Below are 72,089 nucleotides of genomic sequence, written 5' to 3' on the forward strand. Positions count from 1 at the left end.
GACCTTGGCCAAGTCGCTTAACCTCTCTGTGCCTCAATTTGTTCTTCTGTAAAAACAGAACAGTAACAGTACCTATCTCAATGTTGTTATGAGGGTTGTTCTGAGGATTATTTTAGGAACTAAATAAAATGATATTTTCAAAGTGCTCAGAACAGAACCTGGCACCTACTAAGCACATATAATGCTATACAACTACTCAAAGAAATAAGTCCCCAGTTTCCCAAGTACCTATTCCCATTGCCTTAGCAGCCTGTAGAAATCATTTTCCTTAATTAGACAGCCATTATTTCCACTTTTCTTTGTTTTGATTAAGGAGAATGTGGACCCATAACAAATTTCCTCTTTATAAATCAGATATTCTTAACAGGTTTTTTTTTAGAGATGATTTTGCAACTTTAGAATGTCAATATAGTTATATAGACATATAGATATTTTATTCAGAAGACATGAATAGAATTTTGTGTATATGTACATTTCAGAAATAGATTTTTAAAAAATGTTTGAGTCAAATTTTGAAAAAAGAATACACACATACACACACAGAGGCACACACCCCTGAAAGACAAAAGGTAGCCACTCTACAGGTTCAATCTTTGTTTTAAAAATACAGCACTGACACCTTCATATCACCGTTCTGTCATCTCCAGGAAGCATTCATTAAGGGTCGTGGAATGCCATCATCTTTGGTGAGACTGAAGTATTAGTGAATGTCCCCACCTGTACAGGAGTCTTTATTCATGAAGTTGCATTTGAGATTTTACTCATGGAGACATTCCTTTGAATCAAGATGCTGTTTCTAAGAAGCTCCTATAAAAATGCTGGCATGTCATCCATTAATTAAAAAAATACATATATATATAATTAGGGAGTATTTGATCAAATAAAATTATTGATCAGTTAACATAGAATTAAGACTTTAAAGGAATGGGACAGAACAGAGAGATTTAATGTGTGAAGTGGGCAAGACACAAGACATGTCTGCAAAGGGAAATTGTGAAAGCTCCTCGAGGATGCTGAGATAGGATGTTTAAGTGTGTGTGTATCGCAGTGCTTGGGGTGGTTATAGAGGGACTAGCCTATCGACCATTCTCCTCTGGAAAGAATCCTTCCTTTCCATCTATCTCTTTCTCCCAAGCCTTCGACCTTCCTTTCAGAATAGTACTACTTAAAAGTAAGCAGAGAAAAATCTCACTTTTTCTCTGCTTTTATATTTTGTGACAAGGTATTTGCCAGCACCGGTGGAGTAGCCATTGTTACTGGGACCATAGTTTTAATACAATTATGGATTTCAACCCAGTCTTTACAGTTTCCCAGGGAAGTTAAATATGGTTCAAGAATATTAAGTGGCTCCAAAAAATGAAATGAATTGTTCAAAAAGAATCATAGTTTCAAAAAAAAACGCAACTCTAAAAATATTTCTGAAAGTGCAACCTTCATTGATTTTTAAGTAGCTTTATTTCTTCCTCAGAAATGCTGGGGAGGCCGGGCGCGGTGGCTCACGCCTGTAATCCTAGCACTCTGGGAGGCCGAGGCGGGTGGATTGCTCAAGGTCAGGAGTTCGAGACCAGCCTGAGCGAGACCCCGTCTCTACTAAAAATAGAAAGACATTATATGGACAACTAAAAAAAAAAAAATCTATATAGAAAAAATTAGCCGGGCATAGTGGCGCATGCCTGTAGTCCCAGCTACTTGGGAGGCTGAGGCAGTAGGATCGCTTAAGCCGAGGAGTCTGAGGTTGCTGTGAGCTAAGCTGATGCCACGGCACTCACTCTAGCCTGGGCAACAAAGTGAGACTCTGTCTCAACAAAAAAAAAAAAAAAAAAAAAAAAAAAAAAATAAAAAAAAAAAAAAAAAGAAATGCTGGGGAAAAAGTCAATTGGTTTTCTCTGTTTTATTTTACTTTGTAAAATAATGCTGATTTGAAAAAAGTCATCACAATTGCCTAAAGTTCTGCGAAATAATGATGTGGTGTGGCTTCTAGCTAATGGTCCCAGTATATTTGTAAATCAGAAGATTTATTCTAGAAGTTGTTACATAAATATCAGCAGGGTAGATTTCTTTCATTTATTTTGCATAATTACATTCAAAATGGATAGTTCTAGCATTTTAAAGCCAATGCAACCGCCTGCAGGTGAATGTCTTTTTATATTCATGGAAACATCAGCACATCGCAAAGACATGTCTTGGTAGGTCAAAATTATTTTGGATATCTACTTACCATCACAAATGAGAATTAGGGAAACAGAACTCTGTATGGGCAGAAAAGCAAAATGGCACTTGAGTAATGGAAAGTGTCCTCTAAGTGTCTGCAGTGCATGTTTCTGCATGTTTTCATTGCTCATTTGCAAAAGAAATTGGAGGATTCACCCTTTGGAAGATATTTACACAGGACATCAAATGTAAAAGTATGAACAACTTATAATTTAAAAAAAGTTTTTAAAAACTGGTTTCTATTTTTCATCTGGCCCTATACCATCACAATCTGACCTGGGCATTCCATTTTATAAGTAATTTATAGGGACATAAATACTTTTAATCTACATGAGCAAAAGTTAATTTTAAGTCAATCAATAGTCCTCCCCTATCCTAACTGAGGTTTTCCTTGAGTTTCTCTTGCACTTTGAAACCAAACTTTCAGTCTCTTCAATTTATTAAATCTGATTCTATTTCTAAGGCAAATTTATATGATCCAACACTCCACTTAGTTTCTGTCAATTTTCCTCTTGATATTTTTCAGAAGACCATAGATCACAGAATCTAAATTGAGGCAATTTGTGAAAAGAAAGCATACATTTCTCTAAAAGCCGAATTATTTTGTCTTAAATAAATGTGAAGCTCCATTTCCCAACAAAACTGGAATTGGGGAGAGGTAATCTTTGCTTTGTTGACATCCATACTTGCTCACTGATTGATTTGCTGATGACAGAACTTGTTGTATGTTTCTAAAATTGTTTATATCCCTTTCTGATTTACAATAATTTTCTAAACTTTTTTTTTTCAACTGGCCTATTAATTTGGCCATAACTTTTGGTGGGCTGATTCTAAATTCTTAGACTGAAATGTGTTCATCTCCCAAAGTATATTCCACCTGGGCACCCTAGCTGTAGACTTCTTGCAGAAGATATGTAGTATCTTTTCCACTGGAAAGCATCTGAATGTTTTCTTAGTGCTTAATTCCAAACATACATCTCAGAAAGTAGAAAGTCAGACTTCCAATAAAAATTCACCACCAAGTAAAAATTAGTGAGAAAATAAATGATGTTTTCATTGGTTTCAAGAAAATAATCCCACAGTGTGACCAAATTTCTCTCGTGAATATCTTCTTACCTGAGTGCATTGCTGTCTGAAATGTTTCTGTGGGTGTGTACATACAATATGTTACATTAGTAAAATACAGAAGATGGTAGAAGTTAAAAGAGGGCCTTGGAAAAGAAAGATCCAGTGGAAGATTCTTTAATTATTACTGAATATAAATGGTTGATTTCATACTGCATAGTGGAAACAGCTCACCTAGGACTCAATCTAAAAGCTTCTGTTTAATCAAATTTACTGTGTTGATGAAGTTCCTGACATTCCAGGATAATGTTTATATCTTGGTTGGTATAAACAATATTACAGTTTTTTTTTCTTAAGTTTATTCAAATTAGAAAGAAGAGAATATTTTATTTCACTAACTGGTATACCAAATGTGAGTGTGCTTGATAATTTCTGGATTGGTCATTTTTTTTTTTTTCCTGATTGAAATAGAGGTGAGTAGTCTGCTTTCTAGTACCCTGAATACACAGCAACATAAACATCACAATGGCAGCTGAATGAACGCAATTGATTTTTACTTCAAGAGACCACTGTCATCACAAGTTTCTACTAAAATAGTTAGAGCATGTATACAAAATTGGGTTTCAGAAAATTTCTTGCACTAATAAATTGGATAGCTACTTTTCTTTTGAATAATGCAGGTGACTTCATTTTAAAGCAGGATACTAATCATGCCTCTTGATTTGCTTTCAGTTAAATAAAGATGTTTATTTTAATTTAAAGTTCAAGAAATAAGGTGAAACTGCTTGATTATGTGCTAAAAAAACAAAACAAAAAAAACCCCAGTTCCATAATATTTCTTGATGGGGATTCAGCTTCAATAAAATTCTTATTTTACTAAAATTTGAACAGAATATTGGCAAGCAACTGGTCCATTCAGTAAGGAAAAACAGTAAATTGAACATTTCAGGGCAACTCTCTATTAACACAGTCCCAGTGTGACAAACTCTTCAAGAAAGATAGGTTTTAACAAATGCAGTATAGGTTTCTTAAATTTTCTATCCTAATCGTACAGCCCAAAGGTTTCTGTATCTCATGTCAGCTTCCAAACAAGAGATCTTTGTGCTCATAAGTAGCACTTGGAGATGCTAAAAAAAATATGGGCTCACAATGTGTGTATGTCAGGAGGAAGAGCTAAAGTTTAATATGTCCTCATTAAGAGGACGTGATCTATTTACCCACATCTGCCATAACTAGGAAAATTCGATGTTTAAAATGCAGGCTGTTGGTTTATTTCACTCTGGGCCCATAGGAAGCATTATGGCAACAAGTCCAATAAATTACAACAACCCTATCTTCCTCAGATTATTATCTGTATTACTGTTGGTAATACCCTGAAATAAAGAGAGCGAATGGGTCTATTCTCATCTCTCTCCATTTGCTATTCCAGTGATTAACAATCAGAGTAACAAATGCAAATAAGGACATGGTCCCTGAGGGTGTTGTCCACACAATAGTTAAGATAGCTTAGTAATCCTAATAAAAAGCCTTCTTGGGTAAGAATCCCAGAAGAATCTGTAGCAATATTATGAATTCTTCTTGGCATATTTTGTCCACATCATGGTCAGTAATGGCTGGTTCCCTGTACTTAAACTGAAAAAGAAATATGGTCTGGATTCCTCTCACACATCAAAAAAGGTGAGTCAGGAAACTCTGCTTTTATTGTATTACCACTGCTCATTCTGTTCCTATAAGCTTCCTTCCTTGAGAGTTCACAATATAATTTTCTCTAATTCCCAACACCAACATGGAAAGGGCTATATGCAGAAATTCACCTACTTAGAGGTCTGGGCTCTCCCCTCTCAAAGTGGAGAGAATTGTTTATGATACTAGCTCTTAACACAAAATTGGAAGTAACATAATATTTACTACACATCATTGGCACACAGATCTATTTGTGAAGGTAAATATTCTCATTTGTTCTCTTAAGACATTGACATGAAAGATTCACACATTTATTTTATAATAAGCTAATTGTATATAATTATAGATTCATAATGGATAGTTACTATTTAGACTGCCAATTTAGTTGAGTAGTTCTAAAGTAGTAATTGATACCTTATCCTTATATATTTATTAATAATGATAATAATAAACAACTAAAACTTAGAGTTGATATACTGTGCAATTTGATTATATCTCAAGTAAATATTTTCACACCAGTCCTAACTGATCAAAGCAGCAATCATTATTATTATCACTACCATTTTACAAACATTGTAATATAAACTATAATTCCAGACACAATTATTTGGGGAAGGCAATCTGGTAGTTAGAATCAGAGTAAAATTGTGTATGTCCTATGTCTTCTAGAGTTTAATTCATGAAAATATTTATTAGAAATATTCAGAAAATTTTATGAAGATATTTGACCAAGAATATGTGTCAAAACATTAATTGTAGAAGAGAAAAATTAGAGACATAGGAATGTCATCAATAAGGGTATTGTGAAATAAACTGAGCCATCTAAACTATATAATGTTATGTGAAAATGTGGCAGTAAAGGTGTGGAGATACTTACACTTCAAATTAATACACATATATTTTTGGCTTCTTAACAATAAGCAAATATCATATACATAAAATCAGATATTAGGTATAAAATATTAAGATATGACCAACTTAATCCTAAATTCTACTAGTTTAAATTAATATATTCAAAGTAAGACATTAATAAAAGTAAAGTATTTTATTAAAAGTTTCAAAATGAAGTTTCTGGCTGATTTTAACATAGCTATTTTCTTAATTTTCTATTATTCTTCAGTGACATATATTCTATTGTCCACCAGACTTTCACCTCCTGCAATTCAGGAGACGATGTTTCCATTCTTTCAGTACTTGCTGGTACCTAGAAGAGTAATGTTAAACTAAAACAGATACTACTCAGATGTATCTTGAATGAATCACATGAGAGGTTAGAGCACAAGTCAGCCAACTCCAGCAAGCAGCAGGGCACCAGGTAAAACAACACTAAAGCTTTGACTAAAGATTCCTAAAATGTTGTGCTATTTTTGGTAAGAAGCAAGCTCATACAAGTCACCAAATACTGTGCTATTGCTATCTGCTCCAGGGTCTATCTAGATAATGAGCTTTCCCTTCACAAGGGAATCTTACCTGAGAACCTGAACAGAGAAATATTCTTTGCCCTTTTAGGAATATAAAATGAAAAATTACATTCTATTATACCCTGAGAGTAAACAGGTTTTGGTATTTTAAAAAGTTATCCTTAGGGAGCTTGTGCTTCTAGCTAAGATGCAGTAATAGAGACCATATTTACCCTCCCTGTAGAAATATCCAAAAAATAAACAAAATGTATGAAAGAATAATTTTCAAGACATTAGATACCAGAAAGCAAGATGAACCTGACAATTTCCCCGACTTACTGCTTTGAGAAAGTCTCCAGCTGCAGCATAAAGGGCGGGAACCCAGGCCAAGTGCAACAGAATCCTGAGTTGTGAAGGTTGTTCTGAGAGTACAGGGAGATTAAGGAAGATAGATTTGGCAAGTTACAGTACTGTATAGAAAAGAGCTGCACAGAGAAAAAAACTATGAATCTGCAGCAGGTACCCCTCAAGTGTTCAGCGGAGTGTTCAATGTGTGCATGCAAGAAAACTAGCTGTGTCCAGGAAAAGAACTGCTCAAAAGGATTAGAGTGAGCAATATCCAGTGCTTAGTACAGGAATGGAAAAATACCTGTTCCCACCAGGAAGACTTTTAAAAAGCTCAAAATTCACAAGACATTAGGTAGAGAGTATTCAGAAGAATTTGCTTCTATAGTGCAGAACAATTAGCCCTGGATTTACAAGAGCATAGCCTTGATAGTTTGCTTAACAAATTAGAAAACAAAAAAATGTGAAAGGATCAAGCTGTTCCTGAATAACTTAGTGGCAGCTTAGAACAAAGCTCAAGAATATTTGTAGGAATACAAAAATATCCAGCATTCAACATGGTAAAATTCAAAATGTTTGACATACAATAAAAAATTAATAGACATGAAAAAAAAGCAGAAAATGTGACTCATAATGAGAAAAACATGAATTAATTGAAATTGATCCAGAAATGACATAAATGTTAGAATTAACAGGCAAGGACATTAAAATATTTACTGTACATTATATGTTCAAAAAGGTAAGTAGAGATATGAAAGATAAAAGTAGACCTATAGCAAAATTTGAAATTGAAAACTACAAAGTCTGAGATGAAAAATACACTGAGTTGTATTGACAGCAAATTGGATATCATAGAAGTTATTAGTGAACTTGAAAACAAAAATAAAGTTATGAAAAACTATACAAAAATTTTTAAAAATGTTTAAAGGTGAACCTAAAATCTGTGAACTATGAGACAACTTTAAGTGGACTAATATAGGTGCAATTTGAGTCCTGGAAAAGGGAAAGGGAAGCAAAACATTAGAAGAAATAATTACCCAAAATTTCCAAATTTGATGAAAACTATATACCCACAGATCCAAGAAGTTCAATAAATTCCAAATACAACAACCATGAAGATAATTATACCAAGGTGCACTATTAAAAACATGATAAATTTCTAACATTCAATGACAAAAAGAAACTCTTAAAACCACCAAAGAAAAAAGACACATTACCTACAGAAGAAAAAAGATGAGGAGGAAAGCTTATTTCTTGCTGGAAACAATGCAAGCAAGAAGACAGTGGAGCAATATCTTTAAAGTACTGAAAATGAGTCAACCTACAATTCTATACCCAGAAAATATACCTTTCACAAATAAAGGTGACATAAGGACTTTTAGGCATACTAATACTAAAATAATTTGTTAAAGGAAGTCCCTAGGCAGAGGGAAAATAACACCAGATAGAAATACGGATCTACACCGAGAGATAAAGAGCTTTTGCAATACCCTATGCAATAAACTCCATTATCCTTTTATAAATGAGGAAACTGATGTTTAGAGAGATTCAGCAACTTGCCCAGTATTGTACCACTAGTAAACAGCAGAACTACTATTAGAACTTATAGAGCTTTTCCAAGACCTAGAAGTGGGTTCATGGAGTATGCTAAACATGTTTCAAGTTGCCCTCTTTCAAAAAACCAATGTAGAGAAATTGCTTTCTGTATTGTTATCCTTCGAAATGATCATTTCTGGGAGCCAATGCCAGCATATGAGATGATTCAGAATTCACATAATTCTCTATTCTTTTGATGAAGTTTTCCTTAGTTCTCTGAGTTTTGCTTGATTAATAACCATTTGAATCATTCATTTAATATATCATTAACTGTCTTTGTAGGAAGAAGTATATTTCCCCTACAAATGTAAAGTCCCATTTTATAACACCAAAATGTCCAATACAATGTTGAATACACATATGCTAACCATTGAATATATTTTGGACTTCTCTATTAGACCTTTAATTATTTGAAGGCAGCACTATGTTTATTTATCTTTTTAATCCTAGTTCAACTCCTGGAACATAGCTAGTACTCTGTAAATATTCATTAACCAAATTGGTGAATTATTTAAATGAAATTAGTGGAATGGAATTACTAGAAAAATAATTTCCTATCTTTCTCGGTAGATTCAATAGATAATATAATGAATGCTCAATAGTTTCCTTTGTTCTTCCTCAGTTCATTTTTTTCCCTATTACTTTTCTTTTTTTATTCTTGTGAAGGAAATGCAAGAAATATACTCTTCAAGCGGAGCCTGGCCTAAAGAACATCAGACAGTAAAACTTTCTTTGGCTTTGCTAGTTGAACAAGGAATGTTCTAGTCAGCTGACCTGTGTATTCTGGTTCAAATGAAGTTTCAGCTCTCTTATGGTAAACTAATAAGCTGCTCTTCAAAATTACCAGAACATAATGTCTAAGTCTTAAATTATAAGCTCAGGAAATTTTTATAATTTATAGTGGAGCTATTAAGATTTTTTTTTTTTTTAATTTTCCCAAGCCTTTCTTGGAAGCAGGATGAAGCTATCTCAAAGAAAGGAATGGAAGTTCAAAAAGTAAATGATGAAGGGACGTAAATTCAAGTTGCTTTCTATTTGGTTTTAATATTAGTCTAAAACATTCCCTCAGCAGAGCTGTTGGTCAATTCTGAAAAAGGAAGCAGGTCATCATTACCTTAGTTTTTCCCAGTACGTCATCTGTAGACTATCAGCGTTAGAATAATTGAGGACACTTTTTAAAAATATAGAACTGACTGTTTTTCTCCCTGCCTCTTCCCCTTCCAACCACATCAAAGAATCTGTGGTTAAAGACTAAGAATCTATGTTTTAAACAAGCTCTTCAAGTACCTTTTTACATGTTTGAAGACTTTAGAACCCATCAGCAACTAATACTCATGTATCTGCATGGCTTTTTCCGCTGTAAGCAATAGAAAATCCAACATCTATTGGCTCATACAATTGAAAAATCAAAGGGCTATTTATGCTGCAGGACAAGATCATGGAAGGGCTCAAATAGATCCTGGGTTCGGTCTCCCTATATCTCAGTCTCCATATATTAAATTGGTTCTTTTTTGAATCAGACTCTTGCCTTGTGGTGGTAAGTTGGCTGCATCTTCTCTGGATTGCTCATAGTCTCATATTAAGTGAAGAGGTAAAAAAATCATACCAAACCAAAACACATGCTTCAATAAGTGCCCTTTGACTTTACAGGGTCAGGCCTGAGTCACCTACCTAACCCTGCAGTGAGAACTGGATTTCTTTTCACTGGGAGGACATGCTGGAGAGGATGGTCCTTCAGATAGAAATAATGATACTACATTGAAAACAGGAGTGAATGTGTGATGAGTGGAGGAAATACGTATGTAGAGACAGAGAGAGAGAGAGAGAGACAAAAATAATGACACAGAGAGAAACTGTAGATTCCTAGGGTAATAAATGTAGAGGGCTCTATGCTAACTTTTTCCCTAAAGAAAACATTGGGTCCACCTTTCATACTGTATCCTCTTTAGGAGGTCATGAATGATTTCAGCATCACCTTGGGAATTAGCTTGGAACTGTGGAGCAATGCCAGTGTCCCAATTTTAACTTAGGACCTTTTCTCTTAGAAGAAAATAAGTTCCTCAGGGTATAGACTAATTTGGGTATTTCACTGAGCCCTATAGTTTAAAAAAATAGGAAAAGGGCACTAGGGAAAAAACCCCAATAATCCAAAAAGAATGAGAGAAAAAATGGAAAATGGAAATCTAATATACTAGATCAGAAGAGATGCATCATCATGGTAATTTCTTCTCCACAATCTAATTACAATTCCTAACTGTTTTTCCTGCCAATATCAATACAATGCTTTCTTTGAAACTGAAAAATTATTTTGTAAACTGAACCAAAGCAATAATAGACCATTTCAAGAAAGGAGAACCGTAGAATTAGTTTACCTAATCTCAATTGTTCCAGTTACCAAAGCATTTTGCTTTCTTTAGCTGGGCTCCAAGAGACCTCTGATTTCAATTTGATTGTGTTCAAATATATTTTGGCCCCTATCCTTTTGTAATGTATGAACAACTGCTCTCATTTAAACACTATGTATTTTGTCAATTATATTTAACTAGTTCAAATTTTCAAACTACCAACTATGTCCAGCAAGGAATTTAGAGTCTTAAGTTGAAAAACAGACAAAATATAATAATAACTAGGTTAATTTTAAATAACTCATACCTGTTTATCAAGTTTACAATTTTGAATTGTATAAATGAATAATAGTGTATCAATGAAATGGGTTTGTTCTTCATGCAGAGATTTCTGCAGATCTTCTAAAATTTTGGAATGCTATTAAGTAATCAACGTCACTTTCATCCAAGATATATTTGGTCTACATCCTGAAACTTTAGAAGTAAATAAGGCCAGAATCCTGTCTCTAGTAATTTCAGCATGGTTGATGAGACAGATGAGAAACTAAACAGTATGATAACTGTCATGACAGAAGTATATATATAGGGTATTGCAGGAAAATACATCAGGACTAATGTTCTGATGGGGTTTGGAGCTGCTCTGTGAGAGCACCCCTTGATATGAACAAAGAAGGAAATTAGAAATCAAATTATTTTGACAGGGGAAAAAAGCATTTTACTCAAAGAGTACAGCATGTGCAAAGGCCTGGAGGGATGAGTAAGTATGATTTATCCAGAAAAACAGAAGACCTTCCACATGTCTGGAGCCTGGGGTTCCTAACATCTTAGGAGAAAGATGAGTTTTGAAAGTAGTGGCCAGATTACAAAGACCTTGACTATCTTGTTGGATTTTCCTGAGATGGAAATGGGGAGCCAGAAGGAAATTAATGAAGATAATAACAACATTGCTGAGCATTTACTATGCATCATACATTGTTGTGTTAATTAATCCTCACAACTTCTTTATGCGGGAAACTGAGACAGAGAATCTCAATAATACTGTCTCACAACCCTCAGTGAGCAAGTATTGTGCTTGATATTTAGACCCTGCATATCATTCTAGGAGACTGCAACCATATTGTTCCCATATACTACAAAGGCATGATTATATTTTAGGTAGAAATATAATCATGGTAGATTTGTGAAGAATAAACTAAGGAGGCAAGACTGGAGACAAGAATATTGCAAGAATAGAGGCTGAAGACACAGAATAAGAAATTAAGTGGAGGGAGTTGTTTGTAGTACGTATAGAACAGAATGGATGGATTCTATAAATACAGAAGCAAGAAAAACTAGAAAGAAAATTTGGGAGAGGAAAGATTGCATTATGACTAGCAGGGCTATAGTTTCAGCAAAGAAAAAGAGGAATGTCGATAGAGAACAGGCATTCCTTTTACTCATTCAGGAAAAAACAGAGAGAGAAACAATGTTTGAAGGGGGAAGTTTATAAGTTCGGTTTTCAAAATAGTGAATTGAAATTGTCTATGGCTCTCCAGGTTAGGCTAGCAACATGTTTTTAATGAACGTTTCAGGTGCTCCCTAAGTGATGCCTTACCACACTAAAGGAGGACTAAGAATCTTTCTTTGAACAGTTCTCTTTCCAATGCAAGTTGTAACCAAAATCAATCTACTGGGACCCCCACCTAAGTTTCCAGGCCCGCACTTTTCTCAACTTGGCTTATCACAGAAAGATAGATCTTCTCATTTCTATTCTCAAAGGAAGCATGAATCATTCTCAGAGGGAAAAATGCAGCATTGAGAGTAGTAAAATGTTGGGTTCCTCATCTCTCCCATGTCTGTATTCCAGTGACCTGCTCTCCCTCAAAATGTTTTTACAAATATGAGAAAACTCTTCCAATTAGTCCTTTTACTTTGAAACTCCAGCTTATTTATTTAAAGAGCTTTTTATGGGATACTCATTATATTTCAAAAACTAGGTAACAGCAATCCACATGTTTCTTTTGATTTTAGTGCCTCCTTAAGAGAAAAATATTTTCATTATTTCCTCAACATTAAACAAAATAATTGCCTTTAAGTTAATTTATCCTCAGCCTTGACACATCTTTTAGGTTTATTTGTAACTCCTGATGACAGTTGTTGTCTTTGCTACAAAATCTGTCCTCATGTAGTTCTTTTTCAGTGTACCTCTAAAACACAAATAGGATCCACCTTTTCGCTGTAATTTAATAATCTTGGATGGTGTCACATTGTTATGTGAACTAAAATAAAATCCTAAGGCTCCCCCCACACTGTCTGACTGAATGGACCACCCCCACCCCTCCTGGCCAAGGGGATATCCTAAACCTAAATTGCCTACCAGGAGGAGGGAGGTCAGATATGCCTCATCATTACCCCCTCCGTCCTTGGAGATATTCTTTGTAAACTCATTAACGGGTCTAAGGTTATGCAAGACAAACCTGCAGGTCCTCAAATTACACAACAAATATATATCTGGTTGCTTGTCTCTGATTTACAGACTTACTTATCTTAACATTCCAAGCCTTTAGACAAAAGCTTCATGTCTTTAACCAATTGCAAATCAAGGTGTCTTTAAACCCACCTATAACCTGTAAGCGTCCCCCTTCGAGATGGCCCACCTTTTGGGCCAAACCAATGTATGCCTTCCATGTATTGATTTATGACTTTACCTGTAACCCCTGTCTCCTTGAAATGTATAAAACCAAACTGTAACCCAGCCACAGCAAGTCCACTTGCTCAAGGCTTCTTGAGCGTGGGTCCTGGTCCTCAGATTTGACTCAGAATAAACCTCTTTAAATTATTTCACAGAGTTTGGCTTCTTTTCTGTTGACAGTTATTAAACAAAGTTCAAAATTCTTAGTATGGGATCAAGGCCTTCATAAATTGGCTTCCCTGTACCTGTCTAATTCCATCCCCAGCAACTCTTGCAAATATTCTACACGTTGCTCTCTCAGATGTGCTACCCTCTTTCTCATGGCTTGGCCTTTGCTTAAGTTACTACCTCTGCTGGAATTTCCTGCTCTGGCAACACACAAACATTTATCCCACTGGCATTTCATACTTAGCTAACAAAGTCCAATTTAAATGTTAATTGACATGCTCTCCCTGAAGTCTTCCTTGTTCCCCTTCAGCAGAATTAATTGCCTCATATCCCAGTATCACTTTGTATATATCTCTATTATACCTCTTCTCATATTGTGTTATACCTTAGGCTTTCCTAAACTTGTATTTTCAGAGGGTATCTTGGAATTCTTCTTGAATATGTTTTGAGTTTATGTTTTCATTTCAATAACAATTTAAAGCAATAAACACAAGCAAATTCTAAATCATCTGGTTGAACATTTATAACTTAGTACTATGGCACAATTTAAATGCTGGTTTGTATGTACATTTTTAAGTATGTTGGAGATGTGTTAATGAGAAAAGAACATGGGACAGACTTAATGTATAAATGATACATTTCTCCCGAGTGAGGGTCTAACAAATATCTCTACGTTGGCATATAAAGAAGACTTCATGTAGTTCAGGGAAAGAAAAGTAATAGAAGAATATTGTCATTTGTAATTTTTTGTTTGTTTTAGGACTTCACATAGTTTGAGGAAACAAAAGTAATAGGAAATAGTGTCATTTGTAATTTCTTGTTTGCTTTATAATTGTCCAAAAGTTAAATGGTATTCTTCATTGATGTTTTACTTATGTACATATTTGAGTTACCATATAACAAAATGAATTTGTGTCACACCTTTTAATTATTTTTCTTTTTAATTTAAAGTGGGTTTTGAATGACTCAAGTTTCAGAAATAATATTACAGTTGGTTGTTCTATGGGTTTCTTTTCCATTATATTGAGAAAAGTGATATGAATAAGAGAAAAGAACCTACTGCATTTATCAAAGTATTCTTGTATGAAGCACAAGTCCCAGGAATAAATACAAATATAAACTTTTTTCAAATTTTGAAAAAAACATATAACATATAATTTACCATCTTAACCATTTTTAAGCATTCAGTTCAGTAGTGTTAAGTATAATTGCATTGTTGTCAGACAGATCTCCATAACTTTTTTATCTTGCAAAACAGAAACTCAGTCTATATCTATTAAACAACTCCCCACTTTCTCCTCTCCTCAACCCCTGGCAAACACCATTCTACTTTCTGTTTCTATCAGTTTGACTAATTTATATTCCTCATATAAGTGTAATCATGTAGTATTTGTCTTTTTGTGCCTAACTTATTTCATTTAGGATAATGTCCTAAAGATTCATCCATGTCAAAGCATGTAACAAGATTTTCTTTTTTTTTTTTTTTTTTTTTTTGACAGAGTCTTGCTCTGTCACCCGGGCTAGAGTGCTGTGGCATCAGCCTAGCTCACAGCAACCTCAAACTCCTGGGCTCAAGCAATCCTACTGCCTCAGCCTCCCAAGTAGCTGGGACTACAGGTGCACGCCACCACTCCTGGCTAATTTTTTTCCATTTTTAGTAGAGAAGGGGTCTTGTTCTTTCTTAGGCTGGTCTGGAACTACTGACCTCAAGCGATTCTGCCACCTCAGCCTCCTAGAGTGCTAGGATTACAGGCATGAGCCACCATGCCCTGCAATTTCCTTCTTTTTAAAAGTTGAATAATGTTCCATTGTATGTATATACCGTGGATATCCCCCTGTTTATCCACCCATCTGTTGATGGGCACTTAGACTGTTTCCACCTTTGGGCTATTGGGCATAATGCTGCTATGGGCATGAGTGTGCAAATATCTCTTTGAGATAATGCTTTCAATTCTTAATACAAACATTTAATGCTAAGATGTAAGCAGAGAACATTTCTATTTGCTGAGGATTAAGAGGGCCGCTTTAATCTTCCTTAGATGTTCTAGGTGCTCTTATTTTTAGAGTCAGTACTGGATGTCATATTGAAAATATTAATATGCATCCATGTTTGACATTAACATGATTTTTAATTGGTGAAGAATTATTGTTTATGATCTTGCTTTTGAAATTAGTTGGCTATATGTCACTAACTTATGATTGGCAGCAATTCCTCAACAGTCATTATACATTCCCAGGAATTCTTATAAAAGAAGCCTACCTAACCGGCAAATTGTGTAGATGTTATTAGATTTTGATGATACTACACACAACAATTAATAGTATGCTATGTTATGGAAATTAAATTAAATGTACACTGATTTCAAATTTTAGGGTTTTTTTTCCCCACGTTTTGAGACAATACATTTTGTACATGTCTCAAGCATCTTGAAGTCCCTTGATAAAGTCATAAGCATCCAACCTATTATACTTAGTGGATAAAACATAACTAAGGACCTCCACCTCTAAGACTATGTAAAAATCAATCCTCTAGGTTTTAATATGGGATATAAGAAAATAAATGGACTTAGAGATGTCCTTGTTGAGTGTTTGTATCTAAATTATTATTTTGAGGAAGAGAAATTCTTTTATAGTTAAAATATATGTTGGGGGGGGGGGGGTCAGCAAATGACCAGAGAATCTTTTTAGTAAATTGAAACCATCCATCTAGTTAGGGGACCTGCAGTGCAGAAAAGAAAAGGTGGGTGACTCCATGGGGCTAAAAGCTTCAAGAAAGTCATTCCAATTTGTTGTAGTTTTGCAGACAACTTTATGCCCAATTTCCATAAGAATCTCTCTTTCCCTTCCTTTATCTGCTCTAGAAACTCCACATTTCATGACTCATTCTTTAGTGACAGAGGAAGAAATCGTCATCTCTAAACAAGAGAAAAATGAAAATATTGCTCCATGAAATTTTAATTAATATATATCTTTAGAAGGCATTTAACTTTTGAAACACCCTGACTCATGTAATACTTGTTTAGAGTGTCATAAAAACATAACCTGATTTTTCACATTCTGAAAGAATGGTCGTCCAGTAATTAGTGCTGTAACTGCTACTTGCAACTGTTCTCAATAGATAACTGTGAGGCTTGTGTATAAACTAAACTGACTTTCAATGGGAATCCTCTAAAAACATACAGCAAGCAATCACACCAAAATATTAATTTGCACTCAAACACTTGATAGCACAAGACACTCCAATTATCTCTCACTGTTTAAGCCAGAAGACTTTTTCAGGCTTTAAACTAGTCTCTGAAGAGATTTAATTCAATATTACTTACCCTAAAGCAGCCAGCATGCTCTTTTTTGACCTTCAGGTCAATGAGAGTGACCCAAATGAGACCCAATCAAATCTGAATATGTACCCCCCTAAAGAACTATCCACAAGGTTAATTGTATCTTGGTTCTACTTGCTGAATAAGGAATCAATTAAAGAGAATAGCAAAAGAAACCATAAATGGCTACATGGACTATACAGAAGAGAACCATTTTGGGAAACAGGTTCTTTTTGCTTCTGATCTTCATAATCTCTACAGAGAAGGCAATAAACAGATGGCAGAGACATTCTCATGCTTTCTGACATCATTGTAATCAATACGTATTTTATTCTTGCATCAAATTGTTTTATTATTTGTGAATCCACAGAGGCCAAAACGGATATCTGAAACTATTTAGTTATTGGTCATGATGGCAAAATTCCTTGGACTTAAACACTATCATGGTGAGTTAACTCACTGAATTGTAGGAAAACACAATACTAATATGTTTAGTTGTTACAACATGGTCTGGGGGTGGGAAGAAAAGGTTACAGCAAAAGCACTGCTATTTATTAACTTTCAAGGTTTATGTGTGGGCAGTGAAAAAATTGTATCAAAAGAGAACAATTTGTAAAAGAAGATAATAGGAAGATAAAAAAAAGTGCTTTCTATAGGAAATACAAAAAGGACCAGAGTACCTAAATCCTTAACATTATGTTCAGTTATAGAATATAGTAACACAAAAGAGAGGGAAAATATTCTTAAAAATCTCAAAATAATGACAGTAACCATTTGAGGGCTTACAAGCATTATTCCTAGAGTTTTATCAGCCTCTTTTCATTCCTCCCCACAATCCATGAGGAAACTGAGGCTCTCTCAGAGAACTTAACTTCTTCACTCAAGGCCACAAAGCAAGAAACTGAAGGAGCTTGAATCTGAAACCATGGAGCTAATTCTTCATGTCTAATTGTATCCTCTGTCCATCTATTACCAAAGACAAAACACACAGATATCAAAATTATCCAGCGAGTATGAAAGCTTACAATGAAGTTTATTATAACTGGTATGGAACAGGCAACTACTGAGACCTCAGTAGAGGGTGAGTGTTGAGACTTCAGAAACAGAAGCAGCAGCAACTCAGAGCCAGTGATTAAGGCCTTAGTCAACTGAAGGCCTTCACGTGCTTGCGTCTGGGGCCAAGTTTCTCCAGGCGGTTAATATGTGTTGATTATCCAGAGTTGCCAGTATTAGCAGTTATTTGGCTCACTCTGGACAAAACAAACGTGACATTTCATGAAGTCATCTGGGAAGAGATGAGGTTGGAGACTTTTGGCATAAATCATTGTTTCCTGCATATGGCTACAATAATGACTTTCCTCTCTGAAATGTACCAATAAGGGTATTTTACGGTCAAAGTTGTGTTCACTCATTCTATCATAAAGGGTCCCCCTTTACCTGCATATTTATCTGTCCATCCATCCATGAGTAAACCAATCCTTTATGGAGTTAAGGTCAGTATTGAGGCCTTGAACTTGAGTGGGGCTTGTGTGTATATGTTGGTAGGATACTAATAAACCTAAATTTGCTCACTGTAAACCTCATTCTGATAATCTTCTAATCTTAAAGTGCATCAGGAATTCTCCCTGAATCCTTTACTTTTGGTTAGATTAGATATCTAACTCCTTCTGAAAGTGTAAACACCATGTTCAATCCATCTTTTCCTCGGGAAGATGGGGTTGGGGGTGGCTATTTACCCATTTCTTTCAATAAAAGATCCTCCTTTCCTCCCTACCCAACTCCCTGGCTTCCCCTCCCAAAATCTCATTGTGTTTGGATTAAGTGAGGCCAGAACACCTGTCCTTCTATTCTGTGGCACTTCCAAAGATGTTTATTTCACAGTAGGTCTAGGACTATACTCATGCAGCAGCTACAACTCTCAAGGGTGTTAAGCTACGACTCTTTTTTTGAACTCTCAGGATCAACCTTTGAATTGGGTTTAGTTATCAAAGGAAGGTGAGTATTTACCAGGCCTCAGGCGGAGGACTAGCTTTCAGAATAATCCTTCCCTCAAAGAAGCTGACTAACACATTGAAGGGGTGAAAGGAAGAGGCGCAGAGCATGTTAAACTTGTTAAATAGTAGTGGTGTGCTGAGATCAATGGCCATTATGGAAAGGCAAGACGAAAACATGCAGTACTAAGTGAGGACGACTGAAGCCAAGAATACACTTGCTAATCATGACGACACAGTCTCCTGAACTCCAAGTAACAAACTAAAACTCTAGCACTTCCTTTATGATTTAACAGCTCTCTTTTTGACATTTTGCTTCCTTGAATCTTGCGCAGACCAAATGAGTTCTATAAGAGAAATCATTATGCTCTCTCGCATGGTTCAAGGAAAAAATATACATTAAATGTATCGAAGGACTTAGTCTGGTAAGGACTCCTCAGTTGTGACATATACCCAAGTCGTGTGTGGATTAGTGCATCTTTTGATGGCAAGCTGCAGCGACAAGCAAGAGTGAGAGGATGCTTAGAGCTTTTAGTACCAAAGAAAGTTTTTAATATGTTTGCTCCCCCTGGTATAGGTGCCCTTATCATCACAGAGTTGTTTTTATTAAGTACCAATTGTATATGACTGTGTTGAGGCCAAGCAAAAGGTCCATGACCTAGACCTTCTCAAGCTTGATTACTAGCTCTTCAAAAGGCCCCACATTTGTTGTCCCTTCTATGAAGTAATGTGCTCCCAGAAAGTAGTTAGTGTCAAGCAGCTGTTATTAATCGACTCTCTGAAGGATTTTCCTGGAAGCTGGCCACCTGCTGAGGTGAGTGACTTTCCCAAAGGGAAATAAGCTAAGCCTGAACCTGACTTCCACGTTCCTTATTGTATTTTTAAGCCTGCCCAAATTAAAATGAGTCATATGCAGCTGGGCAGGTAATGCAGTGCTGTTTCATTTCATAAGCAAAGGAGCAAAATACAGAGTATACTCCACAAGCTCAGTTTTACCCCCCAAGAAGTACTCTTCCTACTCTTGACAAAGTTGACAGGGCAAGTATTTCTGACTGTTAATGAATTTTTCTTCCACTGAGTGGCCCTAGTCCAGGGAAGGAACTTTGTTTTTACATATAAGTGCAATAAAATAATCATCACAGATTTTTTTTTCCAGAGGAACAACATAATTTGACTTCAATTTTTAATGCAATCTTGTAATTTGGGGGCAGGCGGTTTCTCTCCATTTCTCCCACTAAAATCCTAACTTAAACTACTATCGTTTAATGCTTAGACCACTCCCTGCCTCTATGTCTTCCATTGCCACAGCCATATTGATTTTCCTCCCAACTTTTTATTACGAAAATTTTCAAACATATAGCAAATTCAAAGAATTGTACAGTAAAAACCTATATACTCATCACTTAGATTCTATAATTAATATTCTCATTGATTTTGACAATCTGTAAGATAGATTAATTGCACTACTCCCCCCGTGAACATATTTTATTGTATTCTGAATAACATTCAAATTCTTTGCAATAGTCCAGCAGACTCATCCTGATCTGATTTCTAGCTACCATATGACCTGATTTCTTCCTCCTCTTCCCCTCATTTACTGGTATCCAGGCACACTGCCATTCTTCATATTCTTCACATACGTGTCACTTTTCCCTGACTTGGGGCCTTTATTTTTGCTTTTCTACTAGATCTTCTCCTGACCATCTTCTCCTCCTTCTAGTCTCAGCCTAAATGTATCCTTCCTTGCCATTCCTGTCTGAAGTACAGCTTCTGTACCCAGTCACTCTCCCACACTACCATACTGGATTGCATTTATGGCACCCAACACAATCTGAAATTCCCTTATATATTTGCTTTTGTATTCATTTCCTTTATATCTCATTTCATTAAAATATGAGCCCTATGAGAGCAAGGTCCTTGTCTATTTTCATCCCACCCAAATCCCAGTGGCTGGAGCAGGACCTAGTTCATAGAAAGAGTTGAATAAATATGTGTTGAGTGAATTTATTAATGCCACGAAAAGCAGTCTTTCCTTTGTATAGCTAAGTAGAATCTACTGTGTTGGGGGAAACCCACAAACAAAATACAAACAGAAAAACCCTAAGACCTGGAGCACATGTGGCAGCTGTCTTCTGCTGTTCATGGTGGTACTTCCAAGGCAAGAGCAAATGAGGGATCAGTTAACAAAGATGACTCATTGTAAATGTGGCAACCTGACAGCACTAGACGTAGTCACAGTGGAACGACATCTAGGACTCTTATCAACAATGCAAAGGGAAGAGCTACACACAGGTAGGAAAGCACTTGACTTTTCTTTATTACATAAAGTAAAAAACTATGAAATATACAAAGATGCTGAATTGGTAGCATTGCATTTTCAGTAAAATATTTCTAACCTATTGCAACTATTTTGAAATATATCCTTTTAGGTGCAATATGACATTTCTTCCAAATATTTTGGAGGATTTTTTTTTCTTCTTCATAACCTTCTTGCTAGCACCATGGAAAGCTTCAGGATAAAAAGAGAACTGTGGTGATTTTCCTACTAATTAGTTGCTCTTATTAAAAAGAGCAAGATAATTGATTTTAGGATGCACTACCCCTTATTAAGACCTAATTAAGCTGTATATCAAAGACTAATTAAATGGCATTATTCCATCTCACTGATGAGTCTTGATGCTTGGTGAATAGATTTGGGTGGTAGATGAATACTCTTGGAATAGATTTCACAGCCAGACAGATAAATATAGACTAAGAAGCTGAGTAAAGGGAATTTTCGATTATCTAAACCTAACACACTTATTGGTATTTCTTCAGCCTGACAGTTTGAAATGCACAAAATGAAACATTTAAATACAAACTCAGCACTGTGGTAGGATAGGAACAATGAAAGAGCATCTTTGGAAAACTGAAAATTTAAATACACTATTAATCCTTCTAGTGAAATGGTGGACTAAAGAATTAAAGACATGTACATATGTATGTATGTATGTATGCATGTATTTATTTGGCTTCTTTTGATAAGTCAAGCTACTCGGTCTTGATGAACCTCAGGTAAGAGCTCAATTGTACTAGTAATGGATATTTTAAATCCTGAGATGTCTGAGATCATTTTTAAAGTTGCCAATCACCATTCTTCCTAAGTTGTTCTGTGGAATGCAGTGTGTCAGGGAGAGAGAGGAAGCAGGGGTGGATAGTGTGGGTGGTAAGAGAATATTATCATAGCAAGGAATTTGAATATACTACAAGCCCAGAGATTGATGGAACTGTAACCCAGCCAAATAGAAACTGCCCTTTAAAAATATTTGGAGAGTGAGTACTATTAATATGATGAATGTTTTTCAGAATTTTATTCTGCACTAAAAATGAATATTTTCAACAGCAAATCAATCTCTGATAAGTCAATATTTTATTTGACAAAGAAGATCATACACCAACATTTCAAATGTTATGTAAATCCATTCATTGCTTTAATCCTATCAAGCTAACCTTGTACTGCCAAGGCTGTGTCTTAAAGCACTGTCATTGTGACAACAGAAACTCATCATTCCATTTAATCTATGAGGTCACAACCTCCTTGGATTATGGCGGGTAGTCTCTCAAATTCATTGGTGCTTCATAATGCAAAAGCTTTTGAATAAATCACAAGATATTTGCAGAAAGTAATGATTTCACTATACAGCTTGGCTATATTTGATTGTCTTTAATAGTTACCTTCACTGGCAGTATAATAATTTGCAAACAATAACATCAGTTATATGTCACTTCTGCACTCATTACTGGCCAAGGTATAACCCCCAGAACCAATAACCTATACTATTGAACATCTAAATTAAATGTCACTCTGTACTAAATGCAGGTTTTTCATTTGAAACTGAACTTTTGCAACTATAACATGTATTTTGAATTATCTGAAGGACATCTACCCTTGAACTCTTTTTGCATTAATACAGAAGTGGAAATAGCTGCAATATCACTAAAAAAAAAGCTGTACAAATAGGGAACTAAAATCTCCATTACAGAAAAATGAGTAAACAATTTATCGTTAGCTATCTTTACAGAACTCATGGACAGGAGATAAAGGTTTGACTCAAGTATTTCAAGGTTGTCATCCTAGGTACTTTGTTATATTTAATAGATTTTATAATATTTACATTTGTCTTCTAGATGGAACTTCTCCCTTTTTCATTTCATATAAAATTATGGATTTTAACATAATTTTGGGTAATTATACACTGCACATGATTGCTGAAAAACAATCAATTAGTAACAACTATAATTCTTTCTTTTGTTTTGCATTCATGCTTGTTTTTACTAATAGAGGTGGAACACGAAGGAAGAGTGAGGATAGAGGGTTTGATTAATCTCTTGGGCTTTCTTTCTCACTGGGAACAAATCTTTCATGAGCCCAAATTATGAATCCATAACCCTAGTCAACAACATTAATAAAATAGAGACTGAGACACATTTATTAAATTGAGATCCTTAAAAGAAAAATACTATTGATATGGTGGGAGAAATACTAATGAATCACGGAAAACAATGACTTTGATAGAAATTTTAAGGCAAAAAGGAAATAAGGGACACTTTATGACAATTGCAGATAGCCAGTCCTCTGACAATTGGTTCACAACCATTAAACTGAACATATCCTTATCTAACTGCCCAGGAAATTATTGTTGATCATTAACCTTGAATCTGAGCTACTTTGGAAATGGAAAGTCTCAAGGTACTAAGGAAAAACACTTATTTGCACCCATTACCTCAATGTTAAAGACAGAAGAGCCCTTTTCCATAGATGATACTGAGCACATTAGAAGACAGACAGAAGGTGTTGCAATTCAAGCTAAACTTTGAAGTGTGATAGTATTCCAGTGCATTAAGAATGGATATTATATCACAATAAAATCTGCTAATCAAAATACGCTTTGGTTTAGGGGAATCAACATTCACTTATGGGTCAATTTGGGAGATCTGCACATTCAAATAATAATCAAAATACAACATGTGTGATCTCCTCATTGCCACTGGATTCCACTTGGTGGCAGAAAGAGAGGACAGCAGAATTTGTGCTTCATTTGGGGGGTTTTTCACAGTGTGTTCCAAACCGATTGCCAGTGCAGCAAATGCAACAACTCATAAGACATCGGTAGTAACTTAAGTGGGTGATAGTCCCATCTCTGAGACTTGAAGTGACTACTCCAAGGTAGAATAAAACTATTTTAAAAACCCTAATACTAGAAAGGCCCTTTAATTTCTCTCTTTTAACTGCTGGGTAGAGCGAACTTATTTTAAAAAATTGTGTAAGAAGCATAGTCTAGACACTGGCTCCTTTATAAATTCTTCTTCTTTAATCTTTTCTTCCCTTTTTAATTACTTGTCTTATTTCTGCTATTATTGAATTATGAGGTTGATTTTTAGAAAACTGGGAAGGAAATGTGGTCCTTTATCAGACATAGTAATACTAAAACTTCTTCAAAATATGAACTCTTATCTTTTTTTTTCCCAAAATTTCCTGAAGTATCTTCCAACTTTCTCTCTCTGGTCGTTTATTTAGGTACACAGACTATCTTCCATAGTGACTGTTGATCTCAAGGAATTAATGCTCTTTGTTGCTTAATGAAAAGCCTTGCATATAATGTATTCAATAATCATTGATTGATTGAATGAATAAATGCAAAAATTACTATAGCCAGTAATGAACATTAGGAAATAAATATCTAAAGCTGCTTAGCATTGTCTATGGTTGGAGTAAGCATTTCCTTACTTTGGGGAACATTTTAAATTTACGCTTGAGCCCAGTGATTTTCAAATGATTTTTGAATGACTTACAATGCAAAATGTATGTTGCATTATGACTCATTATTTACACAAAGCTACATATATTCATAAATACATGGCCTGCAGATACACATATATTAATATTATTAGAGCAAAAATCTCATGACGCAATACTTAACCTTACTATATCCTTGTGGTAGGCAGAATTCTAAAATGACTTCCAATGAGTCATGCCCTTGAATAATCCCCTCTCCTTGAGTGGGAGCAATGAGGGGATGTGATAGGATGCTACCCTTTGATTAGGTTACATTATGAAAAAAATGAAGGGATTTTTTCAGATATGATTAAAGTCCCTACTTGCTAATCAGTTAGAATTTAAGCTAATCAAAAAGGAGATTATCCTGAGTGAGGCTGACCTAACCAGGTGATCCCTTGAAAGAGGGTTGAGAGGTGAATAGACTTGAGGAGTAGCAGGCTCTCTCTTGTTGACCTTGAATAAGGAAGATATCATTAGTTCTGCAAGAAAGTGAATTCTGTCCCTAACCACATGAGCTGAAAGAGGATCTCAAGACTAAGATAAGATCAAGCCCAGGCCAACATCTTTATTGCATCCTTGTGAGACCCTAATCGAGAGGACCCAACTAACCTATACCCCAACATCTGACCCTTGGAAACTGTGAGATAATAAATTAATGTTGTTTTAAGCTGATAATTGTATGGTAATTTTTTGCAGGGCAGTAGAAAACTAATACAACCCAATTTCATTTTTCTTTTTTAAAATGCTGGTCAGAGTCAACTAAATTGACAGCATGTCAAATAAATGAATCACAAGCCACATTTTGAAAATCACAGCTGTATCATAAAGTCATCTTTCCTATGATGCCGAAATATTTATCAATAGAGGTTCATTCATTTGAGTTAAAAAAAAATTGTGTTCAGAAACTCTCTTAAACATTAAAAGCCATTATCAGCCAATGACATCTTCAGTTATTAATTTGTTTGCTCATTTGCTAAACATTCCTTGCACACCAATGATATACAAGGTATTGTATTGAGCATCGTTCACAGTTGTGAAATACATACAGATGTTCACTTTAGAACTTAAAGTTTGATGGTTTGAGATAAACATAAAAACAAATGAACAAAACCAAACACCTAATTACACTCACTCAACAAATATTTATTAAGTACTATATCAACTATTGAACATGTTTTTATTTTGGGGGCTAGTCATGGTAGAAATTAAGATGAACATTATATAGCCCATATTATGAAGGCCACAATATCTAATAGAAAAACACATAATTTGTAAATAAACATGTACTCCCCAATAATTATGCTCCCAGTATTACTAGAGCAAAAGATATACTGGAGAGTGATGAACTCTACCTGGGAGGTGACACTTAATGTGGAATCTGTGGGTGGGGGGGGATGGGCAAACTGTCTCCAGGTGCAGAAGAACTTCCTATAAAAGTTGTGACCCTTTTCTAGAATATCTTGCTATGGAATTTGGGCTTTGATGCAATGAAAGCTAGTAAAGATTTTCTGTTTTTAAAGCAGGAATGCAGTGTAAAATTATATCCCCAAAAGACAAATTGGATTATGTGAAATTGACACTTCCAGCACAAATAGAATATAGGTCAGTTACAAGTCAGTTAAGTTCTGCAGGGATAGAGGCAGAAAAAGGTGAAGAATTAGTCCTGATGTTTTGTTTATTGTTTAAGGTAGAACTGAAGTAGAAAGCTTTAGGTAATCAAATGGAATGAAATGGTGATAAATACCTGGAGGGGAGGAGTCCAAGCCGGGTTTTATATATTTTTCAAAAAAATTGCTTAAAATCAAGTACTCAGAGTCAAGTTTATCAAACGTGCTGGTGCAGAGCCCAGCCGGCATGGTTCCATTATTGCTAAAACAGCAACACTCTTCCCCTGTGCTGTCCTATTTCTGACATGGCAAATGTTGGGAAATAAAGAATAACCACAGAAACAAGGTCAAAATAAATATCACACAGTTTATGCAATTCACTTATAGGAGTCTGTTTCTTAGGTTCCTTTTAGAGCCTATTTATCCTTGTTTCAGACACAATTCTAGTAAGCTTTGTTGTTTGCTGTTCTAACCTAGGGAAGGTTAGAAGCAACACATCGTGCCTTTAAAACAATGCTACTGTCAGTTTTCAAAGGCTTTGCATTTTATTCTATAAGGAAAAATAAAGAAGCTTTGATGTGTGTGTGGGGGGGGGGAGGGGCATAATTAGCTTTATCTATGCCCAGAGAAAAATATTTTTTAAAAAACCAATGTTTCTTCTGAAATGAATTTAGTAGTTTATTTTCAATATACAGAAAACTAGTAGTAGTTGTTCTGCATATCACCTCAGGGCACTGATTTGATGGTGATATTCTGCTCCTTTGCAACAGAAAAATAGGGTCTCGTGGAGAATTCTGTAATCATGATCACTTCCAGAAATGATAGTATTTGATATTTTTAATTGGTTTGTGTTCAGGATTTAACAATGTTTAGAAGAATTTCTATTTCTAGCTGATGGATTTTTTAAAAGGGGGACTATTTTTCTAGAGGTGGAAGAATACCAATTCAGAACGAATCATTGTGTAAATAATTCACATCATAAAAATAGCCTTGTTAAAAGTTTAACTGAGGCTCCTGTTTCTCCTCTGCAAACCAAAGGCAATGCTAAATAAAGAACATCTCTAGATGCTTATTGGTTCTGAGTATAATGTTGCTAACATTCAAACATGTTAGGAAGCCTGGACAGCTGAATTAGACCTCAAACATCCCAATGTGCAGAATTTTGACCTCGATCAGGAGATGTGTAGCTAAGCCTCAAATTCTCTTTTAAAATAATCCTCCCTTGCTCGTGGCCTCAGGTTCATGATTCATTTGATTTTTCAGCAGATTTTCTCTATTAGGAAATGCAAATATTGACTATGAAAAAAATGAAAGCATTAATATCATTTAAATTTGCACAGTGTTCTGACCATATGAAATTAATCATTCAGACCACTGTACTCTATTTCATCATATTATGTTCATAATAAATGTTAAAATTCTTATACCTTATTCTGAATCCAAATAAATGTAGGCTGTGTAAACACAGTCACAGGACCCTTTTTTTTTTTAAAAAAAAAAAAAAAAAAAGAAAATCTTTAAGTCTTGAACCCAGGCAAAACAGGATGTATCTGGATTCAAAGATTTGGTTATAACTCAATGTGAAGCTATTGTCATTTTGTTTTAATGAAAGAAAAATGTGAGAACTTTAGCTCATAAGACATGTTTCATATACCTTAATATAAGATGCCGTCTTAATCATTTAAATTGTATATCACATTTATTCATTCAATCAACATTTACTAAGCACCCAAAGCCTAGGTGAAAACCATAACCAAAACAAACTCCCCCCACCAAAGAAAACTCAAAATATAACTAAAAGAGAACCTGAGAGGTGGATATCTCAGTAGTATCCACTATAGTAGGCTCTCTCTTGGAAAGAGAGTTTATGTCTGCCTTTATTTTACTTTTATACTAATAGAGAATTTGTGGATTTTTTCAATGTTGAGGATCCCATAGAATTAATTCTTTATTTCACTTTGTTTATGATAGCTTTTTTGCTCTGTAGTACTTCTAAGAAACGCAATTTTTTTTTAACCTTTGGAAAATTTATTTTGAGACAGTTAGTAGCCATAACGTACTCACGCCCCTGAATCATGGCAGCCCTTCCCTCACTGTACACTTACGGATCTGCTACGCAGGGTTAACTCCCACGTAAGGACGCTCTGTGAATTTGTTCACTAATTAAATTTCTCTGTGCCTTAGTTTCTCACCTGTGAAATGAGGATTCTATGATTTACTTTAGATTGTTGGTTGAAGGACTAAATTTAAAAAGCTGTGCTGCATTTAGCACATTGTCTGGCACATGGTAAGTGCTTTATAAATATTGTTTATTGATGGTAGTACAGTTGACCTCTGAACAACAGGGGTCAGGAGTGCCAACCCTTGTGTAGTTGAAAATTTGTGTATAACTTTTGACTCCCCCAAAACTTAACTACTAATAGCATACTGTTCACCAAAGACTTATCGATAACATAAACAGTTGATTAACATATATTTTGGATGTTGTATGTATTATGTTCTGTATTTTTACAATGAAGTAAGCTAGAGAAAAGAAAATGTTATGAAGGAAATCATAAGGAAGAGAAAATGTATTTACTATTCATAAGTGGAAGTGGATCATCATAAAGGTCTTCATCCTCCTCATCTTCACATTGAGTAGGCTGAGGGGGAGGAGGAAGATGAGGGGTTGGTCTTGCTGTCTCAAGGGTGGCAGAGGCAGAAGATGGCAACTGTACTTTTTATGATGAGAAGCATGGTATCTGGCCTCAAGCAGTTCACAATTAGTATGGAAACCAAGCAATGTGTGCAGTGAAGTAGCAGCATTTGTACATTTAATGAAAATGAATCCAAACATATACCAGAAGAAAAAGAATTACTTTTTTTTTAAACTCTACCACTTCCCCTCCCTACTTTAGACTTTAGTCTCAATTATCTCATAAAGGAAAGTGATAAATGAAATATATCAGGAAAGAGTAACAAAAGAAATAATTTTTTCACTTTAAACTGCCAAGGACTTTGATCTAGCGACTTACATTCACTCCCTTTTTGACAGATGAATTTTTACTTTTCCAGTTAAAGAGACAGAATATATTTTTTCACCCCTAGCAATGGGTCCAGCCCTGAGATTTTCTTCGACTAGCAGAATAAGGCAAAAGTGGCAGTGTGGCAGTTCTAAGCCTAAAGCCTTAAGAGGCTTTTTTTTTCTTATTTGGCCTTTTATGGTTTGACATTACATAAAAAGATCATGCTAAAGAAAACCAGAATATTTCACCCTGAAATATGACTGAACAAAAGAAACATCTTTCAGGTCTCTATGACCCTCCCTTCTGTCTCTCAACCCTTTTTCTCTCTCATATAGACATTGTTCCAAAAAAGATACACAAATGGTCAATAAACACATGAAACCATGCTCAACGTCAATAATCATTAGGGAAACACAAATCAAAACCACAATGAGATACCACTTTACACTAGGACAGCTATGACCAAAACAAACCAAAATAAAACAACAGATGTTGATGAGGATGTGGAGATATTGGAATCCTTGTATATTGCTGGTAGAAATGTAAAACGGTGCAGCCACTGTGGAAAATGAAATAGTGGTTTTTCAAAAAAATAATGACAGAATTACTATGTAATCCAGCAATTCCACCTTTGTGTGTATACCCAAAAGTATTAAAAGCAAGAACTCAGATCTTGGTACACTCATGTTTATAGCAGCATTGTTGACAATAACCAAAACATATAAACAATCCAAGTATTCATCAAGCAGATAAACAAAATGAGAAATATACATGCAATGAAATATTATTTGACCTTAACAAGGAAAGAAATTCTAGCTCATGCTACAACATGGATGAATCTTGAAGACTTTATGCTAAGTGAAATAAGGCAGCCACAAAAGAACGAATACTCTATGATTCCACCTATATGAAGTGGAATTACAGTAGTCAAATTCATAGAGACAGAAATTAGAAGAGTATTTGATAGAGACTGTGATAACGGGAAGTTAGTGTTTAATGGGTAAGAAGTTTCAGTTTGGGAAGATGAAAAGTTCTGGAGATAGATAATGGTGATGGTTGCATAACTATGTAAAAGAGTGTACTTATTGTCATTCAGCTGTATATTTAAAAATGCTTAAATGGTAAATTTCATGTTATTTATATTTTATCACAATAAAACAAATAAAAACCTTACAAGCAAGCAAATTCATTTCAGACCAGTTTAACTCTTCTGAATCATCCAATTAAACACTGATCTCCTTCTGCCCGTCCTTCAGTAAATCTCAAACTTGGGGTCCTAAATTGGGGGCAGGTGGAATAAAGAAGTCAGGTTGTGTTTGTTGTTGGTTGTTTGTTTTTATTGTAGTTCTCCTCCTATCTGCTTTTATTTTAGCTTTCTGGAGTTAAAGTCTAGAAGGAGGGATGAAAGGGATATCAGAGTTTATGTAATGGAACATATCAGCTGATTCTGATGAAGAGAGACATTCTGGCTTGGTCTGGTCTGCCTGCTGCTGGTGGCCTTGGCAGGTAGTATGTGGTTTCCACGTGTGGCACGCTGTGTCCCGAGATTGCCATCACTTGCTTGGCTCAGCTCCCATTGAAGCCCTGTGGTGAGACTGCTGATTCTGTAACTCAGCAAGTATCTAGGCAGGGAGCAAAATGCCAGCCTCCCTCTAATGTTGCCTATAATTTATTTTAAAATACATCAGTATAGACAGTGGGATATAATGGCTTGTGAACTGAATTCTCTCTCTCAGAAAAGTTAGTTTACATTTGATCTAGTCTAATCAGAAACGCGTAGTCCAGTGGAGGATAGCTAGTATTTGAAGATTTCAGTCAGGGATCTACAGATGGCTCAGACAAACATTTTAAATATCCCTGTCTAAATCTTCACGAGAGGACTTATTAACTAGGATAAAGTGTATGACAATAATTTTTCATTTCTGCAGAACAGAGTTTAAAATATGGGAATGGCTAAAAAGTCTGTCCTTGCATAAACAGGGTGAAACACAGTGAATCTGACTGCCTTTGCAACCTAACATATTTAGAGAAATATTTTTGGTCCATGGCGTGCTATACTCTCTCTTGCCCCTCACCCCATCTCAAACTTACTGGAAGATTCTGTTATCTGATTTAACTAGAAAATTAGCTGATCAAGCCATCAGAACGTTGTTGTAAACCTTCACGCAACCAGCTGTCAAAATACCTAATAGCCAGAGAGTAGGGAATTCCCAGAGCTTACAGAAAGAGGTTGAGTGCTCTATTTTTGCCTCTGCTTGCTAAAAAATGTTTATATGAGTTGCAGAATTTGTCCCAGGCACTTAGTAGGTGCTTATTAATGCTTGTGGAATAAATAAATTGCAAGAACCCTAAAAGACCTATATTTCTAATTTGCAAAGGAGGAAATGAGGCCTGACTAGGAATTGAGCAATCAGGAAAATTCATTTGTAAATGGGAATCTAAAACACAGGGAAAACTGGATAGAGATAGCTAGCCAAATGAATAATAGATAGATAAATGAACGAATTCATTATTTCCATGTCTGTTTATAATGGTTAAAGGGTTCATCTACCATTCTCTTTACATTCTTAACCTCTCCTTGGAATTGGGAATAATGCACCCTCTTGTAGCACATTCCAGGGGACACCAAGTTAAGTGTCTCCCTTGAGCCCAATTACACCCTCTTCCAAATAGGAGCCCTGTTACTCTCATGGAGTCGTAGACTCTCAGAGGGATAGCAGCTGCAGAAGCAGCTGTAATACTGAATAGAACCTTAAGTAAATAGCTTAGAAGACCAGTGAACAATGAATTATAATAAACCAACTATAATTAGTAATAAAAGCCTTAAAATAACTGTACTCATGAGATAGTATTGGTCATATCCTTGCTGTGTTCTGGAAATAATAGAATAATTATTTTTTCACCCAGTGTAGCTACAATGGTAATTAAAAGCTGATTTAGGATCAAAGGCAACCTAAAGGTTATAAATGTAAGTAGCTAGCTGTGAAAGTATAAGTAGCTTGTTCATATTCACATATTCACATTCAAAAGAAAAAGTGGGAAGGGGCTTTTGGCGCCTGCTTCAGGAAAAAAAAAAAAAAAAAAAAAGGCCAAGCAAAATCAGCTGATGAGTGAAGCAAATCACTCAATTGATACAAAAGTATTTTTTATGCCTAAAATATACTGGGGAAGAGCAGACACAAATTGGCATGAGAAAAAATAATGGCTGTTTATACTGTGTTTTCTATCTGGAAAGAAAAAGTTTTCATGGCTATTCTGCCTGATATAAGATATGAAAGAAATTTGGAAATAGTAGTGAATACTATAAGCAAATGTAGTTGGATGATACTTCCAGCAGTTTCTAGCAACAGGTAGAAACTTTCTGGGCCTAAACAAATCTTACCTGTTACTATGAGGTACGTATATCCATGTATTTATTCATTTATTTTTTGGGGGGGGATTATGTCCTTTTATTTAGAAATATCTGACATTGATTCAAATGAATTAACATTATCAAATAATCACACACATCTAACTGTATGATTTCAATACAGTTTGATACAATAAGAAAATAAAAATCATAAAGAGTGTGTTTAACTTTAAAAATGTTTAAAACTACTCATTTATTGACAACTACAAAATTTTCATTCTTTAGGATTGGAAATTTCTAGGATTACCAGAGGTACCATGAAGTATATTTTTAAAAGGCAAAAGCTAAGCAATTGGAAACTACAAAATGAAAAATCAAAGTTATTTTCATATTTATAGTATGTGAAAATAAGTCTCATATCCAATAATCCAATACTTACTATATTAAAGATGATGTTTTTGAAATAAACTTATCACTGACCTTCCTGTTGGAAGTACACTATAGAATACACAATGTTTTTAAAATGGTATCCCAAAGTATAGGACACCTTATTAACACTAAAAAATATGCCTTTTGGGGTTGCAATAATGATTTAAAAACAATTATCAATGAGGTATATTTGTTGCTGATCACTCTTCTGTTAATATGCTCAGCCTGTTGGAGGACTCCTTTCTATCTTCACTGGTTCATTGGCACCCTCACATGAGTTAAGATGTGAGCTTCCAGGTTATTTGACTGAACAAACCTCTTGCTGCAGCCTTCAGAGTGACACACAAAGCGCTTCTCCCCAGTGTGCGTGTGTACGTGTGCATGCAAATTGAAGTCCGGGGAAAAGCGCTTTCCGCACCCTTCAAAAGTGCACTGAAAGGGCTTCTCTCCGGTAAGAACCAGAAAACGCCCCTTTAGTTTGGATCTCTCAGCGAACGCCTTCCCGCAGTCCGCACACACGGTCTCGGGGAGCATGAACGAGGAGGTGCTTTTTCAGGGCACCTCAGTTCCTCGGCATTCGTGGACATCCACTCTGAGGGCTGTAGAGAATCATATTCTTTATTTTGGGGGGGCTTCTTTCCAGCAAATTCTGGGAGCTGTTTAGGATCTGATAAGTCAACGCCAGGTGTTCCTTCAGTTGGAAGCTTCTTGCCTGTCGTGTACTCAATACCCAAGTGAATTCTCTCCAGCACTCTCTTGGGGAAGCTCTTGTGTTGCCCCTTGTTTCGTGCACTCTAAGGAACACTGCAGAAAGGAGCTTGCTTCGAAAACCTGTTGAGAAAGCTCTTGTTCTGAGCCTTCCTTTAGGTATTCAAAGGACTTAAAGAGTGAGTCCCCTTCCAGGATGGGTTCAGAAAACTCACCTCTCGTGCATTCTATGTAACAGTCGGGGAAGGCATCCTCTTCGAGAGCTGGAGGGCTAGTCTCAGAGCACACATCGTCGTCATACGAGGCCCATGCTGTGCTGAGAGGTTCCATTTCTGCCTGCGGGGCGTGGCTGGGCTTTGCTTGACTTGGTTTAGCCCTACTGAGGACTTTTTCACCCAAGCCTTTCCGGCCACTTGTCTTTGCCCTTTCTTCAGTTGCTGGCTCATGTTGTCCTGCATGCTTCCTCCTTGAAGGTTTGCACCAAGGATATATTTATCGCTTCCAGGTACTAGTGATCTGGGTAAGTTGTCTTCAGCAAACACCTGCTCTGCTGGACTGTAAATTCTGCAAGGGTCAAGGTCTCATCTGTTTTGTTCCCCACATGTCCCGGCACTTAGTACATTTGTGGGTGGCACCGTGGTGCGCCCGAGTACCTGCTACTTCATTTCTTCCCCAGCGCACTCGTGTATCTATTTATCATTATACTTTTCTTACAGTCTCATAATCATTTATTATGGTAGATTAAAAATTTGTTTACTTGATAAAATCATCATCTCCAGATAAATGCAGAAAATCACAGCAGAGAGAATATATCAAAATCATGGGCAATGTTAAAAAAAATTTTTGTATTAGAGTTGGATGAGCATATTATATTAACAGGGAGTCTTCAAGGGAAACACACAGTGTGATCCCGTATAGTTGGTACTGGAAATAGCGAGCAAAGCACAGAAAGACTTGCCCTCATGGAGTTTGCAGCTGGAGAGACAGACATTAATCAACTGGTGACACAGATACATGTAAAATGACAATAAAGCTAAGTGCTATAAACGGGAAGTCCAGGAGGCCATGAAAAGCACAGGACAGAAGAATGAGCTTAATCTTGGGAGGGTGGAGAGGTAGTCAGAGGATGAATCCTTGAAGAAGAAGCCTTTGGGATGTAGAGGATGACTACTCAACTGGGTGAAGGGCCCATGTGGAGGAGGGGGAGGGGAAATAAGAAGTAAGGAAGAGGAAACAGAGTTAATTCTGTCCGTGCAAAAAAGTTCTATGGCTAAAGGTGGCATGGTACATAAGAGAAACCAACAAAGCCATTTTTTCCTACAAGAAATGTATTTTGCAAATTGCTAGATTGTTAAGCAGGAATGGCACATTTATGACATGAGTATTTCCCCTTGCCTCTTCTATGGTGCTGGCATCCTTTCATGAGTTAAGACATAGCCCCAGAATCCTTCTATACATAGCACTCTAGGAATTCACCAAGGCAAGCAGCAACCTCTTTGTTAACCCTTATCATAATGGGAAGAAATCAAGTCTTTATTAATTGGTATGTTCCCAGGGTCCAAGTTCCTTTCATGTGATAAGTCCTCAATAAACATGGAATGACACAAAGCATGAAGGAACATTGAAAACTAGGACAGTGATGAGATAATGAGACTGTGATTTATTCACCCATTTGTTAAAAAATATTATTGAGCACCTACCAACAGGCAAGCATTTTTTTAATTCCTAGAGGTAGTCACAATCAAGACAGAAGAAGTCTTTAATATCATGACATTTACATGTTTATGGGATCAAAAGAGATCATAATAAAGTAATTAAATCAATAAACAAAAATAATAGGTCATGATAGATGATGTTATAAAGACAATAAATGCAGTGATGAGAGAATAACATATGCTAGTCAAACAAGTCCTCTCTAATTAGATGATACATGAATTGAGATGTAAAAGAAGGATGAGAACAGGTCCACTTTGGGAGGCACAGGTGAAGAGGAGCAGCCAGACACAGACATCTCAGTTTGAGAAAGGGCTGGAATATTCCAGGAGGAGAAAGAGACTCATTCATGCTTGCTGGAGAGTGCTTAGCAAGCGGGACAGAGGCAGGCCATGGGGGATGGAGAGTTGTGCGAGGGCAAAATCATGCAGGGCTGTCTAGGGCAAGGTAAAGAGTTTATATTTTCTTCTGCAACCAAGAGGAAGTGAATAAAAGTTGTTAGGCAGGGGAGTAGCTAGCAACCCTGGTTGCAAATTTTATAGAGATTTTTTCTGGATGTTTGATGGAGAAGAACTGGAGTGCTGAGGGCAAGCATGACAGCAGGAAGATACGCTCAACAGCAAGGATCACATGGCTCGAAAATAGAGAAAATGTCTCTCTGTCTTGGCTAGGAGGGAAAAATGAAATAAAGCAGAACAAATACATCAGCCTATAAAGGTGGAAAATGAAACAGTTGACAAAAAGATTATGGCAAGATCATGTTATCTAACAGCAACAAAATAAAGAATGAATGAACAAATGAATGAGTGAATTAAATCAAAACAATACAAACTGAAGCATTTGTACAAGGCCTACAAGAATTCATGGGTAGCCCAGAGCATACCAACCTTTGAACAGGATCCTTTGATTTGAAATATAATTTGTAACATGAACCTACCTCTATTTCCCATTCCATTAGGCAAATATTTTCATGTTACATAGGCATACTGCTTTGAAAGCTACAGTTTTTCTATTATCTGACATCAAAAATTTGTATGCCTCAGATTACTTTTTTTTGCCTGAACTCCAAAGGAAACCCTTCTAATGATATTCAGATAGATGTCAAGGAACACAATGTTTTAATTCATTCCATTTGTGACAATTTGTGCTCACTTCTCATCTCCATGAAGATGCAACTTCTGCTTGTGGCCATCTGATTCTTAACACCAAGCTATCCACTGTCATGATTTGACCTTGATCCCTGGTTTTTGACCTTGGTCTTTTGACCTCTCCCGTTTCTCGTTCTGAGGGTGTACTCTCTTTGGCTTCTGACCTAAGTGTTTTCTCATTAGCAGGCACTAATGAGCATTCTGGTTAAAGTAGAAACAAGACCTTGTCACGCCTCTCTCTCTCTTGGAATTTATGCAATGCCAGGCCTGACTTCCAAGCCAAAGAAAAGTGAGATCAAAATATGTTTACAGACTTATCATCACAAAAATAAAAAGTTCTGCCTTGGATATATCTTATTGACTGAGCAAGGGCCCATAGCATTTCAGTCAAATTTCTATCTTTTTTACTGTATCCTATACAGAGTCACTGAAACAATAGGAGTACCCAACAACACATTTAGAATATACATTGTATTTCAGACACTGCTGCATGTTTTCCACGTTTTTTGATTCATTCTTTATAACAAACTCATTGGATGGGTTCTATTTTATTCCCATTTTACAAGTTGGGAAACTATAATTTGAAGATGTTAAATAGCTTGCTGAGATTATACAGTTAGAAAACCAATAAAGTTAGGATTTATCTCAGGCCTGTATTGTTTCAAAACCCTCACCCTTAGCTACTAGCTGAAGTGTCTTCCAAGAAAGTGAAACACTTATTTTTCCATGCTATATTCTATTCTTTATTCTAGTGTTTAAAAGAGGTTAAATTCATGTCATGATAAGAAAATAGAATCTTTTAAGTGAAAAAGCTTCATGTATGAGTTGAAAATTTAATTATTATTATACCAGCTCATCTAGACAAAAAGATTTAAAATATTAAACAACATTAATTTTCTCTACAGATTATTTTAGGATTGACATAATATCAAACAGCAGGCCAGCCATGCAAATTCTAAGTTACCAATTCTTGCAGACTTGTCTAAAACCCAAGTTATACCTTAATACATTCAAGTGAATTTTAGTGTCAGAGATAAATTTTCTCACTCCTGAGTGAATTATCTTTTTTTTCTGTCTCTAAACAGGAGGGAAAAATGTGTATCTCCAAACAAGATGTTGTAAAATTTGCAGAATATCGAAAATTCTGCTTCAAGGCTAGAAAACTCAGTTTCTTTAATAATTCAAACCTCTGTCTTCCTAGGTGGGCTTTGCAATTGCAATGAAAAGTTAGGGGTATGAGACTGTTCCCCAGGAAGCAAACTCTTCTTAGCATACCGATCAGAACATTTTCCTCTTTGTCTTCAATAGATCAATAATACTGAGGCTGCCAAAGTATCTGTCCAACAGAGGACTCCATTTCAGAATTCACTTGTGAAATGTCTTCAAACACACCAGCCGATATGATCTGCAACTCATCAATTCCTTGGCTCCTCTCACCATAGATTACATGTATCTAATATCAACAGTTCTTATTCTAAGTCTTTTACATTATGGCAATTTCCTTTGAGATTATATTGCTAAAAGTAAATGCTCTTTGGGAACTATTTAATTTTTCCTCAGCTTGTTCTTTTTTTCCAGCCCATCCACAGTTGCCCCCCAAAATCCCACAGACTTGTCATTTTAGAGTTGAAATATCTGCTTTACCATAAAGTTTATTCTCTGCAGGCATGAACAAGCAAAACCAAAATGAAAGGAATGAACTGGAACACCAAAAAGAAACACACACACACACACACACACACACACACACGCACAAAGCTGCAAATCTGTTGAAAGCATGCATATACATATGCAATCTATTTTGTATTGAAAACAAAAAGACAAAGAACAAAAAAGAGCATTAAAACCCCACAAAATGTATAGAAATGTCTCATGTTATAGGTTCAAAAGTTAGACATTCCAGGCCGGGCATGGTGGCTCACGCCTGTAATCCTAGCACTTGGGAGGCCGAGGCGGGTGGATCGTTTGAGCTCAGGAGTTCGAGACCAGCCTGAGCAAAAGCGAGATTCTGTCTCTACTAAAAATAGAAAGAAATTATCTGCCCAACTAAAAATATATAGAAAAAATAGCTGGGCATGGTGGTGCATGCCTGTAGTCTCAGCTACTCGGGAGGCTGAGATGGATTGCTTAAGCCCAGGAGTTTGAGGTTGCTGTGAGCTAGGCTGACACCACGGGCACTCTAGCCCAGACAACAGAGCAAGACTCTGTCTCAAAAAAAAAAAAAAAAAGAAAAAAAAACAAAAGTTAGACATTCCCAAGTGTTTATTAAAAAGTGATATAAACGATAATAAAATATAATAAATTTCTTTTAGTTGTAGGATTTAGAGTTTTCAGAGTGCTGTTACATATGTTATCTCACTGCCTTTTTGAAACTTGAACAAATCTAAGGCAATGTATAATTTGCCTCAGTACTATGTCATGTTTCTGTTTTATGGAAGAAAACTGTAAATAAGGTTAGATGTGCAAAAAAACAAAATAAACTGCTTACTAAATAGAGAAAAGACATCCGTGAAGATGGCAAAGACAGTTGAGTTTCAAAAAAGCACATAATTAACTATGGCTTGGAACTTTTCCAAAATCTCATTCACCAACTGGCTAACACTTAGGCTGAAACACGCTGGGTGACAGGAAGAACTCTCGGGGTGAGACCCACCACCTCTGAGACAGTCAGCCTCATGAGAACACATCAGGGCTCTCTTTAATATGAATATTCTTCCTCCAGTGTAATATATATAAATCAAAGACTCAATATCCTTCACAGTAGTAACAAAGAAAATAAAATGCCTAGGAATATATTTAACTTTAATTTAAGGAGGTAAAAGACCTCTACAAGGAGAACTATGAAATACTGAGGAAGGAAATAGCAGAGGACATAAACAGGTGGAAAACCATATCATGCTCATGGGTCAGCAGAATCAACATTGTTAAAATGTCTATACTACCCAAAATGATCTACAGATTCAGTGCAATCTCTGTTAAAATACTAACATCATTTTTCACAGATCTAGAAAAAATAATTGTACATTTAGTATGGAACCAGAGAAGATCCTATATAGCAAAAGCAATCTTAAGAAAAAAGAACAAATTTGGAGGCATCAATTTACCAAACTTCAAGCTTTACTACAAGGCCATAGTAACTAACACAGCATGGTACTGGCACAAGAACAGAGACATATGCCCATAACACAGAACTGAGAACCCAGATATAAAAACATTCTCATATAGCCATCTAATCTTTGACAAAGCAGGCAAAAACATACACTGGGGAAAAGAATCCATATTGAATAAATGGTGCTGGGAAAATTGGATAGCCACATGTAGAAGACTGAAACAGAATCTGCACCTTTCACCTCACAAAAATCAACTCACGGTGGATAACAGACTTATACCTAAGGCATGAAACTGCAAGAATTCTAGAAAAAAAATGTTGGAAAAACTCTTATGGACAATGGCCTAGGGAAAGAATTTATAAAGAATATCCCAAAGGCAATCACAGCAACAATAAAAATAAATAAATGGGACCTGATCAAATTAAAAAGCTTCTGCACAGCCAAGGAAACTATCATGAGAGCAAACAGACAACCTACAGAATGGGAGAAAATATTCACGTGCTACACATCCAATAAAGGGCTGATAACTAGAATCTATATAGAACTCAGGAAAATTAGCAAGAAAAAAATCAAACAACCCCATTAAAAAGTGGGCAAAGGACATGAACAGAAAATTTTCAAATGAAGACAGACTAATGGCCAACAAACATATGAAGAAATGTTCAACACCTCTCATCATCAGGGAAATGAAAATCAAACAACAATGAGATATCACTTAACTCCAGTGAGAATGGCTTTTATCAAGAAGTCCCAAAACAACACATGTTGTCGTGGATGCGGAGAGATAGGAACACTCTTACACTGCTGGTGGGACTGCAAACTAGTGCAACCTTTATGGAAAGTAATATAGAGATAACTCAAAGAGGTACAAGTAGAACTACCATTTGATCCAGCAATCCCATTACTGGGCATCTACCCAAAGGAACAAAAGACATTCCATAAAAAAGACATCTGCACTAGAATGTTTATAGCAGTACAATTCACAATTGCAAAAATGTGAAAACAACCCAAGTGCCCATCAATACATGAGTCGATTAATAAAATCTGGTATATGTATACCATGGGTCTTCTACTCAGCCACACAAAAAAATCTTGATCTAGCACCTCTTGTATTATCCTGAATGGAGCTGGAGCCCATTCTAACAAGTGAAGTATCACAAGAATGGAAAAACAAGCACCACATGTACTCACCATCAAACTGGTATTAACTGACCAACACTTAAGTCCACATATAGTAGTAACATTCATTGTGTGTTGGGCAGGTAGGAGGGGGAGGAGCGGATGGGTATATACACACCTAAAGGGTGCAGGGCATGCTATCTGGGGGATGGATATGCTTGAAGCTCTGACTCAGGTGGGGCACAGACAATAGATGTAACCTAAACATTTGTACCCCCATAATATGCTGAAATAAAAAAAAAAAGAACAAAAGAAAAGGGTACCTCATCATGTGCTCATTTAACAGAATAGCCAAGTCAGGATGGTTGCTTAGATTGAAAATCAAAGAAAAACATCACACTAGTAAAAAATGCAAACACATAACATTGAAATTTGATGAAGTGGTAGATGTTGGATTTTATATCTAGGTCTCTTTATGGATATTGATCTAATTTTTTTAAGTCTTCTGTTATCATTAGTTCATTCAGTCATTTAAACAACTTTCCTTAAACACCTATATGTAAGGCACCAGGGTTTAAAAAATGAATAAGGCAATAAGACACTGTCTTCCTCAGCAAGCAGCCCCTGGCTTGGAGATGAAATCAATGAGTAAGGAGAATTATGAAAAGTGGTAAGTTGAGAGTGTAGTGAGGAGCCTGGATATCTAACTTAGCCTGGGAGGAGAGAAGAGCAGCTGTTTGCTTTTTGATAAATACATGTATTATTTTTTTTTCATGTTTGTGAGTAGCAAGAAAGGTTAGAATCCTGACTAAGAACAAGAAAAATACCAAATGAAGCTACTGTTGATTTGCATATTCACTGAGGAGCAAGAATTCACAGATGCTTTGATTGGGTGAACACAGTAGTGACTCTTTATGTCTGGGACACATGTGCTGTCATTCCTGGGGATTACTTACAGAAGAGCTTCAACAGGGGGCTGCTCGCAAAACACCACACAGAGCCGTCTGGATGTCTTCGTTGAATCTGGAAGACAGGAAAAGCATCAGCTAAAGCTATCAGCTTATGACACAAAGGTAGCGCTGAGAATAAGTGATAGCAAATATCCACACCACAAAGATCTGCCCACCGAACACAGAGAATGCCAAGGACAGAGGTGGATTAGTGGGTTTATCTCAGAAGTGACAGGTTTCTGCATTTCAGAAGCATCATGCTGGAGTGGGTGATGGAAGAGCTTTATATGAATAAAACCAAGATCCGCATTCACTGGGAAACCTTGGGTTTCTTTTTTGATCTAAACCCAGTTTGGAAATCCTAGATTAACCTGATAGAGCCAGTTTTTCTTCAGTCTCAGTTGCTGCTTCCATGAGGATTTGAGTAAATTCTGAAATGCAACGCCTGTCACTATAACCATTAACAAACATGATATAAAAGTAAAGATAAAATGCTTTACAAAGCAAAAAAAAAAGAAAACACACAAAAAAATCACCTCGGCTTTTAATAGTTTTGCTTTCCTCCCAAAGGTCACACAGCTATTTGTATGTCTCTCTGTTGAGTAGCTGTATTCATTTCATTTCATTTCATCATTTAGAGAGAGATAATCAGAAAGTCATTATTTGTCTTAGGTTTGGCCTTAATTCAATTCATTGAAAACGAATGCAATCGGCAAGCACTGTGAAAGCTGCAGAAAAAGACACCTGATACTGTGTCATCTCATGAGTCTGCCTTTCTGTTGGGTTCAGTCTGCCTTGAGAGTCCTGGAGAATTTACAACATACCACAATAATACACTTGTGAATTTCTTTTAATGTTGGTAGCACAAGTTAAAACAACCACCACCACAAAATTACACTTGGGCCTTTTCCAAGCATAGGCATGAGAATAAAGGTAACAAGACAATATTTAGGAATATGCACAAATGTAGAGAAACCTGATGATTTTATCAGGTACCTGGATTGCTTTGGGACTTTTTTTCTGAGTTCCAACAGGCAATCAGATGAAAACTATCAATTGTGATAATTGGAAAATACCTACTTAACAAAATCTGATGTTGGAACTCTAAAATGTTTCTCACTCTACCTGCATTAGAGTTTCTGGAACTACAATCACAAGATAAACACATTGGAAATGGAAAGGGAGATGTTTTGGCCTCTATTTCCAAGGTTACTGTACTAACTGCTAATTTTTAATGAACATCAGCTCCACAGAGCTTTGTTTCTTGGGCCTGGCTTTCCAAGAAGAAACCTAAAACCCTCTGCAGAACTCTGTTGTGATGGGCATGATAGTTCGCTTTGCCTCTGAAAAGAAAATAACAATAATTAAGCACTTAAAGCATCTACAAATGAGACTATTTTTTCTCCTTCTTAAAAAATAGCATCAGGCTCTTTGTAAACAGGACTTAATTAATATAACTAGTTTCATCATAATTATCAACCTCTTAGGACAAATTTTTGTACTCTTGATGAACAATGTGAACAGAATTCCCTAAGTCGTAACTATGGAGAAAATTACTGGTCACCAGTGTTTACCAAATGGCACTGTGAAGAAGTCTTAAACCCATTTGAATGACAGGTTTCATTTACCAGAAGATATTAAAATCCTGTCGATGTGATTTCCATCAAGAAGGTTTTCAGTGAAATAATAAAAAATGAATGAAGGAAATCAAATGTAGTCATCTAGTTAAATATTCATTTTCCAATCTTTAGGGAGCTGTTTATGATACTTTGAACACCTGGCCTTTACTAGAGCATTGTCTGATTTTAAACTTGTTATCGTGCCATAGCAAATTCCAAGAGGGCTACCAGTTTAGCCCATTATTAGGAAAAAGCCAAAATAACAAAGTGTCCTCCTTCTGAATCCAGCAGTAATGGAACAAACCTTTGAGTCTAAGGAAAAAATACCTGGATAGTCCTTTCAATGCCTGGGCTGAACACGGAGGCCCAGGAGGAAAGCGAAGCTTCCTTGGTGAAAAATTTAAGGAGACACACTCAGGCGCTGACCCTGCACTTTCGTGAAGCTGAGGGAAAGGGCCTCCTTCAATTTTACACCCTGGGCACCTCATTTACTTCGCTATCGTCCTGCCCCTGAGTCTTCTGCTGCTTGTGGTAATGGCATTTAATTTCAAAGTTTTATTGATAAACATTTAAAAAAAATAAAAAATGTTTTTCCTCTGTTTGCTAGAATTCTAGGACGGTATGTTCTCCGCAATCACAACTTAAATGAGAATATGAATTTTGACAAATATAATTATATCCATATTTATAATTTAATGCATTATGCTATCAAAGTATATATATAAATAGATATAATCCTATAACATAATGCTTTAAATTATATATATAATTTAATGACCTATGTTATCAGAATAATACATACGTGCACACACACACATAGATACATAAAGAGCATAATGGTAACAGGGCATGAAATTAGACATATAAAGCACCTAGCAAGGCATCGACTTATGGAAGCTCAAGGAAGAGTGGCCATTATTATGGTAAATTATAAACCTATTTACCAAATGCTATTTTATTAATAATATAAATAAAAGTTTAAAAAGTGTCTTATTTGGATTATCTTAATTTATTTATCCTTTTCACCATCCTGTCAGTGTGAACAGAATAAGAAAAAGAAGAGTTAGTAAGCATTATCACCAATCTCCCCCAAAAGGCATGACTAGATTTTGGACTTTGGAAGTCCCAGTGAATTCACTAATACGTTTAAAAACAGAACTTCATTGGGGTGTTAGGTATAAAGGCTGAGGAGGAGGAAATCACCGGAGGCCAGGGATTTTCCCAGCAGTACAGATGAAGTGCTGAGAAGCTCAGTGTGGCAGAAGGCGCTGTCACCCTGACACAGCCCAGACACCCACTCCTCCCCATGGACAATCTGGGTTTCAGGGGCAGAGCTGGGAAACAGACTCAGAAGTTAAGGTGGACACTCGCATATGCTTGAGCCAGACAGCCCTCTGTGTTGGAACCAACACATTTCTTAGGAGTTTGTGAGTTGACAAATAGAAACAAAGTCCCCCAAATGCTGTTTGTGGTTGTACAACACAGATATCTTAGCCTGCAAGTAATACCTCTTTATTATAAGAACTTCCAATTTCAGCCGTAAGTAGACAGTTAAATACTGCTTAGAAATGCCTTCCCTTCATTTCCCCCCTCCATTTAGCTTGGCTAAACAAAAAGTGATAATTTGTCTACTCAAAAGAAATGCTTGTAGTCACAAGGTCTGTTTTCTATACATAGAGGCCAGGAACACTGAGAAATTTTTCTAAAAAACAAACAGGACATAGTTTGAAATAGAAAACATTATTGCTGAGCAATTTCAACTTGCCCTCTCCTTCCAGAAAAATTTAAAATATTTTATAAATTATATTTATATAATTTGTTAAATGTATAAAACTGATGTTATTCTCACTCAAGATATTATCATTAGCATTATTAGTGCTATATTCTATTAAATGTAAGATGTGCATACTATATTACTATACTAATACTAAAATAAAATATTAAGGCTCACCCCCCACCAGCTGACTGAATGGAACCCCTCCTGGCCAAAGGAATATCCTAAAACTAAATTGCCTGCCAGGAGAGGGATGTCAGACATGCCTCATCGTGCTCCCCCCCCCCCACGCCCTCGCCTTCTTGGAAACATCCTTTTGTAATCCATTAACAAGTCTAAGGGTATGCAAGACAAACCTCAATTTACACAACACATATATGTCAGGTGGCTTGTCTCTGAGAAACAGCTTCTTATCTCAAAACAGTCCAAGCCTTTAGACAAAATTTCATGTCTTTAACCAATTACAAGCCAAGGAATCTTTAAACCCATCTGTAACCTGTAAGCGACCCCGCTTCCAGATGGCCCACCTTTTCGGGCCAAACCAATGTATGCCTCCCATGTATTGATTTATGACTTTACCCGTAACCCCTGTCTCCCTGAAATGTATAAAACCAAACTGTAACCCAGCCTCAGCGAGTCCACTTGCTCAAGGCTTCTTGGGCGTGGTTCCGGGTCATGATCCTCAAATCTGGCTCAGACTAAATCTCCTTAAAATTAGTTTACAGAGTTTGGCTTTTTTTTCATTAACATTACTAAGGAGGGAAAAATGATGTCAGTTTAACTATCATATACCATCCATCAATAGTAAGGTACACTTCTAATTTTAGAAGTGTTGAAATACATACTTTATAATCAATGAAATGCAGTACATTTTGTTTAGTGAAAAATCCAATTGAATATAGTTCGTTGTTACTGAAAATTATACTTTCATAATACTACATTATACAACTATAGCACAACATTTTAGCTGCCTAGTTATAAGATTATTTTAATTTCAATTTTTAGTTTCATGTTCGTCATAGCTGTGAAAAAAATACAGATATCTATTTTTACATATTTATATATATTCCCAAACAGAAGAAACATTGGATCATTTTTCAATAATACAAAAATTTTAATCCAATCCTCGAATTATGTGAAAGGTTTTGCTGTTGTACTTGCAAATTCTCAGGAGGGGGTGCATTTAAAAATTTTTACAAATAACTTAAAAACACACTGACGCTTCATAGTCTAAAGACTTTTTTTTATTTCAACAGATTTAGCAGGTACAGTGTTTTTTGTTACATAGATGAATTGTATAATGCTGAAGTCAAGGCTTTTAGTGTACCCGTCACCAGAATAGAGTACATTGTACCTGATAGGTAATGCAGGTTCGGTGATTCTGCATCTAAATTTGTGTGTGTGTGTGTGTGTGTGCATGCACTAGATTTATCTGTGGGCTGCCAGTTCATTTTTTATAGCTGATAATAAATAAAAGAGAACGTATAGGAAAAAGAAAGAAAAATAACAAAGAACATGAAACAGAAGAAGAGGAGGAGGAAGAGAAGGAAGGAAGGAGAAAGAGCAGAAGAAATAGGGGGAGGAGGAAGAGGAAGAAGGAAGAGAAGAAGGAACAGGTGGAGGAAGAAGAGGAGGGAAAGGAGAGAGAGGGTAAGAGGAAAGGAGGGAGGAGGGAAGAAAGAGAGGAGAAAGGAGGAGGAAAGATAAAGAGAAAGGGGAAAGAAATACATTTTCAAGAGAGTGCAAAATCAATTATCAGAGCATCTTGAAATAAATATCATATGTAAAAGTTTTTATTTTTTCTATTTTAATTAAGAATTTAACCTTACAAAGCTAAAATTAATGGAAAATTTCGAAAGATGTTGAATGAGTCTCTCTTGTTTATCACAGGCAGCCTTTTATTAAAAGATGATCCAGGATACATATCATGCAAAACCTTTTCTAAGACCACTACTTAAGCATCAATTAATTTAATTTTGTAATATTAAACATATATTAAGCAGAATGAGTGACAAAAATTCCTTCCTTCCTTTCCTTGCTTTCTTCCTCTGTTCCCTCCCTTCCTTCTTTCCCTTGTTCTTTTTTCCTTCCTTTTACTTGCTTGCCTGTCTTCTCTCTCTAGTGAAAAGGAAAAGTTGATCCTTAAAAGCAAATATTACATACAATGAACTCCCCCATACAATTTCTTCAGATGGTTTTTGAAAATTAGTATATTGAGAGTAAAATTATGTAAAAAGATAATAAAATAAACTACTATAGTCATTCATACTATTATTATAGACCACACATACAATCAGGTTTCAAAATATGTACTCTTTTTGGTGCTAATATCCTAAACTGCTTTTTTATAAAAAGCACTCTTGACAATATAAATAATTTATTCATATTTTAATGTTGTTGTCTTTGCAATACATTTATCATAGCAAATTTGCTGTTTTGTTTTTTTTCATTTTGGTGTTATTTATTTATTTGGCCAATGTAGTGGAACATTGCCAATGAGAACTGTTTGTAAAAATATGACCTTCTTCATTTTTTTTTCCCAATGAGACAATGTAAAGAGAGGAACACAAATAATCTAAACAATATTTAACACCTTTAGCATCTGTTAGAAAGCAAAAATGAAGACTAATGTTCTCCTAGATAGCTCATTCAATGTTTATCTTGATGACTAGAAAACAAGCAACCGAACAACCATTGAACTGAATTACAATAAAATATACGTTTTTCACAGAGAGGAGCACAAAATCAGTTTTCATTTGGCATGCTAAGTATGCTATATTTGAACAGAATGTTTCATATTCATTTCATTCATCATTTAAAGGCAGATAATCAGGAAGTCATTACGTGGCCTGCATTGGGCAGCTATTTGATTAGGGCATAATTGAGCACTCTGTAATTCAGCCAAAGCTGACAGGTTGGGAATGCATAATATCCATCTTAGGTATTTAGCATGTGGGGAAAACTATGGGGCAAATGGTGTTTGCTGGTCAAAATTGGCCACTGGAATAAAAGAGAAAACCTAAAAAAAAAAAAATTTATTTATATCTTTTTCTTTTTTTATTTTTTAAATTGTTTCTGTGCATTTAATTTTGCAACCAGCAATTTATAAATTTGAATAACTCATATGGGAAAACATGCTCTCTGGCATCAGACTTCATGAAACATTTGGGGTCATGTTGACATCCCTGTATAGTGCTTCCGACTGACTGTTCATAGACTCTTAGACATGAAGGTGGTAAGTTAAGGCAAAAACCTGATTTTATCCAGGAGTTTATGAAGTGGGGAATTGGGGTTGGAAGTTAGAGTGCAGAAGTGGCTGGTAAGGTAGAGCAAAGACTGGATAACAAGACAAGCTGTAGATATTCTTATTACGCTTATGGTTGGTGGAAACAGGACATCATAACATAAATGCTAGGCTGTGCACTGTCAGAACATCTACTTTGTAAAGCATCACCAGTACGTGTCAGCCATGGCTTTCCACTAGTCTACTCAGTGTTTTCTGCTTGTCAAGTTCCTCTTCTACCTTTAGCCATCCTATCTAACCTGAGGTTTCAATCAGAAGGGAAGTCTATGATACTGCATTAAATAACTTTATTAGGTGCAGAAATAAAATGTATTTGGCTGGAGAATTTGTACATAGTTGCTAATATTTATTATTTTATTTTTATTACATTAGTAACTGAATTAATGATTTTAAGAGACAGAGAGGAATGTATTATCATTGACATTTGTATTAGTATTCCAGGGCTGCTGTAACAAAGTGCCCACAAATTGAGTGGCTTAAGAGAACAGGAATTTAATATCTCATAGTTCTGGAAACTAGAATTCTGAAATCAAGGTGTTGTTAGCAGTGTTGGTTCCCTTTGAGGGCTCTAAAGAGGAATCTGCTCCATGCCTCTCTCCTAGCTTCTAGCAACAGCTGGCAGTCCATGGAGTTCCCTGACTTAGAGATTCCTTACTCTAATCTCTGCCTCCATCTTCATATGGTCTTCTTTCTGTGTCTTCACAAAGCTGTTTTCTTTTAAGGACAACACACATATTGGATGAGGGGTCCACCCTACTTTAGTATGACCTCATCTTAACTAATAACGTCTTCCACAATCCCATTTCCAAATAAGTTCACATTCTGAGGGTTAGGGTTTCAACATATCTTTTTGGGAGACACAATTCAATCCATACAGCATTGTTGACACATGGTAATAACAAAAAACAGATTTTGTTAACTTTTAGTTGATCTTATTACTGTTCTACAATTCTCTATATAAAAGATACATTTTTATTGCCTACTATTACCTACACCTGGGGAAAATCACACCCACTGCCCACTCGTGATACGCGCTGCCTTGACTTGGTCAAAACATATTAAGACACCAGAAATATATTGGCCGGGCGCGGTGGCTCACGCCTGTAATCCTAGCACTCTGGGAGGCCGAGGCGGGTGGATTGCTCAAGGTCAGGAGTTCGAGACCAGCCTGAGCGAGACCCCGTCTCTACTAAAAATAGAAAGACATTATATGGACACCTAAAAAAATCTACATAGAAAAAAAAATTAGCCGGGCATAGTGGCGCATGCCTGTAGTCCCAGCTACTCGGGAGGCTGAGGCAGTAGGATCGCTTGAGCCCAGGAGTTTGAGGTTGCTGTGAGCTAAGCTGACACCACGGCACTCACTCTAGCCTGGGCAACAAAGTGAGACTCTGTCTCAACAAAAAAAAAAAAAAAAAAAAGAAATAGATGAGGAAAAGGGTGCAAAGAATCTAAATTCTTGTGATCATGAAAGCAGAGTCAGCCAAAGCAGAGTGATAAAGGTCTCAACCAAGAAATGAGGCCCTCCTCATCACCTTTTATTAAATGACTCCCTTACCATGCTATTGATATTAAAAGGCACATGTTAACATTCAAATAAATATTGGTAGCAACCAGATATGGAGACACATGTGCTCCTGTGACCCATATCTTATGGGAGGGATGGGGTAGAGTCTGGGAGGAGTTTGAGTTGGCAACAAAGCATGAAATCATAAGGGAAAGTTGTGAATGACAAAGAAAATGGAAATGCTGAATCCCATTGGTATAGTCTCAATAGCATATAGTATAGGGTAAGGGTATAGCAGAATATTAAGATGGAAATTTCAGCAAAGATGCTAAGAAAACCAATGGCAGATTTCAAAGTAAGGTGCTCAATAAAGATGCCTATTTTCTAAAATAAATTTTTGTGAATCTATGCAATCAGCCTAAATACCTTTATTCATTTAAAGGATCTGAAAATCCCAGGAGTATTTGTGATTTGGGTTTTTGAAGAGTAGTTGTTCTTTGATGAGTCCCACCTACACCAATGAGAATGGCTAGGTGAAGTGACTCTCACTCCAAGCTTAGTGGAGAGATGCTTCAGTGAGACCATTTCAGGGAGCTGGATATGTGTCCTCCCCCTACCCCCAGCTTAAGGGCTATGAGGCCTTGGGTCAGAATCGCGAATCAGAATTCTAGAGGTTGAGAAATGAGAATGGCTGATGGTAAATGATGAGTCAAAGAGAGATGATGGCATAGAACAGCCTGCCCTTCCAGTGTGTTGAAGTAAACAGTGTGTGATTTGTCCTATAGATGAGAGGTGAACCACATGTATGAGAGAACCAGCATGGATGTTCAGAAGAATTGCCCAAGGAACATTTAGAACAGAAAGTGTTGCTCAGGCAATAGAAACTGTAGGAATCACACATTCTAAGGGGTTGAGGAAGCAACTGTAAAAGAAGGCTGGATTTTAAGCCTCAAGGAATCTGCAGGTGAGAGAAGCCAGTGGTGGTGGGACAGAGGAGAATTTCTATGAAAGTCCATAATAACACCTCATAAGAGAAAAAGATAGTTTTCAATTTCTGCCAGAACCAAGGAACATGAAGCTACCTCCTAAATTTATCAGTAAAATAAGAATTTCCTGTGTGTTATCTTCCCTTCTTCCCCCTCTCCACTCTCTCTCAACCTGGGGGAAGAGAGAGAAGATTCAATTTTAATCAAATGTAGCATTTTTGATACAGTGGGGAGGATATATATCCTAATGTCTGAATGAAGACTACGTTTGATAACTTTAAGTGACCATAGGGTTTTTGATTAACCAAGAATAAGCAGAAAAGTCCTGGTGCCTGCCTAAGTTTGCATAGAAGGGCTAGAGAAGAAGTAAACCAATGAGCAAATTTAAATCAAAATGAGACTCAAAGTTGCTGTATGACTGTATCCTGCAAATCCTGTTTGTTCAATGAACTGATTACACTCATATCTATTTTACTTCACCTTTCCTACTTGTCCTTGCTCTATGGAAGGGATTGTGGACTAGAAATTGGTGGAGCTCCTTCTCCTGGATACTTCTGTAAGTTGCAGTTGGTTGCTAATAATTGAGGCATCTAAACCAGGTAGCCTAGATGGGAGAGAGGGCTCACTTTTATCTGTTTTAGCTTCCCTACTGCTTAATATCAATAACAACCACTTGTTGGATGAGGGTGCTTACAAAGGGAATGATCAGAATTTGGGTAAACTTTGCTGAGTATCCAGCTTGGACAGTAGAAAAATATTTTAAATCTGCCTAGACGATTCTTCTCTTTGTGTTCTAACCCCAGTCCTCCATGATCAATAATGCTTTTGCTATAACAGTTCTCTTGTTTTTTTACTTATATAATTTTATTATGGACACTATCTCAAAGAGAATGTTTTAGCCATTTGAGTGTGTGTTTAGAGTTTTAAAGACCATCTTGTGATTAAGACGTACATAAAGTACAGACAAATATATTATTTTTAACCTCTCTTATTTTTAATGTATGATTTGTACAACTTAGTAGTTTTCCAAATGCATTTTGGTTCTAGGGCAAGGACACCTTGGATTTAAGTGCCATAGTAAATGCCAATGAAATAGCACCTGCTGGAATCTAGAATGCTCTCTGCCTAACTGGTGGTATATGCCAAAGACTATAATAAAATTATAGCTCTGAGTATTTATTTTGGAAGGTGGATGTTATGGGTTGAATTTTTCCACCCAAAAATCATATGTTGAAGTTCTATTCTTCAGTACTTCAGAATGTGACCTTACTTAAAAATAGGGTCTTTACAGAGGTAATCAAATTAAAATTAGGTTATAAGAGTGGGACTAATAATATGATTGGTTTCCTTATAAAAAGGGGAAATTTGGACACAGGGATGGAAATTTTGGACATTCTCACACAGAGGGAGAATGCCATATGAAGACACATAGGGACAAGAAAGTCATGTGATTGGAGTGATGCATCCAAAAGTGAAGAAACGGTGAGGATTGTCAGTAAAGACTAGAAACAAAAAGGAGCAAGGAAGGATTCTCCCCTAGGTCCATCAAAGAAAGCATGTCTCTGCCAACACCTTGATTTCAGAATTCTAGCCTACAAAATTGTAAGAGTGAATGTATGCTGCTTTATGCCACCCAGTTTATTTGTTATAGCAGTCCCAGCAAACTAATAATGGGTTATTGAGGTGACGAAAGAGCCTAAATTGAACAATTTTGTTATGTGAATCTAACAAAAGAAAGAGAATCTAACTTATATAAATTTGGGGGAAAGATTACTTTTTTGAGTGGGGTCAGAGGAAGCACAATGTGTTTGATAAAGGATCCTAAGATTTTCTGCACCACATGGGTTTTCTCTGCACAATATAATCTTAGGTATTCAAAATGTAACAACTACTAAAGTGGAGGTTGGTGAAGGAGCAAGAGTTGAATGGTAGTAACACATTAAGTTCTCATAAAGCTATTATGAAATATCAACCATTTTTGTATTTTATTATTATTACCTCTTTTGGCACATTTTTGCCTTTTCAAATTAATTATAGGCTTCTGGGGTCAGAGAACATGTTCTATACTTCTTAAAATCCTCTATAAAATGAGAAATTTCTTTACACATAGTAGGCAACTAACAAATTTAGAGTCAAGTGAGACTATCATACTGGTGCAAGATTATATTTTTGGGCTACACATACTTAAGTCCTGTATAGGCAGCTACATACTCTCCGTTACAAGAGACCAACTTCATGCTATGTTTTTTTTAATCTACTGCATTTTAATTAGCTTTGATTAACAGTGCAAAGAGCCAAAGAAAAACAAGATCCATTTCTATTTTTTTAAAAGTCAGTATGCAGGGGATTTACATTCACTAGTCTAACTCTTTCACATATCACCAGCAGAACTGGGCCCCAAGCAATTTGTTCATTTGCAGCCATAATAAATGACTCGGGGGATTGAAATGGTGAAAGAGTCTGTCATTTGAAGATTTGTAGTGATTGGTTACAATAGGAAAATGAATTCCACAAAGCCAACTAGGGTATGTATAATGAATTCATTGCTTCAGTTACCACAAAAACGAAATACCAAAAGGTTTAGTTTCCACATATAAAAACAAAAATCACCGGTAATATCATGTGGAAAGCAAAAATATTGGGACAACTGAATACAGCAATAGGTATGCATGTAAAACAGTACAGGCTGGTCTAGCATTTTAGGCAGCTAGACATAGTCTACCCAATTTATGAAGACTCCTTGTAATTCTAAATGTTGTCTACTACTCCTTGGCTTCACCCTTACCATTTGGTGCTGTTCTTTCTATTCCTGGGGCTAGAAGCCTGAAAACTCTGTTTTCAGACTCCCTTACCAATGGGTTTCCTGTCAGGGTCTGTCAATGGGAGGTAAAACTTGGAGATTAAAAGACCAAAACAAAAGAGAGATCTGCTTTTCCCTTTCTGCTTATTTTAGCACCTCTAGCAGCAACAGTGGAAGCAGTGAGCAAAGGAGTGTGACCACAGGCAGCAGTGTACAAGGCAAGTTCAGTGACCTAAAGGAGTGCAGGGTCCCTTAGCAGGGAATGGGTAGCACCAAAAGCACTATCAGTAGCAACTCCAAGCATGTCAGCAGCGATTGTAGGCTTCTGCGCTCCAACCAGATACAGAGCAGCTCCTTCAACATTAAGTAATAACAACTTGCTTCTCTGCTCCTCCAGCCCTTCTTTCCTCTCTTTTGCTTTTCTGCTACTCAACATCTCCAGTTCCTTATCTCCAGTTCCTCTCTCTTCTTGAAATATCTAGAATGCTTTCTGTGTTCCTTCTTAGACACTCGCCGAAGCAGCATTACACCAACAGTGTCCCCAGAAACAAATAAGTCTTGAATTGGTTACGTAATCTGATTGGGCCTAAATGCAGTCGCCATTCCATTGCCAGTAGAAAATGGAAAGCTGGTACATGTCATGCAGTGACAAAGCAGTAACTGAAATTATTACTGTCATTGCCTGAGATGGTGTGCCTATTAATGACTAAGCTTGAGGATGCCAAATGACTGCTTCATGGTGGACATGATTACAAGGACTGAGGAGTAGTTAGTTAGGTAGTTTCTGACTATACCAGAGAGCTCACCGAAAGAAAATGGTAATCTCTGAACTTTACATTCTCAGCTCAAAATATGGAGAGAGAGGTTCTGTGATGGTCCCAGTAGAGTATCTTAGGAGGTCATAGAAATGAGCCACTGAAAATCAGATCCCAGATTGGATTCCATGAGCTGTGGAATTACAACATAAGTTGACTTCACAGTTTAAGCATGTCTCTTATGTAAACATCGGGGCATTGGTTAACAAGGAATAGAAATCTGAAAATTGAAGTGAAGATCTGTGAGTATTATTATTTCCCAAGGAAAAGGAAACTAGTCTTCATTTGCTTCAAGAACATATGAGTTCAACAGAGGCAGTTATTTTGCAAGAAAATGCCAATTACTTTTAAGATACACTCTCATTCCAACTCATTGCTTTCATGACTAAAACCAGAGTCAGATCCCTGTAGGTTCAGGATTAGGAGAGCAAAGTTTGACCTAGAGAATCATCTGGACCTAGAGAATCAGGGGCAGTGTGCTACGATTGTGCCACTGCACTCCAGCTTGGGTTACAGAGTAAGACTGTGTCTCTAAAAACAATATTAAACAATGCAAATTTTAAAAAAATACTATAACAACTATTTATATAATTACATTATATTAAGTATTAGAAGTTATCCAGAGATCATTTAAAGTATATGGGAGGATGTGTGTAGATTATATGCAAATACTATGCCATTTTATTATCAGGGATTTAAGCATTTGAGGATTTTGGTACCTGCAGGGGATCCTGGAACTCAGATCATAGTAGCACCTTCTACTCCATTTCCTCAAGTCTAATGTGAAGATGTTATATCTAGAGAGACCAAGTGAGTCACTCAGGGTCACAGCCAGATAGGTACCAAACACAAGTATAAGAATTGTCTCCTGACAAGAATTCTAGTCTCTTGACTAGAGACTCTAAACTTACATCTGAATTGCTCTTACATAGTTTAAAAAAAAAATATATATATATATATGTATATATATATATATATTTTTTTTTTTTTTCCTTTGGTCTAACTGAGATCATGTACAGCTGAATCTCTGGGGAAGGAGTTGAAAGACGTATCTTCTAAAGCCCTACAGTTCTTAGATCAGCATTTGGGAACTACAGCATGAAGTATAGGAAAATACAAAGAGATTGCATCACAAGTGCTTTTTTCTTATGAGGATTCAACTTTATGTGGTTGGATAAGGTAGGTGGGGAGAGAAAGAGAAATGGGTGTGCACCAAGTCCCCAGAGTAAGTATGATATGAATTAGATGTTCCTTTGTTCAGTCTTAATTCCTCCGTGACTCTCATAATGAGAATGCCCTTTGACAAACCGTCAAAAAGCATTACCTACAGACCCAGTCAGAAGTTACTGAAGTATCTTTCAGTTACGTGGATCCACCAGTCAAGAAGAATATTTCTTTAAAAATCAAGATTCCATCATTACAACTGTATTTTTGGAACTAGATAGAAAAATATTTTAAAATCTTGAGAGTCATAAAGGTGTAAATTCTATCAAATAACGTGGTAGCCTGGGTGGAACAGCAGATTTCTGTGAGATGATTAGGTTAACTAGGTAGTATTGTCTCAAACTGCAGGAAGTGGGGTTTGTGACCATCTTATTTTCTAAGTGATAGAATTGAAGGTAGAGTGACTATAGCAAGGGGCTCAGCCTAGCAACTGGAATCATGATGGACTGCACATGCTGATATCTGCACAACTAGATGGATGTTTGCCCATCTGGATGTCTGTCTGCACATCTAGATATCTCTCTTGCCAAGTGTCTTTATACTCATTTGATTTCAACTGACCAAGAAGACACACTGCGAAATTGCATGAAACAACATAATCAATTTCTTAGTGGGTATTATTTTTGACCCCAGGCATATTCATTTACAATGAAATACAGAAAATATACTTAAAACATTGAAACTATAATATTAATGATTTTTTTACTAAGGAAACTGTGTATTTGATTTTTCATATATTTATAACATATGTAACATTTTGACCTAATAAAGAAACTAGATAGTCTTGCAAGTCCAGTTTAAAATATAAAACTGAGTAATTAATTTAGATGTGTGTTTTAAGTTGAAATCTTACTGTGTAGTATTGGAACATATAACAGAACTTAAAAATAATCATATTTATAAGTTCTATTTATAAAACACAGAAGCATTACTTAACTTCTTGTTAAGGTTCATCCAACAATAGAAGTAATTAAAAGAAAATCAAATGCAATATATTAAATTTATATATGCACTTTAAAAGTTTGAAGTTGTTTAATTAACTAAATTTGTAAATGAGATCAAATAGTAATCAAAGGCTTCCTTAAAGATAATTACTAAAATTTGTTACACTTAGAATAAAAACTTTTGTATGCTGACTTGAAAAGCTTAAGGAAGAACCAGGTTTATGGATTTGTTATTAGTGCATTGAATATTAACTTAAATAAAGTAAACCTCTGAATAATTATTTTTGTACCTCAAAGTCACAGAGTAGACACCAGAAACAACTGACATTTTTGGACTAAATAGATAAAGATTAGTATTTTTTTCCACACAACGTCCTTAAACATGAGCCACCTACCCCAACTTGTGTTCTCATAGACATTGAAGAAAAATCTAGCTGTGTTGACATACATAAAAATGAAAGATGGTAAATTTGTATACAGTCTGGAATTTTCAAGGTTAATTTTGGCCATAAGCCATTTTTTGCTTTATTTAAAACTCCCCCTGTAAAATAACTCTACTGGAAGAGAATTTAGAACATTCACTCCAAAATTTCTGCCTTAAAAGGAATCTGGGACCTCATCAATCCCAACCCCTCATTTTGCGACAAGGGAATGGAACCTCAGAGACATAAAATACCTACTGGCACAGAGACAGCCCATGAAAGAACTGAGACAGGGAGCCAGATCTCCTGCCAGTTATCATCTCTAATTCATAGTGCTCAACCGATCAAGTCTTTCAACATTTGACCCCTGAGCCAGGTCATCATTTTAACCTCCAATTTAGAAATGGGAATCGGGAAATTAATGCCACATTATGCAGTGATATCATCATTATTAGAACCAATCCAGCTGAGATCCCAGAGCTCTGTTTTTTCACAAAGCCCTGTTGCTTTCATTTTTCAACCTGGCACCTTCTGTTGCCACTAAGTATTCACTCGGAGTTCTTTTAAAAGGAAAGTTTCACACACTTCCTATGGCCTCTACGCTCTCATAGAAGGAGTGACATTTGAGAATTCTGACAGTAAGACATCTCTGACTTCAATCACAGAGTGTGAAAATGAATATTTTCCACATGCAACTTTGAAGGTTGGTGCTCTTTTAACATAGCCTTTCAGTTTTACTTGAGATTGACTGCAGGGGAATTGGATGGTAGTTCAAGCAGCACAACAGACGATGTTTGATAATCAGTGCCCAGTGTAAGGGGAAGGATGATGAGTCTTCTGTCGTGCCAAGGCAAGGCAAAGCCCATGGCTCAGAGAGAGATAATTGATTCAAAGGAATTTAGTGCTCCCAAAGAAGACTTCCATAGCAAATTGCATGTGCTCAAAGTCCACTCTCTAGCTGGTATTGTTATTGTTTCCATACATATTTTTTTTCAAATTCCTATTGACCAGGGAATTTTGTACAGTACTACTTGGTCTCAACTCATACAATATATGTGTGTCTGTATACATACTCATTCTAATATTTAATCTATATGGTTATATATTACATACAGCTTAAGAAAATAGGAGAGCAACTTTTAAAAAGAAGGAAATAAAGATGTGGTAGATGAATACCTTTTTTCTTCTTGATTAATTTGGAAGAAGAAATCCTCTCTTTATATGTGCTCAGGGGTACTTCAGAGCTGGCAATAAAAACATCCTTATAGAACCTAGGATGGTTAGGTACTGAAGACATTTACCACCTTGTGTTGGATAACTTGTATTTTGTTCGTTTATTTCTACTTTTGCCATAAACCCCACAATGTATTAGCATTTTTGCTTTAAATATTCAATAGTCTTTTAAACCTACCCACCTACTTACTCTTTCTGTTGTTCTTCATTCACTTCTGCAGATCTGGGGCTCCATTTGCTTTTATTTCACCTTAGCCTATAGAATTTATTTTAACATTTTTTGTAGTGCAGGTTCTAGAGACAAATTTTCCCTACCTTTTGTCTGTCTGAAAATGTTTTATTTCACATTCATTTTTGAAGGATAATTTTGCTGAATTTTGGATTCTAACTTGACAGTTTTCCCTTCCTTCGGCTCTTAACAATACTGTTTCATTGTGTCCTTGTCTCCATTGTTTCTGATAAAAAGTTAGCCATCACTGGTCACTTTTCTAAGTATTCCCCTTTATGAAATGCATCTCCATAACACTACCTCCACTTTATAGATGCTTTTAAAATCATCTCTTGATTTTTTTTTTTTTTTTTAAGTTTGACTATGACGTATCTGGGTGTACTTATCTGGCTTGGGGACTCTCTGCACTTGTATCATTACAGTGATGTCTTTCATTAATTCTAGAAAATTCTTTCCCATAATCTCCTCAAATATTTCTTGTGCCCCACTGTCTGTCTCCACTTCCAATTACATGGATATTAGACCATTTGATATTTTTCTTATGCATCTGTTATAAGTTGAATTGTGTTCCACAAAATTTATTTGAAGTTCTAACCCCCAGTACCTCAGAATGTGACTGTATTTGGAGATAGTGTCTCTAGAGTGGTAATTAAGTTAAAATGAGGTCATTAGGGTGGGCCCTAATGTAACATGACTGGTGTCCTTATAAGAAGAGAAAATTTGGATGTAGAGGATATAGACATGTACAGAAGGAAGACCATGTGAAGACATAGAGAAAAGATTGCCATTCCTAAGAAAAGAGGCTGCAGAAGAAACCAACCCTGTTGACACCATGATCTGAATTTTTGGCCTCCAGAATTGTGAGAAAATTAACTTCTGTTGTTTAAATCAACCCATCTGTGATACTTTGTTATGGCAGCCCTAACAAACTACTACAGTGTCTGTATGCTTTTGCAGTTTGAAAAATGTACACTGATATCTCTACTAGTTCACTAAATCTTTTTAAATTCTCTGTCCAGATGATTAAGTCTATCAAAAGGTTTTCATTTTACATATTTAATTTCTCATTTTTAATATTTCCTTTTTGTTCTTTATTACAGTTTTGGTCTCTCTGTTGAAATTCATTTGCTTGTACATGTTCACCTTTTCCATGAAATCCTTTAATATATTCACCATCACTAGATCTTTTAGTATATTTATCACGGTAACTGTAAAATCCTTGTGTTACAAGCCAGATATCTGGGCCATTTCTTGGTCTGTTTCTATCAACTGTTTCCTCTTTTGACCGTCAATCACAATTTCTTATTTCTTCATGTCTCATAATTCTTGGATTGTATGTTATACATTGTGTGTATCTAGACAGTAGAGATTGAAGTAAATAATATTTACCTTAGAACATGGCATGTCTCTTCCATCAGGTCATAGTATAGGGGGCTGAATCCATCTAAACCTCAGTGGAACTGGGTCTAGGCTTTGTTGTAGCTTTAAATAGATTTTAGTCCACTATTGTTTTCAAACGTTCTGAGGCTCACTGGTAAGTTAATACTCTTTTTCTCCCAGTCACACACTCAGCTTTCTGTGCATGAAGAGACCATTCTTTACCCTAGTTCCTGCTCCCAACCTTTGGAGAACCTTTGTAGTACCCTTGATAAAGATCTAGAGTACCACAGTGGGATTTCTCTCAATTCGTTTGCCCATCCCTGGTCTTTGGAAGCCAATGGCTCACGCTCAATGTGAACCTAGCAATCCTGAGAAGTTTTCTCTCAGTTCTCATGCCTGTCTGAGCTTCGGATGGTCACTGTCTCACACTCCAAGAAGACCAATGCTCCTCACGGGAGATCTTTCAGTTGTGAATCTTTGCCTTTTAAGAATGATTTGTTATTGTTTAAATTTTAGTTCATTTAAGCTTCTTTGTCCCCTCTGCTCTGAGATGGGCTTCTAAAACTGATATTTGTAACTCCTCTGGATAGTTATCACCATAGGCCCAAGTTTGATCATGTCTTCAAACTTTCTACATTCTAACTAGGAGCAGTAGTCTCTCCTTCTTATTAATTGTTAGGTAAGAAATTCAACCATTCTGGAGGAAGAACTCAGTCATGTTTGAAGGGAATAACATAAACAAGAACACACAGGTGCCAAAATATGTAGCATGCATGGAAAATGTCAAATAGCTCAGTTTGGCTGAAGTATTTGATATATGATGGTGAATTGTAGAAAATGAGTGGATCTTGTTGAAGATGTCTATTGGTTTTGACAGCACAGCATTGCATCCCTCATTCTAGAATAGATCCTCTGCTTCTATTTGGGGAGCTGTCCCTCACCTAATCCAATTATTTTATTTTGGCAGAGTTGTTAACACAGAGATAGGCACAGGAACTCAGCCTATCTCTCAGTCAAATATGCAATTATGAGACAGATACCAGGTTGGTGAGTGTCTTTCCCTGGAATTTACATACACTGAAGAAAAGAAAGAGAAGGAAATCCAAAGCCCCCTATGTGTTGATGAAGCCCATCGGGAGCAGAAAACCAGAGAAGATAAGAGGACCTGGGGGCTAGCCACGGCCACTTGCTTTGAAAGGCATTTTTGCTTAATCTAGTTTGAGCTGGGTTCTGTCACTTGCAATCTCAAGACCTAATTATTACTAAACCTTTCTGTATCTGTAACAAAATATTTACATATTAGTCACTCTGTTATAACTATCAAATCCATTCCAGAGACTTCTTCTCAACCTATTATTTCTAAAACCAATGCAAAAATAAAGAAAATAATCACAATTGTAGATTTTACAGTACTGTTGGATGAAGCACTTCATTGACTCACACTTTTGAAAGACCACTGAACCATTGTTATCAATATCATTCTACAGATGAAGAAATGACACAAATAATTTAAGTAATATGACTTAGGTTACACAAATGGTCCCAGAATATTAAAAATATATTTTTTAATTTGATGACTTGGCAATTTGGTTCTCTTTTATTCTATAAAATACATTTACTCACAGGACAATTGTCTACATAATTCTCTTATTGACTATGGAATCGTAATTTGACTCTGTTTTCTAACTCTATTTAGTCATTAAAATGCACCAAAAGTTAGCATAGCAATAATGATTGAATAATTTAAATTCTGACAAAACAAAAGATTTTATTAGCTATAAATGACCAAAAGATGGTTTTAATATTAAGCTACCATGTGTAGGGAAATAAGTTAATTAATTAATATAAAAAATGATATTTCATGGTAGTTATCACAGATTATATTCTCACTTCTAAATTAATGTGTTTAATATTAATAAATGTCTCTCTGATTACAAGCTCCATGAAGACAAGAGCCATGTCCATTTTCTTTACTGCTGTTTCCCAGCCCCTCCTTTAGTGCCTGATATATAATTTGCATTCAATAAGTATTTGGAAGGTGAAAGAAAAAATGAGAGACACTACTCAATTTTAAAATACAGTAAGATGACTTCTAGCCAAGATGATTAAGGAAGGCTACAGCAGACAGCCTTTCACCTGTGCCTGCAAGGCTGGCTGGGATTTGAATGAGACTGGGTTTGAGGCAGGGGAGCTGCATAAACAAGAACACACAGCTGTCAGAATATGCAGCATGTATCAAGAATGTCAACTAGTTCAGTTTGGTTGAAGTATTTGATATATGAAGCTGAGTGTTGGAAAATGAGGTTGGAAAGGAGGTTTGGGACCAGAGGGCCTTTTATTTCAATCTTAGGAGTTTTACTTTTATTTGGTAGACAATGGGGAGTCAGTGAAGGATTGTGCCCTGGGGAATGAACAGAGCTATGGTACAGGATGATTAATCTGGGACATGTCTGCAGACTGGATTAGAACGTGGAGAGATTGGAGGTAAGGAGACAAGTTAGCTATAAATTGCAGGTGAATAATAACGAAGTCTGAAAACAGACTAAAGGAAGTGGGACTAGAGATAAAGTGACATATAGTCATTTTTCTTACTATTAACAATTATTACAGCCACAACAGTCATTTACCGTTGCAGGCACTTTAATAGGGACACTGATATATCATTTTATTGTTTCCACAAACCAACTCTTTGGAGTATATAATATTATCATTATTTTGCACTGGAGAAACACAATGTACCCAGGTCATATTCAGCAATTGGTTGAGCAGGATTTGAAGCCAGATAATGTTACGTCTGAACCCAAGCTTGTAGCAACTCTTAATTATGCCAAGGTTAACTCTGAAATCCTGAAATCCTCCACTCTAGATGTGGAGTATAAAGGGAGAGAGTTTCCTCCTCTTTTACCAGTAGGATTTTAAATTTGTAATATTCATAGAAGAAAAAGTTTCTATTTAGGATATATTGGGTCTGTGATTCCTCCACGGTATCCAAATGAAGAGTTCCAGCAGGCAACTTGAAATGTAACACTACAGCTCAAAAGACAGTCTGAAAGTGGAGATTTAGAAAGTGTTAGTACAGAGTATATATTTGAAAACACACTATTGCTAAGACAGAGTATAGAAAACCAGAACAGAGGGCCAAGGACCAACACTTGGAGGATGCTTACATAGATTAGAAAGAGAAAAAGGAAGCAGAGAATGAGAGAAAGGAGGCGTTAAAAAAAACAGATGGTATTGTGGGTTGAATTGTGTTCCATAAAAACATAGGTTAAAGTCCTAACTCCCAGTACCTTAGAATGTGACCTTATTTGGAAATAGGGTCTTTACAGATCTAACTATGTTAAGATGAGGTCAATGCGGTGGCTGGGAGGACTTTAATCTAATATGACTGAAAGCCTCAAAAAAGGGGGAATTTAGACACAGATGTGCACAGAAGGAAGACAATTTGAAGACAAAGGGAGAAGATGGCTATGGGATTGGACATGAGGCACCTACAAGCTGAAGAACTCCAAGGATTGCTAGCAAATACCAGAAACTAGAAGAGGCAAAGGATTCACCCCTGGAGCCATCAGAGAGAGCACAGCCCTGCCAACACTTGATTTTGTACCTCTGGCCTCCAGAACTGTGAGAAAAATTTCTATTGTTTTTAAACCACCCAGTTTTTGGTACTTTATTATGGCAGGCCTAGGAAACAGACACAGAAGGCAAATCAAGAGATTCTATTGGAAAACCCATATGTACATGCACACACACACACACACACACACACACACGACCAGACTATTTCAAAAGGATAGAAATGATCAAAGGGTGCTAAATGCTGTAGAGATATCCTTGAGTATAAAGACCAAGTAAATTCTATTTTATTTCATAGTTAGGTGCTGATTACTGATCATTGAGGGACGAGTTTCAGTGTAGTGGCATAAGAAGAAGCATATTTTAAATTCAAATATGTATAAATACCAGGCAGTTAAGTATGTGAAATACTAGATTGTACAACAAGTGGCAAAGACTGTGACAAGCTAAAGACTGCATGCTTTATAAATGCATTCTATTTTTTTTTTAATTACTGGGATGGCAAAGAAAAACACATCTGCAGTTCATGAATGCACATTCTTTGTATCAATAAAAGAGTGTGTTATCGCTAATTCCCCAAGTCTGATGATATAAGGAAGAGCAGAAAGAGAAATTTAAGGGGGTTTCAGGACCAAAGGAGAGGATTTAAAAATACCATGGAGGATATCTGTGGGTTAAAGCTGAACTTTCAGAGCAGAAATAGAAATAAATGGTATATGTTTTATGGCTATAAAATTATAAATAATTTTGATAACAATTTATATAGAGGAAATAACATCATGACCCTTATACTAACCACATTGAAAAGCTATGTTTTTCCATTAATAATGATATTATTAAAATATTTTGGAAACAACTTGTTTCAATTAGAAATTAGAAATCACTTTGAGTCTCATAAGAAATTTAAGTGGCCGGGCGCGGTGGCTCACGCCTGTAATCCTAGCACTCTGGGAGGCCGAGGCGGGCGGATCGTTTGAGCTCAGGAGTTCAAGACCAGCCTGAGCAAGAGCGAGACCCCATCTCTACTAAAAATAGAAAGAAATTATATGGACAGCTAAAAATATATATAGAAAAAATTAGCCGGGCATGGTGGCGCATGCCTGTAGTCCCAGCTACTCGGGAGGCTGAGGCAGTAGGATCGCTTAAGCCCAGGAGTTTGAGGTTGCTGTGAGCTAGGCTGACGCCACGGCACTCACTCTAGCCTGGGCAACAGAGTGAGACTCTGTCTCAAAAAAAAAAAAAAGAAATTTAGTATCATTATTTACTAGGTAAGATACCATTTTGAGATAAAATATTATTATTAAGTAATAATTATCCTGATTTTTCTGACTTGCTTTGAATAACAATAAACTCTTACCTTAAAGATGACTTTTGCCCATGACTCAGGAGAATCTTAAATCCATTTTGGTAAAACTGTGTTTTTTAAGAAATTTGTTTATTTCATCTGCTTTGTTAAATTTATTGGCATGGATAATACCCCCTGATTAACCTTTAATGTCTGTAGTGAGGCCCTTCTTTCGTTTCTGATTTTGGTTAATTATCATTTTTGTCTTCTTTTTCTTGATAACTTTTGCTAGAGATTTATTTTATAAATGTGTTCCAAAGAACCAAGTTTTGGCTTTGTTACATTTATCTATTGTTTATTTTTTATTTCACTGATATTTGCTCTTATCTTTTATTATTTCTGGAATTCTACTTACTTTGGATGTAGCTTGCTCTTCTTAATTCTCAAAATAAAAACTTAGATCATTCATTCTATACCTTTCTTCTTTTCTAATATAGACCTTTGAAGTTATATATATTTCCTTCTAAGTAAGTATTGTTTTACCTTAGTTCCACATATTATACTATGTTGGGTTTTCATTGTTATTCAGTTAAATATTTTCTAATTTGAATTTTTTCTTTTGTGCATAGGTTATTTAAAAATAAATGAGTTCATTTTCAAATATTCGGGATTTTTTTTGGTTGTTATCTTAACATTATTGATTTGATTTAATTGTGTTTTGGTCAGAGAATGTATTCTGTAAAATTTTACTTATTTTTGAAATTTATTGAGATTTATTTTATGACCCAGCATGATGTGATCAATCTTGGTGAAATCTCTGTATGAAGCCTTTTTTTTTTGAAAATAATGTGTATTCTATAGTTTTGGGGGTTGATACCCTGTAAATATCAGTTAGGTCCATTTGATTGATCTCCAGCATCCTCATTGATTTTTTTTTGTATACTTATCAATACCGAGAAATGGGTGTTTTAATCTCTTACTCCGCAAGTTTGTCTGTTCCTTCTGTTGGCTTCATCAGTTTTGCTTCTTGAAATTTAATGTTCATTTATTAGGTGCATATATATTGAAGATTGCTATGTCTCTCTCTTGAAACGTTCCTTTTTTCTTTATTTAATGTCCCCATTTATCTCTTGTAATATTCTTTGTTTTGAAATTTATTTTGCTATGTATTAATTTAGCTGAGCCAGCTTTCTTATGCTTTGGGTTGCATAGTGTAATTTTTCCATCATTTTAGTTTCAATCTAACCATGTCTTTGTATTTAAATTGCATGTGTTATATATAGTTGGATTTTGCCTTTTTATAATTCTGATAACTTTCCCCTCTAAATGAGGTATTTATTTCATTTACCTATCCTGTGGACATGAGGATAAACATGACTATTTTGAAGATAATAGTTACATATTAATAAATTAATTTAGATGGAACACATTACTTTACACAAGTATCTTCCATTTGATGTGCTGTGTATCAATGGCGTGCTTTGACCCTTGGCTTATATTTTTGTCTCTGCTTTCTTCATAACTTTTAATTATTCTCTAATTCTTTGCTTTCTTTAAGACTTCCCAGATTATGCTGGAGAACCCTCCCTAATTCCTATCACATATTTGATTATATCTAAGTTTCTAAAGATCAGATGGCAGCTTTTAGTTTATGAGAAGCCAAGAAAAGGCAAATTCCTCATATTTTTATTCGATTAATTTTGGCAGGGTTGTTTTTTTGCCAGCTTATTCACTTTCACATGTGAACAAAAAAGAAAACAATAAATATTTTTAAAAATAACAGTCTCCATGGAGTCACATTACATTTGGCTTCTGTGGAATACATCTGATTGTGGATTTGACAGATGTAAATTAATATGGTATTACCAATGAACTCATTGAACGACATATTTTTCTTTTAAGTATTTCTATTTCAGCAGCATTTATTCTTAGTACACCGAAAGTTTTTGAATAGTTGTACTTGCCACTCGAACATTAAATGGCTCTAATTGCGGTGCTATTCTACTGCTGATGGAAGTAGATGGGGCCATAATATCTGAGTTACTTGCTCTATTTTCTGTGAAGGAAATATAACAATTACTCTCCAACTGGAAGACCATAAGAAGCAGGGGAAAATAAAATTTAAGAATTCTTAAATATGGTAGCTTAATTGACATTTACAAACTAATTTCTTGTCTGTATGCATTTGATCATAATCATATAGCTATCACTCGAACCAGAAGTTAAATCCAAATCAGCTGGCAATAATTTAAATGTTTTTCCCACTACAATAAATTCTATAAATTTTACCCTTATGATATTTTCTCTTTCTTTATTAGGATGTAAGTCAGCCTTTATCAGGCTTGGCTGGAATAGTACAAGTGTCCTAGCTGACTTTCTTATCTGTAGTCTCTTCCTATTATAATTAATCTTAAGCAATGTTACAGAATGGTTTTTCTTAAGCCAAACTTGGATCATATTGATCACTTTCTATTGCACAGTTACTCTAGAATGCTTTAAATGGTTTTACCATGTCCACATCCAAAACTGTCACCATCCAAATTCATAGGAAGTCTGCACTAGAATTCTGGCTTAGAATCCTTCTGGGCTTTGCCTTCTTTTGGTTCATTCTCAATTGTGTCGTTTGTTCATGTAACAATAAAATATAAACATTACTTCATGTCAGGTCTCACCTTTCTTTAGCCTTCTAATTTGGATCTTTCCTAATTTTTCTCCATTTGAGTTTGAAAATTCCACTCTTGTTTCTAAACGTATGGTAAATTTTCCCTGTTGCCTGCTCCTTCCCCCCCCTTCTGCAACACACACTATAGTACACAGCCCTTGTTTCTTTTCTAGTTTTAGAAAATGATAACACGGCTGTCAATATTATAGTAGAAACTTGAAGTTTGCCATGACATTATTCCCATTATGGCTGGCTCTAAAGTCGACATACCAGGACCCATTCAAGGACAATATAATTTGTTTTGTTTTCCATGTTTTTAAACCTTGTGTGTATTAGAAATAATTGGATGGGAGAGGGTTACAAATGGCAGAAATCCAACTTAAACAGGAGCAATTACAAAAATGTCATTTGTTGTTTAACATATTTGGAAGTCTAGATTTACAGCTGGCTTCAGGCCTGTCTGTATTCAGAACTCAAATGATATCTACAAGACTCTCTTATTCTCTTCCTCTCTCTCTTTGTATTTTCTGCAGTACTTAACTCATAATAGGGTTAGGTAGAAAACTTCTATACCTCTCATTTGGAACCTTTTGGGCCAAAAGCTCATGACTGATATGTGGTATGGAATAAAATTTACTGACTGATTGTTCTCGTCCCATTTGTAGGATATTGTCAGTTATCTACCTAAAATTTACTCTCTTCCTCTGTCCAACTCTTAGATGAACCCTGAATTTGTTAAAAAATTCATCATTCCTCTATGTGAGTCAGAGGACAGTGATCCTATTCTTGGTCCCAAGTATAAACCCTGACATGTCTAGGCCAATGATCATAATCCCATCCCGTTTGGTAGTGAAGGGTTTAGTGAATGGGCATGTGACTGACTCTGGCCAATGAGACATGAAGTTTGGGCATGTATGAGTGGAAATGGGTCCTAGAAAGGAATACTACTGCTACAAAAGAGAAACAAGAAGAAATGGCTGCTTTTCTCCCCCTCTGGACATTGTCATGTCTGAATGTGATTAATAACACTGAGGCAGTCATCTAACTAAAGACTTAAGCATGATGTCGTCACAGGGAGGAGAACAAAGTCAAGAAAATCATAGTCAAGCAGAACTTAAAGGCTGAGGAACTATTCCTAGAGTCAGCACTTCCTCGTTCCTTCTACATACTCATGCTATGAACATCTTTATTGTTGAAGTCAGTTTGAGTTGAGATTTTCTTTTGCAGGCAAAAGCATCTTAACTGATAGACCAGTCATGCTTTAGGGGTGTGTCTGTGCATGTTTGAGGGTGTGTGACTCAGAAAACTTGGCTGCAAGCAGGTGAGAGTCTCAGGTTAATGACTTAAAGTTGAATGCAACAATTCCTTCTTTAAAGAACAATAATTATGAGGTTTCCATTAAAAATGTGGTCTTTGCTCAAATAATTATTTATTGGGTATAAAAACATGCTTATGAAAAATCAAAGCAGCTGATTCTCATAAAATACAGAAGGAGGAAAATATATCATACAGGTATTATTCAGCAATAACAGATACAGATTTTTGTTCTGTGATCTTCTACTGGGAGTAAGAGTAAATTGAGAGGAATTGCATTTCAGTATTAATTAAAAAGAAAAAGTGGTATTTTTTACTGGAATTTCTCTGGGGACTAACAATTTACCTATACCCTTAAGATACGCAATAACTTTCTGGAAGAAAGTCAAATAATTAAAACACATTTTATATAACGTGGTTTAAAAATATATCCAGGGAGTAAAATGGTGAGAAAAATTCAAAAAAATCAAAGATACCGCATAAGAATAAATCTGACCCTAAAATCTCAAACATTCACATACTGTGGCTCATTTCAACTACTGGCACTGTGATAAGGTCAGAAGAGAGGGCCATTTGAAAGACAAAGAAAAGGAGAGAGGGAAATTAAGTGAAAAGGAAGGAAAGAACACAAATGAGCTTATTTTCTAAAGTGTGCAAAGTGTTAAGTACCTCATCAGTTATATTCAACGCAATCAGGAGGCTTAATGGTGGCAAGAAGACCTATAGAGGGAATATATATATATATATATATATATATATATAAAATATTTCCGTAATTGCCAGAACTCCCCAGAGAACCAAAGTTAAGTTAACTTTTCTGAAGTTCACTAAGTAGAGAAAACTCCTGCTGTGGTGATCTGTTCCCTTGGCAAAAGAGGAAGTCAGGAGCTGTGATTAAAACCCTGGTGGCATTCAGCTGCAAGAACCTAATTTCCTGCTTTCCCCTGTATACAATGTTTGGCCAGGCAGTGATGTTTCCCTGTGAACTCTACCTCCAACCCCCTACCTTCTTTCCTTTTTGAATGGCATGCTCTGTCTTGAAATGTCAAGTCTCACTGTGCAATTATGTAATTCAGCCTCTACATAAATCAGGTGATTATGCAATTAGGAAAACCCTAAGGTTTTACTGTTTGTTCTGTAATCTTTCATTGATGGCCCTGGCTGTATAACTCTGCACAAAGCTTTCTTTCCAGAAGTGGACGGCATCTCACGGACATACTTTTCTCCAGTCTATCATGTTTGAAATCTCTTTTGCACCCTATTTCTTTAGACAGTGAGGATTAATAAACTATTATTACAATAGGATGTTGGCTTAATTATCTGCCAATACAAGTCTTCCCTAGAGACAAGCTTCTTGGCCACTTTCTTCTCGAAGGAATGGCCTTTGCATTGCTCCTGCTTTTATTATAATATTTCAGGACCATCACCTGATAGTATATATTGGTGCTATTAAGGTAAATAAGCTTTGTATACAAAGAAAAGAATGGTGGAAAAAAGAAAGTGTGTAATGAAAATGTGATTCAGTAGACAATATGGTAAAGATAGCCAATTTCCACATCTGGGGAATTATAGCCAAGTAAATATTATACATGGTTACTCATGCAATTTTTTTGGTGTGATGCAATGGCCAAAAATTGATGGTTCCAGTCCTTCCATTGAGAAAACAAATATATTTGAAACATCTGATCACATTACTCATCTAAAGAGAGGAAATATGGCAATATTATGTTTTAACAAAATTAAAAAATAAAATTTAAGTTTTATTTTGCACAATGGTCCATTGAACATTGGCATATATGGTCAAGATTTGAAGTACAGATCTATGTGGTAAATTCTGTCCATTTGTCCTCAAACCTTCCCTTTATACCTAACCCAATTGATTCATCCATTACTAAGGATAGGTTCCAGAATTATGGTAAGATTAGTTCTGTAAAAATGTATTCCATAGAAAATCAAAAGAGAATAAGATTAGATAAAAAACAAACAAAATCCCCATAAATTCAAACCACTCCCTGACTCTGAAATAAAAAAGAAACAATAGCAAATTTGTATATCAACCAGGACTAGCACTCTACGATGTCCACATTGCTATTCTCATTTGTTATTCATTATTTCCCTGGGGAAGAAAGAGGAAGCCTCATTAAAGAAATTTCACAATACATTTTCATCACCTCTATTGGCTTTTTAGCCATATCTCTGTGTTTTACTTCCTAGTGGCGGCTCTAGGGATTATAATCCACATCCTTAACTTATCACAGTTTACCATATATTAATATACCACTTCATGTATAATGTAAGAAACCTTACAATTGTATCATTCCACTTATACCTTCACATCTTTTTAATATTGTTGTAAAACATTTTATATATATTTACATTATAAACCACAAAATACATTGCTATTACTTTTGCTTTAAAAATGACCAATTATTTTTTAAGTAAATTTAAAAATGAGGAGTAAAAATCTTATATTTATTCCCATATTTACTATTTCACAACTCTTTATTCTTAGAGGTAAATTCTTTTTTTCTTCAGCTTAAATGATCTTTTTTTAAAAAAAACATTTCTTATAGAAAAAAATCTATAACAAATAAACAATCTTAGCTTTTATTTATTTGAAAATATCTTTATTTTTGTCTCCATTTTTTTTTTTTTTTTGAGACAGAGTCTCCCTTTGTTGCCCAGGCTAGAGTGAGTGCCGTGGCGTCAGCCTAGCTCACAGCAACCTCAAACTCCTGGGCTTAAGCGATCCTACTGCCTCAGCCTCCCGAGTAGCTGGGACTACAGGCAAGCGCCACCATGCCCGGCTAATTTTTTCTATATATATTTTAGTTGGCCAGATAATTTCTTTCTATTTTTAGTAGAGACGGGGGTCTCGCTCTTGCTCAGGCTGGTCTCGAACTCCTGACCTTGAGCGATCTACCCGCCTCGGCCTCCCAGAGTGCTAGGATTACAGGCATGAGCCACCGCGCCCGGCCTACATTTTTAAAGGTATTTTTATTGGACATAGAATTCAAGGTTGACAGCCCTTTAGAAATGTCATTCCATTGTCTTCTGGTTGGTATTTCTCCCTGTATATACTGTGGTTTCCTCTCATTGGAATAAAGTTTTAATATTTTCTTTATCACTGATTTTCAGAAATTTGGCTATGGTCTATATAGATGGTTTTCTTTTCATTTTTCCTGCTTGAGATTTGTTGTACTTCTGGCATCTTGGGTTGCTATTTTCATCAGATTTAGGACATTGTTCATCCATTATTTTTTAATT

The 72,089-nt window shown here is 35.9% G+C and overlaps 1 protein-coding gene across 1 annotated transcript; it reads right to left on the bottom strand.

Annotated features, from left to right (window-relative positions):
* Positions 1 to 33,249: 33,249 nt before the first annotated feature.
* ZFP42 (ZFP42 zinc finger protein) lies at positions 33,250 to 54,174 on the bottom strand. The gene is given in 6 exon segments (XM_069484000.1): positions 33,250 to 33,520; positions 33,522 to 33,599; positions 33,601 to 33,726; positions 33,728 to 34,174; positions 41,755 to 41,821; positions 54,012 to 54,174. Coding segments are annotated over 6 exon segments (1,152 nt in total).
* Positions 54,175 to 72,089: the final 17,915 nt, after the last annotated feature.

Source organism: Eulemur rufifrons, chromosome 10, assembly GCF_041146395.1.
Source record: "Eulemur rufifrons isolate Redbay chromosome 10, OSU_ERuf_1, whole genome shotgun sequence".
Taxonomy (NCBI): Eukaryota; Metazoa; Chordata; class Mammalia; order Primates; family Lemuridae; genus Eulemur; species Eulemur rufifrons.